Source organism: Artibeus jamaicensis, unplaced genomic scaffold (genome assembly GCF_021234435.1).
Source record: "Artibeus jamaicensis isolate MK-2021 breed Jamaican fruit bat unplaced genomic scaffold, CSHL_Jam_final scaffold_369, whole genome shotgun sequence".
NCBI classification, from domain to species: domain Eukaryota; kingdom Metazoa; phylum Chordata; class Mammalia; order Chiroptera; family Phyllostomidae; genus Artibeus; species Artibeus jamaicensis.
The window spans coordinates 25,845,239-25,917,327 of record NW_026522042.1 but is presented as its reverse complement, the minus strand read 5'-3'; the positions used below and the strand labels follow the sequence as shown (position 1 = coordinate 25,917,327).

The following is a 72,089-nucleotide window of genomic DNA, read 5'->3' as shown; positions in this document are numbered from 1 at the left end:
TTTGTAAGTCTTGAAATTTTCCATTTGTTTTCTTTGTTGCTCAATATTAGCTTTCTTAATACGTGTGTGTACTTATTACGTAAAATATACATGTCATGTATATGTGTGTGTTTCTTACTGGATTCTTAACTAATTCCTAAATATAATTTCACTCATGTAGTCCATCATTAGCTTTATCCAGCTTGGAGTTCTTGTTTTATTTCCTTTCTCCCTCATGTCATAGACTATAAACCGTAACCTTGGACTGAGGAAGCCCTACTCCAGCTACTGGTTCCAAGTAATGAGACTTGATCAACCAGGAGTTTTATTCTTGTTTTTCCAAGAAGACCAAACTCTCCACTGCTCACTTGTAGTTCTAATCCCAGTCGCCTCTTAGCGTCAGTTTTGTATGTTTTCCATTACAGTATTTTGTTTTTATTACACAAAGATGTTTACATTAATTGTATAGCATACACATGTCATCTTTAATGTTCTCTTTCAAATTTCAACCATCATCATTACACATTTGGAGCAGAAGCATGTCCTGCTTCTGCAGCCCAATGGCCATCTGGGCTGGATGCTGCCGTAGCACATTCTCAATAGTCTGTCTGTGTCTGTGAATTACTTCCTCTTTGCTTTTGTGTATTTCCAATCTTTTCTTAAGTCTGGAACTAAGTAAAATAAAGTAAAATAAAGCATGAATTTCAGATCCAAAAAGGTAGTTTGTAAACAATTAATTTTCATACATTTTGGTGAGTTTTCTAAGTAGTCATTTCATTATTTCAGTCTGGAAACAAGAAAAAATTCTTGAATAGATTAGGACATCAAGAAAGGATATTAAGATAAGAAAGCCAACTAAATTTTATTACTTCATTACATTGAAAATTTTTTACATAATTAGTAATAGTCACTTATGAGTATACTATGAGATTATTTTCTAAATGGTAAAAGTAATTTTTCAATGCTGTTTGATGGTTTGTTTACAAAACCCCAGCTGAGCATTGGGCTTTGAAAACACTTACTTCTTTGACACCAACATGTTGGTCTGGCCTAAAATGTCCATCAAGATCCAAGCCAGGCATATTTGCATAAAAGAACCATATGAAAAAAGAAAAGGCGTTAGTAAGAAAAAGAAATGAACATTTTCTCACAAACTTAAAAAAACTGCTTCAGAGGATGTTAGTCAAATGCAGTAGAGGAGAGAGACTAGAACTTAAGTCTCAGTCCAAGTCTGCAGACACCAAAGGTGGGAGAGTCTTTCATTGCTGGGGTGAGCTAGTGGGAAAAGTACTGGAGCAAGTGATGCTTAATGTTGATCAGCAGGATGTGTTGAGAACATTAAGGTTGCAAACACTTTTCTCTGTCTCTGTTTGTTGCCACCCCAAACCCTGCAGGATGGAGGCTCTGTTTTTCTGAGTGATTCTGTTTGAAAGGATTGGTTCTCAGGTCCTAGAAGAAGATATTCCTGGGTTGTAACATTGGCTAGAAGCTTTTTAAAAGATTTAGACCTCAATAGGAAAGAGAAACTTGCTATGACCAGTTTTCTAAAGTAAATGTTTTAAGAAAAGGCAGATCAAGGGCCAAGAGTTTGGAAAAAGCTTGCTGACTGTTAGTCAAGCTGAGAGCAACTTTGAAAGGTCTCTCGTTCAGTTATCTCAGCAACATTTGACAGTTGGCCATTCCCTCCTTCGAACACTGTTTTTGTGTTGGTTTAAGGGACTCCAACCATGGCCAATTTTCCCTCCACCTCCCTAAGGCTGCTTCTATCTCACTCCTGTGGAACTGAGGGCTCGCTTCATGTATTAGTTTGCCAGGGCTGCCATAATAAAATACCACCAACTAGGTGGCAAAAATGAAAATAAAAAACGATGAAATTTATTGCCCCACATGGCTGGAGGCCAGAAGGCTGAGACCAAATTGCTTCAAGATTGGGTCCTTCTGAGAACTGTGAAGGAAGTTTCTGTCCATGCCTTTCCCTTCGGAAACTGCAAGACCAACATGTAGACAGGCGGGCTTCTCCTGAACTCTCCTTCCTTGGCTTGTAGATGACTGTGTCCTCACTGTGTCCTCATCTGGCCTTTTCTCTGGAAATTCATCCCTGGTGTTTCTTCCATTTCTTGTTAGGGCCCCACCACTTATGACCTCACTTAACTTTTATACCTCCTTAAAGTCCTTGCCACTAAATAGTTACTTTACGGGTGTAGAATTCAACATACGGATTGGAGCAGGGGACACAAATCAGTCACTAATACATCACACACTCAAAAAGGTGAAGTTCCATAATAGCACTTCTCTATTACCAGTTGCTCCTTCTACCACTGCAGAAAGCCCTCTGTATAGAAGTGGATTTGTTAAATTGATGTCATCTCAGCCTTGAACTTTTCTTCAAATTCAGAAGTCATATAGCTAAATTCCTATGTTAAATTTCATTTCATATTTTATAAAAACCTGAAATGTCATATGAATGCCTCCCCTCCTTTTAAAGGGCACCCTTCTATTTTTTCCCATGTCAGAGAATTGTAACTGCAGTTTCAGCTGTTCAAGCCAAAGAATCTTCTTGTCATTTCTCACCTTTCTCTTTTCTTCATTATGTCAAAACTTTCAACACTTCCAAAATATATCTTAAATCTCATTGAATCCGAAAGAGAAGAGGTTTGTCTCTGGTTTTGTGTTCATTAATTGTGTGAACTTGGGCAATTGCCTTAACTTTTATGACTCAATTCCCTCTTATCTACAATGAATAGTAAAAATATCCCCCTCTTAGTGTTGTGGTAGCCCACACAGTGCCTGGCATGTAGTAATTGCTTAATAAATGACTAGCATAATCACATCATGTATTCTAGGAAGTTCTTCCAGTTGGGACATTATATCAAGCTAGTCAACAGTACAAAAACTTCATCTTTTTTTCCCTCCTTCCTTTCCACAGAATAACTTGGTCAGCAACTAGACATAGTCAAATCTAAAACAGTCGAACATAAGTTGGGTTAGAGTAGAACACTCTAACAATTCCTACTCATACTACTGTCTTCCTAATGTCCATAACTTTTTCAAACTAAGATAAAGAAAAGCCAAATTTAAATATAAATACAGCAGTACAGTTGAATCATGACTGAAACTAGACAGTGTATCTCCCACCAAACTAAACACTGAGAGAACATAATCCTCACTGCATCTAACATTCTCTATACTGTCTTCTCTGGAACTACCTTCTACAGAGACCACAAGGCTGCATACAAAAATGCAGGTTGTAAAGAAAGGTACACCATTCATGCCAGCCATCCCTTAAAAGGTAACATCCCCATTATCATTCTTCTCTCCTTTTCTCAGTAACCCTGGGAGGTAAATGCTATAATGCTTACCATTTGTGAGATGAGGAATCTGAGTCTTAGAAAATTGTTTAAATCTCCAAATTGGGAAAATAGTGGGGTCTCCATGAAACTCAGTCTCCGCTGCCCTTCATCATCATAATGAAGTGAAACAGGTGGTATGGTGTAGGGACTGAGAGTAAATGCCTGTACCGCAAATGGACCAAAGTCTCCTTCTCAGCTCTATCAATTATTGGCTCTGTGATTTTTGGATTAGCCCACCACACTGTACAAAAGAACCACAAAAATGTCTATTTAATAAAACAATGGATTTGCTATGCTGATACATATTGGAAATTGAATTACAGCTTCTCAAGTCCTAAATAAGTGTGAACATAAGAGTTAGGTGTCTGTCTCTAAAGGCAATAAGTAAAATGGAATCTTAATCAGGATAGCTGGAAATTTTCAAATCTCTCAGATTATCTTTTCAGACTGGATGTGCTACATATAATTTGTTATGGTTTTTTATTTCAAAATATATCCTCTAATGATACATTTTTGCAAGGCAAATAAGCCCTTCATTTTTTCATTGAACAAAAGAAAAGAAAGATATTTGTTTACAAATTAGTTGGAGGATGACTCTGGAATATTAAGATTTGGCCTGGAAGCAGATTGTGTGGAAAAAATAAGTTGAAACCAGTGTTATAATTTTGCTTCTCTCTATATGGGTTAGCAATGGCCATTAAAAAATAGGATAATGCTTGTTTAAGAGATAACATACTGAAACTCATATTTTCTTATCCTTCTTATTTTCTATATAAATCTAACACACACACTAACAAATTGCAGACTTCCACATTATATCCTACAAAAATGTAACCTCATTGAAATGCAGACATAGCCTTGTAGTGACTTTACTTCAGTGTCCAAATCCCTGGGGAGCATAGCAATGTTGCTTTAAGTCTATTCTGGCTAAGTCTCTGACAAGACAAATAGACGTTACAAACATTCACATGTGTCTATCATTCTCTTTCTTTACTTACCTGATTTTCTTAAAAAACAGGAAAGCTAGTAAAAGCTGAAAAAAATAGCAAACTACTAGCATCACTCAATGTTTTCTTTTGTTTCTCTCAGTAAGTAGTAATATATGTGACATGTCTCCTGAACTGACAAATTTTTTGCACAATGTAAAGGACATCTTCTTAGCTATCTTCAATATGTGCAATTTTATGTACCATGAAAGGAATTTAGGATGAGACATTCTTGTAGTTTGTTTACCCTAAGAGCTTATTCTTTTGTTGAAAAGAATTTATTTCTTTACCCTTAGTGAGAGGGGAAGGGAGGGAGAAAGAGAGGGAGAGAAAACACCAAAGTGAGAAATATCGATTGGTCGCCTCTCATGGGCGCCCTGACCAGGGCTCAAACCTGCAACCCGGGAACGTGCCCTGAGTGGGAATCCACCCCGTGGCCATTCCCTTTGCAGAACAATGCCCAATCAACTGAGCTACACCAGTCAGGTGATTCTACAGCAGTGATTCTTAATCTGGATGAAACCAACATCATTTGATTGGAATATTTTTTTATTTTCCTATATCTTTTAGAGATAACTAAAATGTTTTCTTTTTGCTGGAGATACCATAGTCTACCAATGTAGTGGTTAAATGACATGATATATAAACCAAAAGTAGATATATGTAACGAATTGTATCACAAGAGGACTGACTTGCTCCAAAGTATCTTCCCAACCAACACTGTTTGATAGAACTTACTGCGATGATGAAAATTATCTGTATCTGCCCTTTTCTATATGGTAGCCATCAGCCACATGTGACTGTTGAGCCCTTGAAATTTTCTAATGTCAGTGAGAGGCAAAATTTTATATTAATGTAAGTTTAATTTGATTTAAATTCAAAAGTTCTCATCTATCTAATAATATAGCTTTGGTATTTAACACAGTTGTATACAGGCACCTGTATTTCACTATGTCCTTCCTATTTAAAATATATCTTTAGTGTTGTATGAATTATCCTTAATCCACTTTGCATGTAATCAATGGAATATACTTTCTTCATTTAGAATTCAAAAAAAGTTAATTCAGAGACTATTATGTAACAGGAGTCATGATATATAACAAGTGTTTTTTAAGAGATGCTTAATAGTCTTCTCTCCTTATTCATCCCCTGTCAAACTTTTCTGGATTCTGAACTCATGAACAAATTCCCATCTAGGGATTTTTCATTAGTAATCAGTGCTTATTTACAAAAAAAGAAGGTATATGAAATGGTTAACATAAGCCTAAATGTATCTGTTTTGGATTGTGTAGGTAGAGATATTAACATATAGAAATTCCTATTTCCTTTCCAAGGAAGAACTTAGTTTCACTTTACTTGAGTAGTGAGCCTACTCTTCCACCGACAACTTGTTTCAGAAATGCAAGGTCCTGTGACTAACAGAGACTCATGATATATAACAGATATGCATCTACAAACAAAAGTAACATAACCTCTAATTTATTCAGCTAAAAGTCTGATGGTTAAGGGATATACAAAGCACTGAACAGTTGTGATCAAGTTACTCCCTTCTCCACGATGATCTGTAGCTCCCTGTTGCCAACCCCATGAATACAGAATTCAACCTTAAGTTCTTTTCTATGTTTTAAATCTCAATCTCTCCACCATAATGGATGATAATTAATTTTGAAAAATTTTCTCCCTCTATCACTGTCAAGACCTCCTTTGAAAATTAACCTTCAAATTTTCTTCATATTCCATAGTTTAAGGCTCCTATCAAATGCCACCTTTTCTAGGGAGAAATATCTTGTCTACTTAATAATAATATGGAATCAGCCTCTGGATGACTTATGTGTCAAACAGAAGTAGATTTTCATTCTCAACTTGGACTCAGGGTAGTTCTGTACCGGTCAGGTGCTAATTTGGAATTGCTATAGAAAATTTAGAATATAATTCTAGAGGAAGTCATTTTAAAAATCAAGTGCTTCTCAGAGAAGATCAAATTCAAGGAGTTCATCATCACCAAGCCCTTACTATATGAAACGTTAAAGGGACTTACCTAAGAAAAAGAAGATAAAAAAGATGAATAGTGAAAGGACAGGAAACTCACAGTTATTAAGAACCACACCTAAAACAAAAGCGAACTAAGAGGACAGCTAGATCAGGAGCAGAACCATAGAAATGAAGATCTCATGCAGGATTAGCAACAGGGGAGTGGGAGGAGGAGAAGGGGGAAGAAGGCACAGAAAATAAGTAGCATAGATGGTAGGTAGAAAATATATAGGAGGGAGGGCAAGAATAGTATGGGAAATATAGAATCTAAAGAGACACATGGTCATAAACTAAAGGGGGGCAATGGTGGGGGAGGGGTGTGCAGGGTGGAGGGGAATGAAGGGGGAAAATAGAACAATTGTAATGGCATAATTAATAAAATATATTTTAAAAAATCAAACTGACAAAATGAACAAAAAGTGAGGGTCAGTTGTTTCAGTTGTGATTATTTTTAAAGACTAATATGCTAGATTGATCTATATGTTGTATATGTTAAAGAAAGGAAGTAAAAACTAATGGGTAGTAAACTTGATTCTCCAACATAGATTTTTTTATTTTCCACTTAGAAAATAATTCCTGATAAATGAAGAATTTGAAGAAATGTCAACATGTCTTTTCTCCCTGCAGGGCCAGCAAAAGTCCTTTTATTGATTGGGCATAATTTCTCATATCTGAAACTCCTATGCGACATTTTCATTATATGTCAAAGGCAAACACAGCTAATTTATTTTTGTCCAATCACCCATTTGAGCTTTGTAATTAACTCCTAGAGTATTATACATTTACTACAGCCTAATTTTTGCTTAGTGTTCAATGTTACCAGCACCTTGAAACACTGTGTTTCATGTGAATCCCATAACTGTCCGCATTACAAAGGAGAAAACATTAAAAGTGAGTGGTGCAAAGTCAAAAAGCACACTAGGGAAGAATTGCAAATTATTATACTCACCACATTAATTTTTAAGTCCTTCTCATCCTCTCCTTTTTTCCCTTTTCTTCCTACTTCTTTCTATATAAATAAATTAATAGAGATAGATATGAAGATATATGTATGTGTTCTGTCTGAGTATGATTTTTCAGTTAAAGTAGATATATAAAATTGATGATTTCAGGCAAACAATATCCAATAATTTCAGTACCAATTAGCTGAATTCCATAAAAGTAAATTTTGAATGTGTCATACAGATAAAAAATGTCCCACTTTCATACTCCACTCTTGAATTTGGACACATAAGGATGATACTTGATGTATATATTATACAGTGATTATTTGTAGAAGGAAAGAACTTTAACAAAAATTTAAACTCTGTTTTAGAAATAACCATAACTCTTACTTTAAAAATATTAAATTTTAGCAACTTTTTGGCAAAAAGTGGACGCAGAAAGTGAATGAGAAATAAAATGTGGTCCTTTCAGTCCCCAGCAATTTAGGGACTGTGTGTTACCACAGTGCAACTTAGTCCAGCCGTACTGATTGATACAGATGTTGTTACTGATGAAAAATGCTGGCTTTTGTTGACAACACAAAAGCCAGCTGGCCTCTCTTTTAGAACAGAAATATGCAACTCATATATTCTCTAATCAATAAAATAATGCACTTACAAAATGGGTTAGAAAGGGTCTAATACATGTCCTCATTTTCTGCTTCCTCTACATTAATGCCCAGAATACATAACTATTTACCCAAATTCTTCTCTGTGTTTCTTTACCAGGGACTTTATCCCTTTCTAAAACATGTTTTATATATCACAATTTGTATTAAACAGAGATGAAGCATCTGTTCGATACAAACTAAAGTTTAAAAATATCTAACACAATGAACTTTGTAAAGCATTTTATGAAACAACTATGCTTGATCTTTGCATTATTTTGCTTAGTAATACTAAATCACTCAGAAAGAAAATAAAACAAATAAAATCTACCTGATCACTTTAAAACTATAATTTGTTTATTTATTTATTTTTATTAGTTTTTTCATTGTTCTAAATGTAATTTTATTTTTTTATTTTTTTATGTTATTCAAGTACACTTGTCTCCGTTTTCACCCCACCATGTACTCTACCCCCCCAATCTCTGCCTCCCACCCTCAGACTTACTCCCTTTGTCTTTGTCCATGTGTCCTTTATACATGTTCCTTGATGGCACTTCCCCTTTTGTCCCCTATTATCCCTGTCCCCCTTACTCTCTTACTGCCAATTGGTCCTTTATTTCCATATCTCTGGTTCTATTTTGCTTGATTATTTGTTTTGTTGATTGGGTTGCACTTATAGGTGAAATCATATGGTATTTCTCTTTCACAGCCTGGTTCATTTTACTTAGCATAATGCTTTCCATTTCCACCCATGCTGTCATGAAAGGTAGGAGCTCCTTCTTTTTATGCAACTAAATATTCATAGCAGCACAATTCGCAATAGCCAAGTGCTGGAAGCAACCTAAGTGCCCATCAGTAAATGAGTGGATCAAAACACTATGGTACATTTACACAATGAAATATCACATAGTAATTAGTTTATTTAAATGTTTGAAAATATTTTTCTAAATCCCAGTTATAATAAAGAGAACTATGATTAGGAGGCAATATTTAATCTTGGGGTGAATCTCAATGAGAAATCTTGGAAATGCCTAGTTACCAGTTTGAACAATAATTGTACAAATATTTCTAGTTACATGAGCTCAGAAGCACATATTCTATGTTCATATAAATTATATAAATGTGTCAATAGATAAGATACATAAATTATATATGGGTATGTATACATTATTTATACATTACATTCTATACATCACTGTGTTCAATATCACTATCAAGACATTAAAAGACATGATTCTTTTAGGAAATCCTTTAGGATCATGGAAATACCTGATTGTAAAATAAAAGCTTATTTTTAAGTTCTGCATTTAAATCCCTCTGTATAGAGGAATCCACAAATTTCTTTAAAAACATGTTCTAGAGCATGTGTTTTCTTATAAGCACTAAAAGAATTTCTCACCTCTGTCAGCGAGCAGATGTGAGCATGCATCTTGTAAGACAGCAGGGTCTGAACTGGGCAGAACCATGAAGAACACAAAAGTTGGCTTTAACGTGTGCCCACTGCCTGTTGCTGTTCCTGCCTGTGTGAAGCCCTCACTTTTCCCTTCCCCACTTCACTTTGGGGCAGCCTGCTCTCCATCCACGACAGTTGTTTTGTATATTTGCTGTTGTTCTCCAAATTGGCTGACCATTTACTACATGGTGAGAGTGAACATTTAAAAAAAAAAGAATCACAGAGTTCTGGGCTTTCAAATGCTCCACAAACAAATCTTATGTAAGAGCAAATAATTTGGAGTGAAACCTTCAAGACTATAGATGATGATGATCATGATAAAAAACAACTCTCTAGTGTGGAGAGGTAATACTTTGCTGGCCAGGGAACAAGATATTTTGGCATTTAAAAATAAAATTAAATATACTTTGAAGATATTTTGTGACCTTTTAAGTAACACCTAATAGATGTTCACCTAGCCCTCTGTGAGGCTGCACCAGCTACATATGACTATTGTGTGATAATGGTATTTGTACGAAGGTTAAGGATAGTCAACTGGACAGAAGGAGAGTCTGCCTCACACAGTCAAACACACTCTCACATCTCACAGAGAGTGTTTCTTAAACTTGTTTACATGTATTCCCTAGGAGTCTTGTTAAACATGCAGAGTCAAGGACCCAACTTGCAGAGACTGATTCAGAGGTCAGGTGTGCAGCCAAGGAAGTTGCATCTTTAATCACTTCCCAGAATATTCTGGTGCAAGTGATGCATGACTCCCAATGCCAGAACCACACACTAGTTCTGGAGAGAGCTACCTGTGATGGTGTTCATCACTTTTCTTTGATGAAGAAATGGAGCTGGATAGAGAGTTATAGGAAGTCCTATATCTCTGTTATGATTTTGGCATCCTGTAAGATCTGGAGTATATGAAATAAGATAAATAAACTCAATGCATTAGAAGAGTGAAAATCATATCATTTTGTGCCAAGGAGATCTGAATTTACAACTTAACTCAGCCACATTGTCAATTTTGGAGCATAGACAGGTTATTTCATCTTCTGAAACAGTGTCTTCATTTATAAAATAATTTTTTAAAGGCAAAAGTATCTCATGAACTTGTTATAACAATTTAATAAGATAGTCAGAGAGAGAATAATAATGCCTAGTGAACAGTAGGAATTTTTAAAGTTCACTTAAATACCCGCGCATCTTTCTTGGCATTTTAAAGTTTTCCATTTATACTTATAGATTGGTTTAATTCTATAAAAATTGCTCTGTACTTAATTCTACTCTGAAGCAATTCGGAAAAGATTAAAGTTGACATTTTCCCTGGGTGCATGCAATTTTGACTGTCCATTCAATTAGCAGCCCAACTCAGTTGTGTATAGATGTTGCTCACAGTTGTGTGTTGGGTTCTCTAACCCCAAAGGATAAAAACAACTCTTCTTGCAAAATGCAGCAAGTATTCTTTATGTGATGAGGTACTAATGTTCTGTTTCTTTTTCCAATGAGTGAAGCTGTTACTGCCCTTCATGGATGTTATAGAATTATATTCTGCTTTCTGGGTGTTGTTGGAAAACAAACTATTTAACCTTTCTTTGGAATCAGGTCCCTGACAGGTAAAGGAAGGCTGGTAATCATGAGTTTATAGGAGAGTGGATAGCTCAGGGGAATAATTGGTGAGGGAAAACCAAACCTTTCAGCTCTAGGTCACCAATTCTAATATATAACAGGTCAGTGGTGATCAAAGGTGTAAGGGACTTTATACATCTTTTCTGGTTCCTACTAGATGGAGGGTTTATGTCAGAAAAAGCATCCCCAGAAATGACAACCTCAGCACAGAAGCCACAATTTAATTGTCATGAGAGAACTGTCATTATTTCATCACTATAAGCTGCCAGTCCCAATCAGAGTAAATACAATTTCACAAGAATCCCTCTGGCTTCCCAGGGACATGTGGCACAGAATGACCAGGCTGGCACTTGATAAAGGGGCCCAGGTGTGCATGATCCAGCAAATAGTACGTATGTCCACTAAGGAAGACAGTTTGTATATTACACCTTATGTATTAGGTAATGAACCACTGCCATTAAGTCCCACAACCATGTGTCCGTGTCAGAAGTTGTCCACGATTTGAAGATTGTTGGGGCAGTGCCTTCTTCCCTCCTTGCTCTCCAGTACTATGTACTACTCCAGGCTTCCACGCCTCATCTTCTAAGAAATAGTGGTGGTTGTTTCCCTTGGAATGCCCTCTTCATAAATTTGGAGGGTTTGGGTAATGTTGACACTCTTGTAGTCATTGAACTAAATCACAATACCTTGGGTGATAATATGTGAAATAAATCTTTTCTCCAATTGGAAATATTTTAGTGTTAAAATGTTATCATTATTTCATGGAAAGGACATTGAAGATGGACTGAATTTGAATCTCTACACAATATTCACCAATTTGCATAAGTGGAGAAACTTATGCAAATTACTTAATTTCTGCAAACCTCAATTGTCATCACTTGTAAAATGGTCATAATAATATCAACCTTGTGTAAGATAGAGCTTAGAGGATAACTTTGTATGGTGATGGATGGTTGCTAGATTTAGCATGGTAACAACATCAGAAAGTATATACTGTATTTTGCTGTGTATAATTCTCACCCATGTTTTTGGCTCAAACTTTCAGGAAAAAATCTTTGGTTTGAATTCTTAATTCATTATTTTATTTAGATATATTTAGAAACACATCGATTTTTGTATTTGAGGGTATAATTTTGCATACAGGTATTGCTATTGCTTTCTAGAGTTATACTTTTAATGATAAGCATAAATAAAAAATTAAAAACATTATATAGATATAGAATTAGTACTACCCATGTATAATGTACATCCTGATTTTCCCAAAAAAACCTTTGGGTACAAAAGTGTGCATTATACACAGCAAAATATGGTAAATATTAAATAACTATGTTGTATACCTGAAACTAGCATAATATTGCATATCAACCATATATAAAATAGCACCAATTCCACAGGGTCATTGTGAGCACTTAATAAAGTAATATCTATAAACTACGCAAACAACTAGAACAGGAACAGAGCCAGAGAAATGGAGATCACATGGAGGGTTAGCAACAGGGGAGTGGGATGAGGAGAGAGGGGGGAAAATGTACAGAGAATAAGTAACACAGATGGTAGGTAGAAAATAGACAGGGGGAGGATAAGAATAGTATGGGAAATTTAGAAGCTAAAGAACTTATAAGTATGACACATGGACATGAACTAAAGGTGGGAACTAAAGGGGACAACTGTAATAGCATAATCAATAAATTATATTTAAAAATAAATAAAAATAAAAATGAACATCAGTTGACCTATAAGTTATGAAGTATAAAAAATATTTCTTAAAAGGCATATTTCATAGAAGATACCCAATTGTTGTCAGGGTTTTTTTAAATTTTATTGGTAACTGTAGAAATTACTAAAATATTTTTGCAGCTCTATTTTGTATGGATCGATTTAAAAGTGTAAACCAGTGTATCGGTGAGTCTGAGGTTTTCTTCTTGGTGGGGAATACAGGACTGTCCAAAAAGGCAGCATCTGTCTTCTCGTCTCGGAAGCACTAAATGGAGAGGGTGAATGAAGCACAGGGAGAGACCATAGGAAAGTAGTTTGCTGGGATCACTGATTTCTTGTGAAGGGTTGACAAAATTTGAGCTCTTATAGTTCACATTAATATACATGTGTCAAATTGGTCATTTTCCTAATAATGAAGTGCATGTCAGGAACCCATTCAAATAATGATTGGTTAATTCTCTAGACAGAGTCAGGGACAGCTGTCCCAGAGTAGCATTCATCTTGTAGATGCAATGTTGGCGCTGTCGTGCCCTGTGTAGTAATACTCTGCTGTAGTGCCTCCACGGCACATCTAAGTTATCTGTGACTAACATGTTATGCTAAATAAATTAATACTACAAACACTTTCCAGCTATCAATCTATTAGAATATTTGCTATTATTAATGAGAAAGTGAAAGATAATCATAACTTTTGCTATTGCTCTATTTCTTTTGTTGTAAGTAACTTATTTATTTTATATTTTAAGCAGCAATTTACTATACAGAGCTATTATAGTTGAGTTGGCTTATGTAACATCATTTACTTCATTACTAACATTGCCTAATAACTTTAAATTTCAAAGATGTGTCCTATCAATGGTGACATGGCACTAGAAAAACACAGCATGGAGTTCCAGTACCAGGTTGATTTCTGTGCACAGAAAATGAGATTAGTGCACACCTGACAAGTGAGGTTAATAAATTTTGACAAGAGAGTCACTAAGAATAAATACATGCCCCCGTATTTATTTCGTTCTGACTATAAATATATTTTAAAATAATATAGAACATTTTTCTTGACAACATTCTTGATGTTTTAGCTACCAGTTTATAAATCATGTAGGAATTTGACAGTTACAATATTCAAGTGCCCATGTAGCATGTAGAAATGGAACATCCAAACCAACCTTGAAATAAAGAAAGATAATAGTTATATGAAGTGGCATTATTATAATTTACTGGAATGATGTTTCAGTATATAGAAACCTTCCAGAATCAATCAAACAGAAAACGAAACTTGTTCTTATTCAGTGACTTAGATATATATTTCCCCTTCCTTTCTGCTACCTAGTTTAGGCATTGCAACTAATGAACACAACTTATTATTTTTAGAAATAGGATACTATTAGCTAACATAAATCCATTAGTATGTCAACCTATATTAAGCATCTACATGTAAAAGAACCTAAACTAAGCTCTTTATTATATCCTAATATAAATGAGATACAATTCCCTGACCCGAGGGAATTTAGTGTCTAGAATTGACACACACATGCATTGTTAATGAACTTCTAGATCCCCAGTATTTGGCAGCTGCGACAGCTATTGCCCTTACATGGGTTACTAACCCCATACACACAGATACTTTTCTAAAATTGGATTTCCAGAGTGGGTAGAGTTACTTTGTACAGAAGGAAGAGTGCTACCCCAAGACCACGTGATTAACTCATTGTACAGTCTCATTCTTGGGGACCATTGATTTGTCTACAATCATGCTGATATTCCTATTCTAATAAAATATACGGAAAATTTTTCTGAAGAAACTTGTTCCTGTTAAGTCTGCAGCTACACAGAATCTGAGATTTTGGCTCCTTTTAGGGTAACAACTTATCTTGCCACATTTTTATATACATTTTCTGACAGAAAAACACAAGTCCTCTAGGTCAGGGAAATATATCATTTAATACTCACATCAAACCAAACCCAGAGAACTACCTGGCACCATTTCTCCACGGCCTCTTTCCCAAAGGGCAAAGCAATGGGAGCCAGATGCTTACACACATATGCAGCTGGTTTTACAAGAGAGGAATTCAAAATTTTTGAGGGTTGGAGCTTACTTACATAGGATACCCAATCTGTCCGTGCTCTAGTCGGAAGCTAGAGAGAGACTTGTCTTTACTCTGGACTGTGAACAGTTTTTGTCTAGGCAAGTAGGAGAAGGTCTCTGATGCAGTGCTTTAGAATATAGGCAAATGTGTCCAGATGAGAAAGAAGAGTCTCTAGCTTTCAAGGCCTTTGCTATTCAAACACACCCTTTGTTCAAATCCCCAGACACAGCAAACCTGAAATGTTCATGAGGAATTATTTCTTAACAACCCCTCATCATGCATAAAAAAGACAAAGACTTCAAAGATAAAGGCCTTTTATTCTCTTTCTCTTCTTATTGTCTGGCAATTGCACAAAATCCCTGTAGATGTAAATACCATTTGCAGACCATGAGACAGCAAGCCTGCTGGCAAAGTCAATACACTAGGAATGATAGAAGAGAGAGATCAAAAGTGTTTGTACACCTTACCACGTTGCTAAACATTTGGATGAATGTGAGGAATTGTGTGCCCATGGATTTAATGTCATGTGGATAAAACAAACTCTTATTCATTTAGCATGCCATGTATTTTGAGTTTCCTGTTACTTCTAACTGAAAGCATTTCTAAATCGTGGACATCCTTTAAGTAGATTCATGAATGAACCTTAACTACCCTGAGCAAATCTGTGGTAAAGTATATGGTATACTTTATACCGTGTATCTCTCCATAATACATTTCTGGAACTCATAACATGACCAATAGGCATGCCAGCATTTAATCCTCACAAACCTTGGAGGTGTATCATTTCCCTGATTTCATGATTGAGGTATTTTAGGCTTAGCAAGGCCAGGCAGCAGGACATGTAGGAGAGAAAAACATGTGAACATGTAAAGCCCACATCTCTACCCACTCTCCTATGTACAAGCACTTCCTTCTGAGCTCGTTTTCCTCAAGTGACAACCCATGTTGTAGCTTTGTTCTAACAACCCACTTTTAAAAAAAACACCTTTCTCTGTGGTGGTGCCTCCAGACTCACTTCTTCCCTTCTGAGCAGCAGTCTTGTTACTCGAATTCACTGGCCCTTTTGACTCTTTACCCTCTCCAGATAATATGTGCAGAGAATACAGTATTCTGGGGGCAACGCTATGAGCCAGCTTGATACCAATGGTTGGACTATCAGGCTGGTGGTAGGTAGCTGCTTGGGATGAGAGTAAAATCGCCAGACTTAGGCAGCCATTCCTTGCCTTTGCACAGAGTTCTGTTGGTTTTTATGCACTGAGTGGAGCACTGAACAAACCCAAAGGGTTAATCTGTCTCTGAGTAACTCGTTTTCCTGTAGAAAAAAATCCTGTTATAACAAGCACCTAGTATCTCTATATTGTACAGAAGCTTTCCAAATCTGACTAGGACAATGGCTCATAAATATCAAATATTTTTCAACATCAATTGTCAGTGAAACAAGAGAATTAAACCCCTTAAGTTATTTATGCATTGGTTAAATCCATATAGCAGAAGATGGGGGGATGCTGGGAATGTTCTGATTTGCTCAAATGTGTGAGGATTGAAGCAACATAAATGAGTAATGGCTACTAGCAAGGTGGCCTGCTGGTCAGCTAGCCAATTGCCACATGTGAGTTCCATCTGGCACATGCAGCTGTAACGGTATTTGCGTAAGGAAAATTTCTGCTTGTTTACTTTGTTTTTAATTTTCACTGTGAAGTAACAGTTTTGTAAAATGCAATAAATAAAGTACTAATAAGTAAAAATGATAAAAATACAAGTAATGAACCCCCCAAATGTTTAATGCTTGTGTCATTAGAAAAATTGTGGCAAATGTAGAGCAAACACACTATAAGGAAAAAGAAGAAGAAATTAAACACCAAAATAAACCTTGTTTTATTAAATTGTGCATATAGGTCATTAACAGAGAAATTTTCTGTTATACATAGTTTTTCGTCATTGTACAACCATAATTAATCAGAAGTTATAAATAAAATACTGATCTCATCATATGAAACTCATACATATGTATCATTTGAATGAACACTATGTATATTAATATTTGAAGGGACAAATGAACTTGCTTCCTGCTTTTAACCTAAATATTCTAGCCTTCATCAACAGCATAGTTATTTCTGTGATAATGTTAATAAACTCTTTTCTTTTGGGTTTTGTTTTAAAAACATTGAATCTAGAGAATTTAGTCTCACGGAGGTATAATGATGACAGTTAAGAAAAATCTTGAAAGTGATATTTAATTTTTATATAATCTAAAGCAAGTGATTCTGTATTTTAAAGTTTTAGTTTTACTTCTATATCAGCAGTCATTCCCAGTAATTTATTCTATGAAGTTTGGGTTAAATTGAAATATCTTTGATGAACACAACTAGATTTTGGTTTTCATACACTTGTTAGCTATAGTCAACAAGTTTACCTGAAAATACCATGCATGAGCTGCTATTATGTATAACAACTACAGACTTTGTGCTATAAGCATCTTGCAAGGAAAGAGCAGCAACACCTGATCCCATCTATATTTGTTCAAGGAATGTGTCTGTTGATCGTATGTTGGATGTCCTGGTGATATCAACTCACTCTGAGTTTCCAAACTCTTACTCTTACAGCTCGTGTTTACATTTTCAGCAGACCACTTCCAGCCCCTTGTCCACACTAGAAGCACTGATCTAGAGAGAGTGAAGTGGTCTGACCAGTACCCACACTTCACTGAAGTGCAGAGGAGGCAGGCTGTTACTTAAAGCACCATGGCCTTTATTTTCTGCATCCACTGTCTCGTTTCCATGAAAAGCATATCCCCACTTTTTCTTCCTTCAGCTTTGCCTTAGCTGTATCTTAAGCCATTTGAACTGTTTATTTTATTTATACTAGTGTCTTAAAATGTAAACATCGAATGAGAGACCACACACTTCAGGACACTTGAGCTAATGACATTTATAAAACAATAGGTGGCAGCAGACAGGGGAGGCGTGATTTGGACCAGCCATTCTCTGTAATTGGGTAAAGCCATCTTGGCTTTGACAGCTGCTGCCAGGAAAAGACAAGTCTGGTTACAGTCGTCCTAGAGAAAATGTAGTTTCCTAGATGTGAAATGAGCACACTGCTTTTTCAGTGTTGTTTCTTTCTCTTGGTCTATTTTTCTCTCTTCAATTAATTTTATCCATCCAAATGCTCTAGGAAGGATCTGAGACCACCTCTTACAGAATGTGAGGCCTTCATGTTATGTCGCTTTCAATATGAGCTGGGTAATTGAATTGTTTGGGAGCTCCACAAAGCTGGCTGTGCAAAACAGTTCTGCTCTTCTATTTCTTTGTCTTGCAAGAAACGGAAAAGCACTGCCCATGTCACCACAGGGCTTATAATACCCTATGGCATGACTTACTCTTGTTAGCAGTCACTCTGAGCTCCTTGAGTAGCTTAACTCAAGACAGAAGGATGTACAATTCTCGGGGTTTGTTGTAATTTATAGTTCATCATATTTTCAGCTATTTGAAATCAGTGTTCAGCAACTGCAGTGCTAAAGTACAAATGTTGAGAGTCCTGGCGAATGGAAAGTGCCAGGTTGTTATGCACGACATCAGACACAAAGCCAAAAACTGTACCCTGGCAAGAATTTGGTGTCCCCATGACCTCAGCCTGACCTACATGGAGTTATCCTTTGGAATCTTCTCCCTGATTAATATTTGTTTTATTCGGACTGGATTGGGCTATTCAGAAGATGATGCTATTGATCCTAATTAACCTTGGCTGCAGCAATTAAGCTTATTGAAAAAGAGGTAGGCAAGATATACACTCTCTCATAATAATCCCTTCAGGATTCCTCATATCTTGTATAAACTCTAAGAGTCCAACCCTTTTGTCCTCATTTTTGTGTTGCAAGGGTGTTATCATGGCATTTAAAAGTAACTCTTTTTATTTGGTAGAATATATGTTGCTTAAGCCAGCAAATTTCAAGGCTCATGATGACCCAAGGTATTTTATTTCTTTTGTCTCGAGATTAAAATTGTACTGGAAGTAGATATTTACATTTATTTCCATGAAAACAATCCTGGATAAATTACTGCCTGTCTGCGAAGTGCAGGTGGAGCTCCTGGCTTCGGAAGGTTCTTAGAATGTTTCTCTGGATGCGAAGAAAATCGTAATTATTTCACATGTTACTGTCTCACATGGGGGGCATGCCAGTGAAAATATTAGTTACAAAAGTATTATAATTTGATGTTTCTATATTTATTGTGTATATAAGTTTACTCATCGCAGGACTACTTAATGAGTCTATCAAATAAGTACTAATCTCTGCATGTTGTCTAAACTAGTTTCAATCATAACAAGTTTATTTCATGAAAAGCTATCAATGTCAGACACTTGAATAGGCAAGCATGAAGCTGCTCAATTATGAAAGTGCATAATGTTTTTGGGTGAAGCATTCAAAGAACAGGTTTTGATCTTACATGTATCATCAAACCTACTAAATCAATGTCTATATAAAGCTCTCTATTTATCTAGAATTTTCCATTTCTAAAATATCGAGAAACATAGAACATCAAGATATTTCCCTAAAAGATGAAAAAAAGTGATAAAATGAAGATTGCTTTTCATCAGAATAGGTCAGAGGAAGCAAAAGGGAAAATTTATTAATGTCCAACATTAAATCAACATCCTCAGCATTTACAGTTTCAGACTCCATTTAGAAGTTTTTACCCCTACGGCTCTTTAACTTTCACCACCCTGCCCCATTAACTATTATTCTGAACAGCCTTAATGGGAGAAAAATGTATTACAGATTTTTTTATCTTTCCCCTCAAAACAATGAAGTCCAAAAGGTACTGTGGCCTGGGTAGCTTCCAGGTGTAGAAAGATTAAAAAACCATGATAAAGTGGAGTAGTATGGGGTAAAGGGAAGTTCCTGAGGAAAGCGAACCAGTAAACCAAGGACACCAGACATTAACTCCCCCATGCAATAGGACAAGTAGAATTAACAAGCAGTTATAAAGAAATTCCATCCGCTCATTAGTTTACATGTATTATTATTCATTCCACCAAGTGGCCCATTATTAAGCCAATCGATAAATGGGTGATTCCCTACTCGACCAGAAGTAAAAAACACTGGTCAAAATAAAACGCACAGGTTTTATTTTTCAAGTAACTTAATTAGAGACAAAAGATATTCAAGATGGATGACGCCTTTGTGAATATTAATTCAATCAATGCTATTATGCAGATAGAGATGTTATAAACATATGATGGCTAAATGTGTAAGTGACAACAGAGGCAGGTAACAATCACCAATCTATGACTCTTCTAGTCCTTTCACTCTGCACTTAGCTTCTCTTTAAATCTTGGCAACCTGAAAAAATTAAACCACTAACTCATGGGCTTTCCTCTTAATGACTGCTGCTGCCTCTCAACCATGACTTAGAAGATAGTGAAGGAGAAAAGGAAAAAGACATTAAGCATTTATGGCATGAAGATATTGTATGAGCCATTCTCTTTTTTATACATTATATCATAAAGTAATTACATTACCCTGTCAGGTTTGTATATTCCACTTTTGTTGATTAGTGGAGAAAATGAGACTCTGTAAAATTAAAATACATTGCCCAAGATTATAAGGGTAGTAAATATTGCAACTGGGACTCAATTGAAGGTCTGTCTGACTCAAAATGAAATAGCTCTCCACTGAAAAAAAGGAAGCTAATACTTGGGCCAGGCTTTTACATTGATCTGGAATCTGAAAAATTACTCCATAGTACTTCCAAAGACAAATGTCCTCAGTTATAAGGCAGAGCTAGCATGTCATGCAAGCTGACTTCAAACTATAGCCCCAGTTCACAGGACCAGTAATGGCTAAATGTGTGTGTCTCAGGTTGAAGGGAAGGTAGGAATTATTTTGTCAGAATTTCCAACCCAAGATATATTAAACATTATACATCTAAATTTCTTTTCCATGTATTTGTCTAAACTGAATCTACCATAACTACATATCAATAGGAGAACCTTGGTATTTCTTGTCACTTGCACATCATTAATACCCTTATTAGATTAAATTATTGTCATCATGTGTTTAAAAGAGCAAAAAAAAACATTATGGCAGTTGCACAATTGAAAAATCATCTGTGTTTCCTCTCATTGTCTCTAACTGGGGTTAGGACAGACCTCAGAGGAAATACACTGGGATCAACATCTTTGCTCAACCAGAGTTCAGTTACTGTACTCTGGTTGAGCTATTAACAAAATAGCTCAGGTAGTTAGTTATTAACAAAAAAAGAGAGACGAGGGGAATTAGACTTTGATTTTAACAAACTGGAGAACAGTATTTGCTTCACCAGGAAGCTACAGCTTCATACCCCAGGGGATCACAGCATTGTTCTGCCAAGGAGATTAACACTCCCTTCTTCGCCTCTGGGGTTACTGGATTACTGGGAGTGCGGGGAGAGGAGCTTGACCTTAGTGGTCTCTCAGTCTAACTAGGGAGGGTGGACCTATCAAAAGCTCAAAAAAGCTTCGGAAGTGGAGAAGGTATTTCAGGGGAAAAGGGGAAGGGTTTACAAAAACAACTATAGAGGACACAAGGACAAAAACTAAGCGGGGTGGAAATGGGAGGGAGGTGGGGAGCACTGGGCAGAGGTGGACTGCGAGGGAGTAAAAAACAGAAAACTGTACTTGAACAACACTGAAAATAATTTTTTTTTCAAAAAAAAAGCTTAGGAATTTGATCGTTCAGTTTAAAAATGCACTCGGTCCATTCCACACCCAAATTAATATAATCCCAGGTAAACAAAGAATCTCTCTCTCTCTTTCTCAACCCACTCGCCCCATCCTTTCATAGGCCCTCTCCTCCAAGAGCAAGTGACCTTGCAGGGCCAGCAGCTACAGGGGCTGGCAGCAGATTGCGTGGGCTCAGAAGAACTAAGCTTTAATAAGAAGCAGACACTGGCTTTTGTTTTGGCCTTGCTGAGGACATAGGTGGACTTTTTCCATGGCAGACAAAAGAAGATGGGACATTAGAAACCCAGAAGGTAACTTCCATTTTTTTTATTTCCACCTGAATAAATCATCTTGCCACACTACAAACTCCCATGCTTGGGTCCTTGGAAGGGTTTCCTCACAGTCCTTGGAAGAGCCTGATTTCCACTGACAACAGTTTGATTCTCTTTAGAAAGTAATATTTAAGTCTTGAAAGTTATTTAGTGATTTCAAGATGCCAAGAGTTAACTATGTGAAAATTACATTTCCAGAGCATAGTAATATCTTCCATGTGGGTTGAATTGTTGACATTGTATGTGAATTGGGTGCAATTATTTTCACAGTACATTGCAGAAAAAAATAAGTTGAATAAAATTGTTATGAATAATTGGTTATAATTTCCCAGTTTTCCCACAAGGTTAAAAATGCCTAGATTATTAGTATTGTTTTTATAATTTGCAATAAGATATTTCATTCAGCAAATCTGAAGACAAAGAAAGATACAATTAAAGACTAAAATTGTGTGGAAAATGGGAAAAGTGAAAAATAAGGAAATCAATTCTTGTGCTTAGCAAATACAGTGGAAGATCAAGAAAAAAGAAGCTTACTTTATTTATAAAATCACAAACTATTGATTGTCTTATGGAGATGTGTGTTGAAAGTATAAACAGGTTCAAGAAAGATTGAAATAAATATGTGTTTTATAAAAAATACTATTTTAAAAGGAAAAAATGAGTTTCAGAGTTTTAGTCTTAAATTTTGACACAAATATGTATTTTGCCAAATTGTGACCTTGATGTTTCCATCAAAAGCAAAACTCAGCAGTAAATGAAAAATTAATCTGGTATTGGATAGTATTATTGATGCATCTATTAAAATACATTGTACATTAGAATGATAGAGGTAAGCCGTGCTTAAAGCAAACTCCAAAATATAATTAAATTATATGGTATATGTTTAAAGTATTGCCTCACATTTGTTGTCATAGTTTTTGTCCTCACAGAAAGATTTCTGTTTTAATGGCATCTGCAGTAACAGACATGGCCTCTAAAACTGCTCTCTCAGCTTGCAAATCTTTATTTTTATTATTTATTTTAATATTGTCACCACATTCAGTCCACAATGTTGGTGGAGATATGCAATTTGTGTCACAAATGACTCGTAAATATTGGGAATGTCTGTTTCAGGAGAATGTCATTAAAATAGAAGAATAACCTACTTTATGGAAAATGTTCTAATTTTTTATATTACCACTAGAAACTGTAAAGACAATATTAATTTTATAAGCATATTGTAAAACTACAGGACTGAAGTCACAATGTGTTGGCTTTGCATTTTAAAGAGCATCTTAAAATTAAGCTGGAAAGAGACATGTTCTGTAGATGAGTAATTTTTTTTTTGCAAACACAGGCAAAAATCTATTGCATGTCCCTCGGTAGAATAGCAATGACACTGAAAACCAAGGCCAACTAATCATTAGGAGTCCAAGTCTGTATTTATACTTGTGAGTCAGATTTATTTTGCACTATTTTGTGGGTTTGTTAATTTGTATTGAGGGGGAGGTGGGAGTCATTTACTTTAGTGAAGAAATAGGTAAAAACAGGAGCAGAAAAAAAATTTAAAACACCGTGCTTCAAAATTACCGGCAATTACAATAATCACAGGACATTCTAAGTTTTCCATTACTTTCTCCAGTTTATTTCAATTCAAATCAGCAAACTTATAATAATTAATTAGTGAAATCTGGAATTAGGAATGAAATTGCTGTGCCATTTCAGTCAAAATAAATGATTCTCCCAAGAAATAAAAAATTTAAAAAGAAAACAAAAGTCTTCCTTAGAACGTTCACACTATGCCAATGTTTATGCTTTATTTATTGTGGTAGGAACTGATTATGATAAATTTACCATCTTAACAGTTTTAAGTGTATAGTAAAGTGATGTTGGCTATTGTTGTAGCCAACAGATCTCTAGAACTTTTCATCTTACAAAATTTTCCCAGTTATTTTTTTGCTTGATTTCTACTTTCATTCCACTGTGATAAAAAAACAGACTTGGTATCATTTTAATCTTCATAGATTTGTTAAGAATTGGTCTGTGGTCTCACATGTGGTCTGTCCTCTGCACTTGAGAAAAACATCATTATGCTCCTGTTGAGTGGGGTGTTGTATAAATATATTTGAGGTGCAGTTGGGCATGCTATTGTTCAAGTTCTCTGGTACCTTATTGATCACAGTTTAAATGTTTGCTTCCACCCAAATTCATGTGTTAAAACCTAATGCCCAATGTAGTATTTGGAATTGAGTTCCAAATCAAATTCGCCAAAACCCAACCATGCTGGTACCTTGATCTTGGACGTCCAGGCTTGAAAATTATGAGAAATAAATTTCTCCCTTTTACAAACTGTCCAGTCTATAGTATTTTGTCACAGGAGCTGAAATGGACTAAGACTGGAATTTTGTATTAAGTAGGAGTGCTGATATAAGAAATACCTAAAAATGTATTCTTCTATGACTGTATGATCATATTAATAGACGCAGAAAAAAACATTTGATAAAATACCTTCTTTCATGATAAAAACTCTCAATATATTGAGTATAGAACTAACATACCCCAACATAACCAAGACCATAAATGACAAGCCTGCAGGTAACACTGTCCTAAAACAACATAATGTTAAAGCCTTCGTCCTAAGATCAAGATCAGGAAAAGCATGACTTCTTTTGCTACTACTATTTATTATCCTAAATGAACAATTAGACAAGAAAAAAATAAAAAGCATTCAAATTGGAAAGAAAGTAGCATATAATCTTTTTTCAGATAATATGATCTTATACATAGAAAACCCTAAAGACTGAACCAAAAACTATTAGAGCTAATAAACAAATAAAGTTGCAAGATAAAAATCAACTTACAAAAATCAAGTGCACTTCTATACACTAATTATGAAATATCTGAAAATGAATAAAGTAAAATTTATGATGGCATCAAAAATAAGTTTAACCAAAGAGGTAAAATTGGAAAGATCTGGTCTTTACCTTTACACTGAAAACTGTAAGGGTAAAGTTAGATTCATTCGCTCCTCATAAGAGGTATTAGCCTCTCATAGCCAGAAAGCACAATGTAGAATCAACCTTCAAAATCTAGAAATCTCATGAATTATTATTTATTTTCATTTTCTATGGATTGTCTCCTTACAAACTCATGCCAATTTCTTCCCTGTTAATATGGAATGGTCATTTAAATTTAAAATGATCCAATTCAGCAATCCTCTTCTGCCTTCTTAATTTTTAAATCATTTCTATTAAAAGTATGAAGTGATTTACATAAGATAAAATTCACTATTTTTCTGCACAGTTTGTTGAATTGTAACAAATGTTGAGAGCTGTGTAACAACATTATAGCTGTATAATAATTTAGAACAGTTACATTACTTCAGTTCCCCCAGGCCCTTTACAATCAATCTTCTCTAACCATTTTCTGCCCTGGGCGATCTCTGACTGCTTTAGTCAGAGATTGTTTTCCTTTTCGGTTTTTTTTTTCTTTTTTCTTATTTTTAATTATTTTATTGTTGTTCAATTACAGTTGTCCATATTTTCTCCCCACCGCTCGCCCACCATCCCCTTCAAACCCACCTCTCTCCCTTGCTTCCACCCTCCCCTTTGGTTTTGTCCACTTGTCCTTTATAGAAGTTCCTGAAAACCCTTCTCCCAACTGTCCCCTCCCCCCTCCCCTCTGGCTATTGTTAGATTGTTCTTAATTTCAATGACTCCGGTTACATTTTGTTTGCTTTTTTCTTTTGCTGATTATGTTCCAGTTAAAGGTGAGATCATATGGTATTTGTCCCTGACTTAGCTCACTCAGCATAATGCTTTCCAGTTCCATCCATGCTGTCGCAAAGGGTATAAGCTCCTTCTTTCTCTCTGCTGTGTAGAATTCTCTATAGTTTTTCATTCAGAGAATTTCATTAAATTAAATTTCCAGCATACTGAATTATGTCTCTTGTACCTGGCCCCTTCCATTTTGCGTAGTTGCTGTGTATCACTACTTGGTTTCCATTTATTGTGGTGTAACAAGCCATCCAATGTATTACAATGTGTTTATCCATTCTCTGGCTTGGTTCTGTTTTCTGGCTGTTGCAAATACAGCTGTGATAAACATATGTGTGGACACATATTGTCATGCCTCTTGGCTATACATCTAGAGGCAGAATTGTTAGACCATATGTTGTCTAATTTTATAAGAAAATATAAAACTATTTTTCAAAGTGGTGGTACCATTTTGCATTCTCATTCACAATTTATGAGAATTCTATTTGGACCATGTCTTTACCAATATTCACTTTTCTCAGTTGTAATTTTAGCCATCCTGGTAGTTGTGTAGTTGTATATCATTGGGCTTTTAATTTGCAACTTCCTAATGATTAATGATGTTGGATATTTTTCTGTACACTTACTTTCCATTTGCCTCTCTCCTTTGGTCAAGTGTTCAAATTTTTTGCCCGTTTTTTGACTGAGGTGTGTTGATATAATACAAGTAACTAGAGAGCTTATTCAGAATGTATTTATTAGAATTTATATGAGCTCATTTATATGTGTATGTAGGTATGTATTTGTGTACAGTCATATGTGATTTTATGAGAGATGTAGATTTGTGGAACCACCACCACCACAATCAAGATACAGAATTGTTTTATCACCAAAATAAACTCTTTTATACTACACCTCCTTGTTACTACTTCCACAAGCCTGGTAATACATAATGGCTTTTGAAGAGTAAAGGGTTTTAATTTATCAGTTATTTTATAATCTGTGTCTCTTTTAGTTTGAGAACCTTGGCCTAACCCAGAGTTACTACAACTCTCTTCTGGGTTTTCTTCAGGAAGTTTTTCCTTATCACACTTATTCTTAATCCATTTCAAGTTAAATTTTTCCTCCAGAGGTCTGGCACATAATTTTTAAGTTTATCTTGAAGTATTTCATAATCTTTACACTATTACAAGTTGTATTTTTTTAACTTTAAAGTTCACATGGGGTGAGAAATTGTTCTGCAGCACTTGGTTACCCCACACGTTCTGAAACAGCCTTTGTCATTTGTGACAAATTTAATAGTGCCCCTCACAATTCATGTCTACTCTTCTCAGATTGTAACATTAGTTGGAATAAGGATCTTTGCGGATGTAATTAAGGTTAGGATCTTGAGATAAGATCATTCTGGATGATCTTGGTAGGCCCTAAATCCCATGATGAGTGTCTTTATAAGAGACCTAGTAGAGACAGAGAGACACACAGAGAGAAAGCCAGTGGAACAACAGATGCAGGGGTTGTGGTCATGCAGCTACATGCCAGGTAACTCCAGGAATTACCTGCAGCCACCAGGCATGGGTCAGATTCTCCCTCATAGTGCCCAGAAATGATCAATGCTGTCAACTTTTAATATAGATTTTGTGATGGTGATTTCTTAGTGAAGACAACAGTTCTAAGTTGGTGAGAGATGAGAGGGTGGGCAAGGCTTCTTTATATGTTACAATATAATAAATATTATGAGGACACAGTGGAAAACTCACAGCCATGTAATTAAAAAAATCATTCAAATCACCTATATCAAAGTTATAAGAATTTTTATCAACTTGAGGTATCTCTCCCTTGTGAAGTCACTTAATAATCTGAAATATCCTCCAGGACTCATTCTTTCCCACAGTGAATTCGGAAAAGTGTCCACATTTCAGTGAAGCTGGTTTCCTTGGGTCACATTTCTAATCCCTAACTGGCACAGGTTTAAAACAAATGATAGTTTATTTAAAGTTGATTTTGTATTTTTATGATACCAGATTACTTTATCATGTTATAACACCTTTTTCAGTACACATTAAGTTAGTAGAACACATGCTTATTAAAAATAATTAAAATTCATTTTACCAGGGTTATTTTTGACATTGGTACTCAAAAATACCAATTTACTAGATTTACCAATATACTAACTATATTGGTAGTTACTATACTGCTAACTATAGTTACCAATAAGCTATAAAATAATTACAAAGGCTACTTTGCTAGTATTATTATTAACATAAAACTTATTAGTAGATCATTATTAAAAATTAATATAGAGTCCAAACTTTGGAAAATTATCCGACCGCTGGCTTTTGCCTTCTGCACCGTGTAAAACCAGAGGAGACAGGGCGCTGGTCCAGGCCAGCCAAAACAGTCACCCATGAACCGCACAACTCAAAATGCGGGCAAACATTTAAGCAGTTATTTCCAGTCCACCAACTCTAGTTGCAAGGTAGTAATGCAATAGATTTTCTGTACCTTATATCCTCCAAATTCTGTCCTCTGTGCCAGAAAAAAGGGGAAAGGGAACGGAAGTCAGAGCTTATAATGCCCAGAACACTGACAATGCCAAACGCTGGTGAGGCTAGGGAACCACAGAAGCCTTCATTCGGTGCTCACGGGAAGGCAAAACGGGATGGCCATTTGGAATGGTTTGTTGGTTTCCTGTAAATCTAAACATACTCTTGCAATCCATACAATCCACTAATTATGCTCTTGGTATTTACTCAAAGAAGTTGAACACTTATGTCTACATAAAAACATGCACACAGATGTTTATAGCAGCTTTATTCGTAATTTCTAAAACTTGAGAGCAAGCAACATGTTCTTCCATAGGCAAAGAGATAAGCTGTGGTACATACAGACATTAGATAATTATTCACTGATTTTTTTATTTACTATTTTATTTTATTTATTGGTAAATAAATAGGTTTCAATTATACAATTCTATAATTTACTTTTTAGAAAGTGTTACCAAGTCATGAAGAGACTTGGAGGAAAGTTAAATGCATATTACTAAGTGAAAGATACCAATCTGGAAAAGCGACATACTGCGTAATTCCAAATATATTCTAGAAAAGGCAAAAAATGGGACATTAAATTCATTAGTGGTTGCCAGGGGTTAGTGAGAAAGATGAATAAGTGGAACAGAGAGGATTTTCAGGACAGAGAAAATACTCTGTATGACACTGTAATGATGGATACATTTGTCCAAACCCATAAATGTAGAACACCAAGAGTAAACCGCACTGTTAATTATGGTCTCTAGGTGATAGTGATTTGTCAGTGTAGGTCCACCAATTGTAATAAAGGTACCACTTTGTTGGGAGATGTTGATAACAACGAAGTCTAACCGTATGTTGAAGCAGGAACTCACACCTAGGAAGGAAATCTCCATATCTCCTGCCCAATATTGTAGTAAACCTAAAACTGTTCTTAAAATAGTCTATTAAAGGTAAATAAATAAAGCCTATGTGTATTGGATGAGGAGGGATGAGGCTAATTTTTTAAGGGAAGGTTTCCCAAGTTTTCTAACTATGATTTTCCTTCAATCCCTGATGGGTACCATGCTTCCAAATTGTTATGGAAAGTCTCCTTGGCTGGCTTCCTAGAGCCTGTGCAAAATTCTTATGCCACTTGGAGAATTTATACATTGCTATTACTTCCGCTGAGGTTGCCAAGAGCAATGCTACATAGCATATTCACCCATCTTAAGTAATCACAAAACAGGAACCTAGAGAAGTTCTAGAAACTTTGTATCCTTGGCTAAATTAAGTGTGTTATGGTCGTACACTGTTTCAGCAAATATTTTCTGAACAGTATTAGACATTGCTCTAAGGGCTAAGAACATTACTGATTAAAAGAGGCAAAGCCCCTGATCTCAAGAAGCTACTTTAAGGCTGGGATGAAAGAAGGAGCAGGGAAATGAGTAAAGTAATACAATGATACATAGTGATACATGACATAAATCTAATGAACAGGGTTTCTACATAGGTTATGTATGTAGTTACTATACAGAGTGACCTTGGTGGTGGGGAAAGTAGAAGACAGAGAAGGGAGAAAATCTTTGAGCTGGGTCTAAATGATCAGGAACCAGACATGCAAAGACATAGCAGAAAAACAGTCCAGGAAAAATAGAAGCAGTTCCAAAGCCTGGGAGGACCGGGAGAGAAGTTTAATGATGTTCGTTTAGTCTCTCTCTGGTGCCGAGTGGTTTGAACCTCTTTCTAATTACAGTCAGAAACCACTGAAAGGCTCTTCAAGAGAAGCTACATGATCTGATTTAAGGTTGTGAACGATCACCACGACCACTCTGCCTGCTCCACGGAGACTCTGTAAAGGTGCAGGAAAGGAGCAAATAAAAAATAGGAAACTATTACATATTATAAGAGTGCAGGGGAGAAATAAAGATATCTTAAATCAGGCACTCATGGAAAGAAATAGGTAATCTCAAGAGATATTCTGAAATCAGACTTTTGATGGATTGACAGATTTGATGAAGGCAGGTGCCCAGGGAAGGAAAGGTGAGAAGCCCAGATGAGCCCGAAGCTGGCTTAAATCTTTGCATCAGCACTTTTGAAAAAATAAAAAGGCCTTAGGCTGCTGCTCATACTTGTCTCTTCCAATCTCAACAACATTATTTTTGGAAGACGATTCTCCATGAGTCTCTCACATTTTTGTACATTTTATGAGCACTGACTGCATTCATTCTGGACTATCTTTTCAAAAGTGTTTGTAAAACCACACCTTGGGAAATAGACATAATGTGCCCCTCGGGAACAAAGGACAGGTTTGTCTACTATTCCATGTAATAAAGATAATGTCTCCCACTGAGGCAAAAGTTAGACAGCTTCATTTCCTATTATAAAAAAAAAATGGGTTCCCTATGCTCACAGCTCCATTCTCGTACTGCAGCTGGTGTAGCCCAGTCATGTCACCTGTCAAGTGTGACTCAGGGAACCAGTGCAAATGCTACACCATGGATACTGCTATTGCTTTGCATAATAAACAGTCCTTGTCTCTAACCCAGTGGTCTCACATCTTCTGACATAATTGACAGTATCCTTCAAATATGGCAGGCTTGTTTGACAACTGGCGAGGAGAGCAAAACCTCTGGTCCTTTCTAGTTCTCAGCATGTAGCCCAGGAAAATCTAAAAGAGGTGCACTGTGTTTGCCCCAGTGTCTGGCCCTTGCATTTTTTCAGCGGGTCATTTCCTTATTCCAGCCAGCTGTTCAGAAGCTTCAGTTACCAAGGAGTGATAATATCTTGTTTGCCAGATATAGAAAGCTCTCAGGAAGTCATAAGAAATGTCATCTCTTTTTAAAGTCCCATATTTAGATTAATGAATAGATGTGATTGTGATAGTTTTCAGTAGTAGAAACTTGATTTAGGAAAATAATTTAAAATATTCTTTTTAAACCAAAAATACTTATCTGTAGGATAGCCTGTGTAATAAATTGCCCATTGTATTTTCCTTTTCATAATTGAGAAAGGAATGTTTTCTAATTAGATGCATCACATGTTCCTGTAAATATGACAAGGAACCTTGATGATCTAAAGAAATAGGGTATGATATAACTTGATAAATGAATTACCATCAACTGAATGGAGGTACACATTAAGGAAGTAGAAAACAGTAATTGTTGGGAGAAGATAATAGAGGAGCTTGAATAAGATAAATCTAGAAAGGATCAGAGAGAATGAGGAAGTTATTCAGATAGAATAAAGCCAAGGTCAGTTTCAGTGGAGCAGAGTTCAATATAAACTTGAGGTAATTATTCAGTGGAACCACCTTGTTGCGGTCATTGAAAGAATTTCTCAAGAGCTCTTGAGAGGAATCATTAGGTGCCTAAGCATGCTTAGAATGAATGTCCTGCTACTTACAATAATGACTGTGTTTGCGGTCACAGATTCTTTACAAGAGCTGTGTTGTACCACTAGCCAATCAGCTACCAGGATGAGAATCTGGATCAAAAAGAGAAATAGGGCGTGAGGACTTCTTAAATTGATTTAGATACAGAATCCCACTTTTCAGTGAAACATTTTGTGAATTCTCTTCTCTATAGAATGACCAGTGTCATTGGTTGGTTTACTTTCCAGATGGTGGTGGCAAACATAGACACATACGCAAAGATGAGGAAAATATACAAACAGGAAGAAAAGGGTACATTATATTGTCACCCACAACTGGCATCTTTTTTAGTGAAGCATCATCTACAACCTCTTATGCTGGATTCTAACTCCCTGGCTCTTCAAAAATGCCCTCTGAATTCCAATCGTCTTCAGAACTGAATGTATATATACATACATACACAAGAAATATATAAATTCTATCTTAACCAACTTCCAGCCATGGCTTTCCACCAATATTATCTGTGCATGGTATTTAAAGAAACATATTTCTATGGCAAGTTGAAGTACATCAAATATTAGGAAAGGTTCCATGAGAGGCAAACCAGGGCAAAAATGTGAAGCAAATGCTCTACAAATGTGTATTCCTTGAAATCCAAGCAAAGTTCACTGAGAATTTTTTAACCTTCCTGAATTAAGAATTTTTGTACCTGACCAAATTACAAAAAGTGGGTCATACATTTTGATAAGCTTCTTGGGAACAGTTGATAAATTTTCACTTAATGTTCACATTAAGTACAATCCTCTTCCTTGCTATATTTCATTTAATAAGTTGCAGTAAGTACATGTCTTCATTTGTCTCAACCTACTTAGCTCTAGTCCCTCTATCTGGTCATAGACGATAAAACCTGTGGTAAGTAGAATTTTAAGATGGCTCCTGTGACCTTCAGGCTCTGGCATTACTCTCATGATTATTTTACCTTCTATGACAAGCAGGAGGTTATCCAAGTGGGCTTAAGCTCATCGCACTAGCTCTTTAGAGGCAGAGATTTCTCTGACTGGGGGCACAAGAGGTATTCAGAGGAACTGGAAGCACCGGGGCTGTTGCCAGCTGGTTGGTAGGGATGGGTCGGGGTTGGGTTGAGGGATGGGAAAGGGGAAAGAACCAGTTAGTGTTCCCTGGAAGCTGGCAGCAATTCCTGGCCAGGCCAGACAAGCAACAAGGAAATGAAGACCTCAGACCCACAACTGCAAGGAACTCAGTTCTGCCAGCAACCTGAATGACCTTGGAAGCAGGGGTTTTTTTTTCTCATTGTCTCCAGATCAAAGTTCACCCTAGCTTTTTGTTTCTAGTCTTGTGAGACTTTAAACAAAGAACCATCTGAATTAGCTTGGACTTCTGACCTACAGAAAGGATGCTGATAATCAATGTGTGTGAGTGTGTGTGTGTGTGTGTGTGTGTTAATAAGATGCTACATTTGGGGTAAGTTGGTACACAGAAATATAAAAATACAGAACCAAACCATAAGTTATAAAACTATGACAATTTCTTTCGTTATATATAGACAACATTGACAAAATAATCTTCTGATATTTATTTTAAAAGGAATTTTTAAGAGGAAATTTCCAGGCAAGTTTTGAGATACTTGTTTTTACTTTGTTTTTCTAAGTTTTTCTCATGTTTTTCTGTTAGCTGTCAGCATTTTTCCTTTTAGTTTTCAGTGAAATACTCTTCCTCTTAGAAAACAAACACACCTCAAGGAATGATAAAGATAATATTTCCAGTGATACCATTATATTTGACACAAAGCATTCACCTTCACCTTTATGCTTGGTATTTTTTGCCTCTAAGATTTGCTAGAGAAATTTGTTAAAAATCAAGCCTCTTTGATTTCCATGGCAACAGATCAGGTAGAAATTCCAGCTACATACAGCATACCTGAGGCCATGTTGCATGATGGTAAAACTCATAGGTTTCTGAGTAGGTTTGCTTATTTTCAAAACCTGGCTCTGTTAGTTATTCACTGTGACCTTGAGCAGAACAAGCTTATTAATCCTGATGGTGTGTTTCTCAGCCATAAAAATAGAGAGAAAAATATCTATTTCAGAGAAGACATTGTAAAGGTATACTACTTTAGACGCTTCTGGATTAGAGTTCAGTAAATTTTAGACATGAGAGCTACCTAAGGCTAATGGCAACTTGAATACAGTATACTAGATCCTGGTCAACCAATCTCTAAACCAGAGCTTTTTTCTTGTTTTTCCTCTTTTTTGTAGGTAACTTCCACCACGTCCCAACTTACCCAGACTCAAAGCCTCAGAAGAGTCTAACACAAATTTTTTAAGTTGAATATTTTAGGATCAATCTCTGATTGAGCCTATATAAGGGCTGGCAATATTAGGTTTACAGTTCCATTGTGATATTTGAATTAATACAACTATTATAATAAACATAACCTGCATTTCTTTTTCCATATGAACAACTGTAGACCTTCTTTTACCCACACCCGCAAGTTGCTGTTGAAGTGCTCCATAAGAGAGATGCTTGTGCAAAACTGGAGAGTGAGGGAATGGCCATTTTCAGCTCATCTCTGTTGCTGCTGACCTGCTGACCTGCTGACCCACAGCATTGCCATGAGGCACAGCAGGAGCTGGAACCACTCCATTGGTCCCTGGGTCCTACTTTGGCTTCTCTGCTTCCTGGCCCAAGGATGTATGTTTAGCTTTATGACAAGGAACCCATATTTCATAGGGCTTCTATTCCACCCAGGTCAGAGGTCAAAAGAACTGATAAAAGTTTCAATTTCCTCTCGTGGACTCCAGCTTGTGCTTGTGGATATCAGCTTTTGCTTCCTCCCTCCACTTTACCTCCATCTTTCCCGCCTGACCACCTGCCATAGGGACTTCAACCTCCAGCATCAAGTAGAGACAACTTAGCTAGCACCTAGGATTCTTAATCCTTTTACAGAGAGGAGACTGAACTCTCCAATGTGAGAGAAAGTGAAAAGAAACATCAAATGAGCACAAAAAAGGTGTTCTGGCTGGCATCTTGGAAAGCATTTTAACTCTCTACAGTGTCTTCAGAAGGAGGTGAGAAAAGGAAAGAAAGGGGGAAGGATAGAGCACCCGTCAGGGATGGGGGTAGGGGGAGTTGGGTAGATGGGGAGAGGAAGAATCTCCATTCATATGTCAGAGCTTGGCACAATGGCTGCCTTAATAAGAGCAAAATATATGAGCCTATAGGAAAATTAATAGTCAACAATAGCAGTAGGATTGACATTTATATATACATATAGACGTTTTATATATGCACTATCAGAAGCAAGTGGCCCGGAGGGACGGCCGATGGGACAGATTGTGAGATGCCTCTGGGATGAGTTTTACCTCCCATTAACCACTAGGAAGAGTTAAAGATGGGGTTCAAGTGTTGGCAAAACTTTAGTGACCCAGTTGGCCTTCCTACTCCTAGACATGTCTTCTCCTTTCCATTCCAAGGACTGTTTACATCCTCTCTCCTTCTATTTAAAAAATTCAAAGGTGAAGCTGGGATTCAGGCATCAAGGGCAGGAAGAATGAGCTTACAGCTAAATAACTCAGAAGTACTCTCTTACACAACGGAAATCAAACAGGCCAGGGGCTTGATGTAGGAGAGAAGGGACTCATTCAAAATTGTCAGGAAACATTCTCAGTATCTTGGAAATGGTGGTAGTAAGAGAAAGAAGAAAGAAATGGCAGGCCATGTTCAGAATAATGAAATTTCTGCTGAAAAGTGACAAAGCAAGTTGCCATGGCCACTTATGAGTTCGAGAGATCAATGACATAAACTTTCCCACAGGAGGGGGAATTGCAGGGATGATCAGAATATTTGGTAAACCGTGATGAATTTCTCAAAATCTTACCCAACTTACAATAAAACAGAGCTAGCCTTCCGAGAACTTAAATTAGCCCTGATAATCAATCATACTGGTTGTCTTAACTAAGAAGACCGCGTAGGCAAATGCTGGCATGGGCTGTTATTGTCATTGAGTTGGTGTCACAAACAGGCCTCAGAGATAATTCAGCTTTAAGATGACCAAAGCAAACTAGAGTCTTTAAGCTGGTGCAACTCAGGAGTCAACAAATGTATTGCAATGGCAGATAATAGATGGTGTAAATGGGTATAAGTAGCTTGAATTAAGAATCTAACATTATACTTACCAATGTTTATAGTTTTTTAAGACACAAATGAAAACAAACATATGTCTGGCCTATGGGCCACCAGTTTGTAAATTCCAGTCTCTCAATAACCACATTGAAATATTTTGATAATTGACAAGATTTCTTCTTAATAAAATGGGCTGGTAACAAGTTCACCAGTGTACATGAAAAAGATGGTACTAAGATCCATGAATCTTCCACTACCAAGTTGTTATATGACCTTAAGTAAATAACTAAAACCTCTTTTATTCTGTTTTCAGCTTAATGGCGAAATAGTGTTACCACATTCACGGGGACATTATGGTGTAAACATATATCATTTTGGACAGCTCTTTAAGTTGAGTACTTATTATTCTACCATGAAATCAAAACTAGTAAATCATGGTACCACTCTCCTATTAGGATGATATAGGATACCTATTAGCTATTTATGACCCTAAGAGTAGAGAAGAAAGTGAGAAGCCAGCATTAATGCTTCACGTGATGAGAGTCATCATTCAGGACTGTCTGAAAATTCCCACATGCTCACAGCTTTTGAGAAATCCTGAGACATACCCTGTACCATCAGCACATTTCCTCGAGAGGCGATCAGCAGCATGTCAGGGTTGGCATGAATAAGATTTTTAATTATACAGAACTCTTTTCTGATTTATAATTCACATATCAAAAATGCATCCTTTAGACTGTATGAGTCAGTATATTCAGTTTTTCAGTATACTCAGAAGGGGCAATCATCCACATTACCCAATTCCAGAACATTTTCATCACCAGAACTAGGTAACAGTGGTCAAGAAACTAGTATGGACATTAACAAACATTTTCAAAGTGCCTAGAATCTAAATAAATCCAGTGACTAATTAATTGAAAACAACAGGCAGAGGGATCTGCAGTCTCTATTAGGAGGTGATTCAAAATCTCCTGAACACCTATATAATCTAGGGCATTATAGTCTAATGGCCAGATCTAACATGGAGATTTTAAACAACAGAAACCACATTTATAGCCCTTCCATTCAATAGTTAGAGATTATGGTAACAGTCCCTGTAGGTTTTGATTTGTTATGTTTGAACAAAAGTTGTGCCTACAAGATGCCAGAGCACACTGTTGATAAGTTAAATTCCATCTCAGAAATTCCATACTTAGAGTAACTAGGTTTTTTTTTTTTTCATTGAACTGGGGCATATTTTGCATTACATTAGGGTGAGTGTAGCTCTGATGTTTCATTACAAATAACTCAGGTATTTAAAATGTCCTCAAGCCTTTTTACAAATTAACTTAATCAACAGCTCAGCTGAAAAGAATGTTTACTGAAAGTTGACTGGTCACCAGAAATCTTCGCTTTTAATTTAGAAGTTGGTGAATTAAAGGGAAGGAACCAGATGTATTGTTTCATGTACAAACTTCTTTGGAGCCAGGAGTGAATGAAATGACTGTCACTGGGAATTAGGCCATTGAGCAGGGGTGTCAAACTCATTTTCACCAGGGGCCACATCAGGCTCGCAGTTTCCTTCAAAGGGCCAAATGTAACTTTAGGACTGTATCAGTGTAACTACTCCTTAACTAGGGGCCAGGAGCTCTACATTTGGCCCTTTGAAGGCAACCACCAACCTGATGTGGCCCCCAGTGAAAATGAGTTTGATACCCCTGCCATAGAATGTTATTGTAATACCTGGAAGTGCAGTCCCCTTTCTGAACCTGGAGGGGCTTCCTCTTTTCCATATTCCTCTCACTTAGCTTAAAAAATCAAACCTGAAATGTTTTCCTTTCTTTGTGCACACATTACAATACCTCCCACATTGATCACCGTCCCTAAAGTTCACCCCTATGAAATAACAAATATCACTTTCATCTGTTACTGTGTTTGACCTCACTACTCTTCCCTACTATAAGATGTAAGATGCCCAACCCATGTGTCCATCTGTGTAGGCCACAGACTTTGTAGTCTTGTTCTCACCCTGCACTCAAACTGAGGACATCCTGTTGGTTCACCTTCAGGAGAGAATCTGACCCCCTCTTACGACTTTCACTGCTACCACAGAGGTCTAATCTTGTTACCATTTCTTGCCTCCCAAGTGTTTCATATCATCTGTACACACAACCTTTGTCCATTTTGAAAACAGCAACAGACTAATTTTCCTATGTTTAAAGTTCAAATATTCTCATTCCATATAACCATAAGGTTGCTGAAAGTTTGTCTAGGACCTTTGCATATTACTTTAGAAAAAGCCAAAGTATCCTAAAGACAGCTCATTAAGTCTTACCTTCTCTGCTCTTTCAACAATTATTGTTCTTGTCATATCCACTCCTACTCTCCCAATTCTTGCCTCATTGGCCTTCTGGCTGTTTCTTAAACTCACAGCACACCCTTGCCTCCAGGAATTTGCACAATCTATTCTCTTTTTCTGGGATAGTCTCCAAAATATCCACATGACTCATGCCCCTACTTCCTTTGGGTTTTCACTAAAATGGCTTATTTTCTGTGAGGTCTTCTGTAGCCCTTCTCTCAGTAACAATACTCCTTGTTCCCTTGTGTGATCAGACGTCCTTGCGTCTGGGTCCTCCCTCCACACACACAATTTTTTCTGATGCTAAGACTGATAATGCCACACACAGAAGGAAGTTAACTGGGGAAAGCAAGGCTAGAGGGCCAGGCAGGTCAAAATGGGATGAGAGTGCAGGAAAAGGAAGCTGGCTAGGAGTCTCGTTCAGGCAGTTAGTGAGTGAGGCTCGGGTGAGCATTCTTGCACACAGGCATGGCCAGGGGCTCCCACGGCTTTAACTTCCCGCTGGAGAGAAAGCAACACTCAGGTTTCACATTAATTTTTGCTAGAATGTGTGGCATAGGAGGAACGGCTTGTGATGGGCCTTGAAACCTATCAGCAGTCAAATACCAAAAGTAGAGTCCGAGGCATTCTTATACACACTTGTCTTCTTTATTTCATCCTTCCTTCATCATCATCCAACATGCTACTTACTTTACACCATCTATCTTATTTTATTGTTAGTCTCTTCACTCAAGATAGAATATAAATTTGATTAATAGGCAGTGAAGTATACTGGAATGTTCTTTCTAAATTTATACACTACTACAATAGTTGTAGTTACCCTAACTACTTTGATGTAAGTTGACAACAATAAGTTATTTGGGGGAAAAAGCATTACATGTTAGTATTAAAGATAAATTTGCATGTGAGTTATTTTTCAATGATTCTATTAATTCTGTGATTTACAGGTTTTCATTCAAGTTCATAATAGTATGTATGATCTCCACATAAATGGGGCAGTCAACTTGAAATTTCCCATGGTATCTTGGATACTGCCAACCCAACAACCTTAAGAAAAGCTGAGATTCTTTGACCAGTAGTAATAAGCTCATACTTCACACCCTAACACATCCTTGGCCAGCAGATACTCCAGAGAAATAATGTATATGTACAACAGCATTTGGTTAATTCTTTTTTTATTATTTATTTTCACTTTCTTATATATCAAAACATTTTTAAGCAACCAAAACTTTAAATAAAGGACAGGCAATAGTTTAAAGACATAAAGTACTTTAAAATTCATCAAACAATAATTTTATTTCTAAGGAAATATTATTTTGCAATTTACTACTGATTCGAGTCCAAGATGTACCCAGTTAGTTATTAAATAGTAGATTTTTCTCAGATGCAAATGTTTTCTCTGAACAGAAATGAAAAATCTTTGGGTTATGGTGTTATTGGTCCATGTGATATTAACCTATAAAACATAGGAGTTAGAATGTCTTATAGAATAATAATATGATTTTAATACCTTTTTTACTTTTTAAATGTCTGTATATACACAGTTCCTCAAATATCTTTTGAACCAGCTATACAGTTCTGCTAACTTCATTTATGAAAACTTCTACAATAGTCATGTTTACATTTTAACTTTTGAAAATTATTCTTTGACTCATCGTTTTAATGCCTGAAAAAAAATAGCAAAAACCTTTAAGTGGGGACCAATACCTTAACCATCAGCTACAATAAGTAATTTGAAACTAGCCTTTTCAAAGAGAGGATATGTAAGATTACTAACAGTCAGTCATATAATCTCAGAATGTCATCCAGAGTTCTGAAGTTTAAATTTAATAGTCTATGGCTACATGGTATCTAATGAAAGGGGCTGAGTACCTCCATCATTTATGTATCCATAAACATGTATTTTTTATGAATTCTTAGTATTTGACAAATAATTTCATTTAGCTGTCTGTGCTAGAGATTTGACTTTTGAATCATAATGCCAATATTTTATAACAATAAAACCCCCTTGTGCCTTTTTCTTTAGCAAATTTTCTGGAAGAATATTAGCCTCACAGAGATGCCCCATATGTCAGTCCAGGCCATGGTGAGTCGGGCAGGTAATAAACTGAAGAAGGTAATAAACTGAGCTACGCAATAATGTGCAGCTGATGGAAATTGCGTCACACATGAGTCACCGCTGCTATGTGTACTATCAGATCTTCCCATTGATGGGGCCAGCCCCACAAATATTCAGGATCCTAGTCAATCTCATTCAAAAATCAACCTCAAAAAAAACCAAACGGGACTTCAGTTGAGTCTCTTATGATAGAGATAAGTATCCTATCGGGTCTCTTGAGTATTTTTAAGCCTTGTTTAACATGCTAAAATGAAATGTTTGCTTTTCCCACTCGGTGCAGTTGGAAGTAACCAAGTCATCAATGGGAAGTTTTGGAGGGTCAGGAAATTACAAAGCTGACAGTCACCCAACCATCTCTACGTACACTCAGCCATGCATTGTGTTTCTCCTCTCTACCCTCTTCCCCAGCCTGGTTATCCCTCTAAGGTGATTTTTAGATTTCAGGTGAGATCTTTACCTGATCCCGTATTCATAAAAACTTAATTATCGTTCTTCATGCTTTATTACTAAAGATATCCTTATGCTGCTCTCTTTCCCTGGGGCCTCTAAATAATCATTTTCTTATAATTTCGGTTCTAAAATAAATCCTGTGCAAGGTTGTCCAAATTTTTGGTGTCTCTGGACCACACTGGAAAAAGAAGAGTTGTTTTGGCCACACATTAAATACAATTGCAACACATAATCACAAAAAAACTCACAATGCTTTATGTAAATTTATGTTTTTATGTTGGGCTGCATTCATAGCCATGCTGGGCTACATGCAGCTTGCGGGCCAGGGGTTGGACACCCCTGAAGGATTGTACAGTTGTTGGAATGTCTTCAGTTCATATGAGTTGTGGTGGATTTTAAAACTGAGACTAAATTGTGGTACATATACACAATGGACTTCTATGCAGCAGAGAGAAAGAAGGAGCTACTACCTTTTGCAACAACATGGGTGGAACTGGAAAGCATTATGCTGAGTGAAATAGGCCAGGGGCTGAAAGACAAATATCATATGATCTCACCTTTAACAGGAAGCTAAACAACAAAACAAACAAGCAAGCAGAAAAAAAAAAACAACAAAGACACTGAAATAGAGAACAAGGGGGCAGTGACCAGAGGGGAGAGGGAAGGGAAGTTAAGGGGAAAAAGGGGGAGGGATTTGGAGGAACAAATAGGAAGCACACAGGGACAAGAACTAAGGGGGGTGGAAATGGGAGGGAGGTTGGGAGCAAGGGGAGGGGGAGGCTGGGATGGGAGAAATAGACAAAAAAACTGTACTTGAAAAATAACTAAATAAAATTAATTAAAAAAAATTGAGACTCTCTGTGACCTTCTGCTCTCCAGCTCCCTGCACCAGTTTTTGGACTAATTTTGTGGCTCTCTATACATGTTACTAAACAGTCATCATTTCATTGAACCATTAATTAGGCAGGAGAAGCTGGGCATGAAATAAATATTTTTCTTATTTTCTATTTTTCATACACTTTTATGAGAAATTCTTCCGACAATGAAATGATATGTAAAGAAAAAAATTTAGGATGTAAAATTATAGAGTCAATAAATGTATGAGAATCATAATCAGTGACTTAAGTTTATTAGATAAAGCATTACCATTTTCACTGCCCTAATAATAAATTTTTGCTTTGCTCAACTCCATGCAGTGTAAAAGTAACTTTCCTCTTTTTAATTTTAGGAATCAAGAGGTATGAGTATATAAGATTCTTCAATTAATTTAGTATTTTCAAAAACTTCTCTCAGGAAATTATAGTCAAATAAGACACATTAGAGTCACAGTAGTATGGGCTAGTGCATTGTAGCTTCTTCAGTTAATTTAGCAAAATAAAAAATACATAACTATCAACAACCGAACCTTAAAAAAATGCACTGAGCAAACACCTAGAACAGGAAGAGAATCACAAAAATGGAGATCATCACATGGAAGGTTATCAGTGGGGAGGGCGGGTGAGAATGAGGGGGAAGGTACAGGGAATAAGCAGCATAACTGGTAGGTACTAAATAGACAGGGGGAGATTAAGAATAGTATGGGAAATGTAGAAGCCAAATAACTTATGTGTATGACCCATGGACATGAACTAAGGTGGGGGGGATACAGGTCGGAGGGGGTGTGCAGGGCAGAAAAGAATAAAGTGGGGAAAATGGGACAATTGTAATAGCATAATCAATAAAATATAATTTTAAAAGAAATTTATTGCAGCTTATAAGATCAGAGAAATAAAAAATATATTAAGTAGCTGTAATTGTATTTAATAGTTGTATAAACTCCAAATTTTATAGGTGAATGTATGATTTATTTCTGAAAAAATTAATATACAATAATCCAAATGAACAGAGAAATGCTAGCAGTTGTTGGATTTTTTTAATTGTTGGGTTTTATTCATTTACTCATATATTTCTTTGTTTTATTACCATTATCCTTCTTATATCCTCTTCCAAAGTTTTATTTAAAGGGTTTCCTTTGACATTTAAAATACTCTTAGTTTTGCAGAGATCTAGCCCAAAAAAGGAATTTATTACATCTCATCCTTCCATTTTTAGGGTTGTCTTTTGACAGGGGTTTCTTTGGCAACATCCTATCTACAGATCCTTTGCCTATAAAAATATTCTAATATTGTATCATTTCTCCAATGAGGAACACATTTCTCTATATACCTAATTAGAAAACACTTTCTGTTATTTCAGAGAATTTTTTTAAATGGCTTTTACATTGGCTTTTTTATAGAGTGACACCCCAAATATCCCAGAGTGAAATGTTGGCTGTTTAGGAAATCCTGTCATATTTGAAAGGAGACTTTGCCTCAGTTACTCAAAAACAGTGTTTGTCACCTGTGACTTCGGGATCATTCATCCTATTCCTTGTCAACTGCTGTTTTAAATAGAGTCCTAATCGAGTGTGGGACATGTTAAACATCTGTTGCTGTAAATGAGTTGAACTTTTCCTGAAAGATCCATATTAGCTATGGATCTACAGGCAAAAAGTACGCATGTGAATTTTACACATTACATGTGGTCAGAAGCAGGTTATCTCAATAAGAGTTATTATTTTTCTACTTAACTGCTCCAAATAAGACAGGTATTGAGAGCTACACTAGTGAAGAAAATAATGATCAACAAGGAGCTAAAGTATTAAATTGACTTTTAGTTAGTGAACAATATCTGTCAGTGAACAGCTGTTATAGGCTCATGAAAGAGAGGAAGCCTTGTAAGTGGGAAAGTCAGTATCCAAAACTTAGTCAGCTCCACCAGCTCTTGACTCTGTGGTCTTGGACATGCGATGTAATTAAGCAGTAATTTTCTGCTCTTTGCACCAAACCCCAAGTGAAATTCTCTGGCAAGTTATCACCACCTAATAACTATGTGAAGACATATATTAGGTGATGAATTCCCCAAGCAGGGCTAAAAATTGTCTGGCATGGAGAAAAATGCAAAATCTGATAGCTCAAAGGCCCTTATAAGTAAGGCCCCTGTGACTGTTTCTTTCACGTAAATTTTACAAACATATACATACACACACACAGAAACTTTAAAATTTTTCATTATAATTTCTAAAGCTACCATCCTATCTCCTTCCAAACCACTCATCCTTGAGCTCCCAGTTAAAAGATCATAACCCAAAGAAAGACCTCTTTTCAGTCTCCATCCGGTACCACCCAAGTCCTCACACACACAGCCAAGACCCTCCGGGCCCACAGAACACCGATCATTTATTCCTAGTACTGACTGAAGTTCCAAACACTCCTGTGTGAGATTATTTGATAAATATTGGTTCTTTTCCACAAAATTATAAGCTATTTAAAGACCTGAATTACATCTTTTCTTTTGTTTATTATTATATCTTAAATATTTACAGAAGGGCTGAACATATTACAAATAATCCAATAAATACTTTTGAATAATAAAGAACTGAACGAATTAATAAATAAAAATCAATGACCTTTACTCAGACTTTGACATATGACAGTACTTAATGATAAACAATAATTAACACTCAATATTCCTAAGTCACAATGCCAATTTATTTCTTATCTTACAACTGAACACTCTTTGCTCACTTTCTTCTCTGTTTTCTTACTCTTTTGCCTGAAAAAAAAATGTAGATATTTGCAAAAGACCTGCCTTCATTCTATTTTTACTCTCTGTCTGCACAATTCTTCTCTATGATTTTATTCATATCCAGGGCTTTAACTGTCTCTATGTGCTGATGTCTTATACATATGTATCTGCAATTGGACCTCCAAACCTAAACTGAGTTTTGGTTTTTCCATCTGTACTATAAAGCATTTGAACCAGTTTATCTCTATGATCTCTTTCTACTCTAAATCATTATCTCTCATTTAAAGTGTCTAACAGGGATCCCTACCTAAAGCTCTTGTTACTTAATTAACCCTTGCTCTCAAGAGCGATGCTATTCCCCACTTTTTGCCACTATCTGGTTTGAGGCTCTCCTTTGATCTCATTTCCATGACTGCAGCCGTCTGATATTTCTTTTCCTTACTTCCAGTCTGCACATTCTTTAAACCAACTTCCAAGAAATGCCAGTTTAATTTTTGGTTTAATAAAAACAGAAGAAAAATTTTATGTATATATCACTTTCTTTTTGTTAATAATGTTGACTATTGAAAAACATGTTTATTTTATTGTTTTTTATTGATGTTCAAGTGCAGTTGTTTCCATTCCATTTTCACCCAGTCATTGTCGCGGCCCCTCCCACCCTCACCTCTCAATCCTACCCGCTTTTGGCTTTGTCCCTGGGTCTTTTATACATGTTCCTTGACGACCATTCCCCTTCGTTCCCTTGTCATCCTTCTCCCCCCTCCCCTCTGGCTACTGCCAGTTTGTTCTTTCTTTCAAAGTCTCTGGTTCTATTTTGCTTGCTTGTTTGTTTTTGTTGATTAGATTCCACTTATAGGTGAGATCATATGGTGTTTGTCTTTCACCACCTGGTTTATTTCACTTAGCATAATCCCCAGAACACTGTAGAGGAGGGTAGGAATTCCTTCTTTATTTCTGCTGTGTAGTATTCCATTATGTATATATTACTTTCTTGATCAAAATATTTCACCTACCCCCAGTTTCTTGCCAGTTTTAGACAGGCCTTGGCATGGTATCTCGAAACAAACTGGTCCCATCTATCTTTTTGGTCTTATCTTCTACCTCTTATATGCCTATATCCTATATTTTATGTTATTTTATTACTTTTTACAAACAGTGGAAAGGAGAGAGGAAGAGAGAGAGAAACTGATGCAAGAGAGAAGCATCGACTGGTTGCGTCCTGTACATGCTCAGACTGGGGATTGAACCTACAATCTTTGTGTTACCGAATGACCCTCCAACCAACTGAGCCATGCCAGCCAGGGCTCTATCACATATTTTAGATAATTTGTTTGATATCATTTCTTGAACACAAACTGTCTTCACTACCAAAATGATTTTGTCATAATTTTCCCTCTTTTTAGAAATACATATAACCCATAATTAATTGTAGATATTTTAATTTTTATTAAATTTGTATTGACCTTGTTGGGGGTAGCACTAGTTAATTAAAGTATATAGGTTTCAGGTGTATAATTCTATAATATATCACCTGTATATTTTATTGTGTGTAGATGAGTGCATAAAAAAGCTGTGAAACTTCCTGAATATAATTCTAATGCATGCACCATGAACTTACCCAGATTTTGTCATCTTCCCTCAAGCTGAAGAATTAGCTAGAAATGCAGATACCCGTGGTAGAAGTGTAACACTAACTTTTCTTTGCCTGTATTATTTTCAATCTAGATATTCCTTCTTTCTGGTATGAATCCCAGAATATAATTCATTTTCAGAGAGATAGAGCTTTTCTGGAGTGTTACCAAGTCTGATATTGCAACCCAAGCCCCAGCAGAGTATTCCAGCATCTTACACTATTCATATTTTAAAATACAAAGTTAAACTAAATCTTAAGCAATTATCTATAACTCTAGCTAATGTAAAGTAAATAAGTCCAAAATTCAGGAATCTGTCAATATTTTTAAAAGGTTGTTTGAAAGACCCTGTAAGACAATTACATGTATCAGTCCAAGGCTGTACCACAGATACATGGGTTTTCTTGGTTCTCCGTAGAATGTGGTTCTGCTTCTAAAATACTTAGAAGGGTAAAAAGGAGGGTTAACATCTATAGAAAACCATAATTGTTAATAAAATACACTTTAACAATTGAAAATAGAGCTAAAATTTATGTGCTTTTAATATTACAGGTCTAATATGCCCAATCAAGTGTTACCTAATCATCTAATGTACCACTGGCTGACTTAACTGATTACTGTGAATCAGGCCAACATAATATTAAACTTGTGGAAACTTAATTAGCTATAAATTATTTTGGAAGCTGGAAATGCAAATAATTTTCACCTGGTAGAAATAATAATAACAGTTATAACTTTATTGCTCTTCAGGACATTAACCAGTTTTATATCTTACATAGCAATCTGATTCCAGCATTGTTTATTGTAGGTATGATCCATAATGTGTATGATCAGTTTTCTTCTGAATCTGCTTTACCATCCTGTTGGTTTCTTCACTAATAAATCAGTTACAATCTGACACGTGCTTTCTATATATTTCAATGCAAATCTGATTGTTAGCCTTTATAGTTTATATTTTAAGATTATTGCTACAAAACATTATCAAGAATATAAGCAATTCCGATGAGGCAAATTGGGGCATTGAATCTAGCTGATCCGCCACTCTGTGCACACACCCCAGTCTATTTTCCTACTATGGAAAATAATTATCAGAGCTCCAAGAAGATTCCTCTCGGCTATGCACGCTTTTATGGGAACAGATTGGATTACCTTTGTAGCTAATTTTTTTCTCCTCTTCTAAATTGAAGCTGTAGAACATCAGTGAATTTAATGTAAAATGAGTAGAAAACATGCATATTACATCCAAAAGACAGATTTTTATTAGGTAATAGGAAAAAGAACCATGACTGAAATATCAGTGAATGAGATGAGCCCCAAGTGCCTGGATCTTCTAAGACAGGTATTTAAGTTCTGGAGAGACAGATGTGAGATTCAGCGCTGGTTTTAAAGTCAATCTGTTAGAGTGACATTTTAATTTCATGAAGATATGCATAGTCTTTGTTAACTAGTTAAGATAATTAGAAACACATTAGTGATGCCATTAGTGACTAATTACAACCCACCCTTAGTGAATAAAAGAAAACTGATTAAAGAAGTTTATAAATTTAAGTGAACATAATTTTTTACAATAAACATTATTGTTTATTATATCAAGTTTATTTTTAGCTTTATGAATGTCTAATTGATAAAGTCATAAGATATTTCATTTATACACCACAGTGATTTAACATATGTGTACATTGGGAAAGGATTCCAACATCTAGTTAATTAACACATCTATCTAGTTAGTTAGTTTGTTAGTTAGTTATGTATTACTTGTTATTTTTGGTGAGAGCAATCGAGTTCTACTCTGTTAGTAAATTTCAATTATATGATAAACTGTACAATGTTGTAAACTATAGTCATCACGTTTTACATTAGGTCCTCATCTACAGCATCGATCTTATAACTAAAAGTTTGGATCTCTTTCCAACCTCTCCCACCCCTGGGCCCTAGAAATGGACTTTTCTAGTTTCTGTTTCTAAGTTTGTGTGTTTTTCTACATCCACATATAAGTGATACTATACAATATTTATCTTTTTCTCTCCAGCTATTTCATTTAGCAGAATGCCTTCAAAGTACATCCATGTGTCAGAATTTTCTTCTTTCTCACAAGTGAATTATATTCCATTGTATATATAATCTCACATCTTCTTAACCCATTGATCCATTTTAAGCTGTTTCCATATCTTGGCATTTGTAAATTATGCTGCAATGAAAATGGAGGTGCAGATATTTTCCAGATCATCACTTCATTTCCTTTGGACACATACACAAAAGTGGAATTTATGGATTATGCAACAGTTCTATTCAACTTTGAGTTTTCATACTGTTTTTCATAGTGGCTGCACCAACTTACATCCCACCAGCAGCCCATAGTGGTTCCCTTTACTCCACATCCTCACCAACTTGTCTCTCGTGTTTTGATGACAGCTATTCTAACAACTCTTGTTGTTAGATATCTCACTGTGGTTTTGATTTGCATTCCCCTAATGGTCAGTGATGTTGGGTTGCTTTACATGTGTCTGTTGAGCATTTCTGTGTCTTCTTTAGAAATAACATGACTATTCAGTTCCTCTGCGCATTTTAAAAATCAGATTGTTTTGTTGCTACTGAGTTGCATAGGTTCTTTATATAGTTAGATATTAACTCTTTATTAGACATATGATTTGTAAATATGTATTCCTGTTCTGTAAGTTGCCTATTTCTTTTGTGCGTGGTGCATGCAGAAATGGACACAACTAGCAAGAGGAAAGAATGATCAGACTGAAAGACATTCAAGAGGCAGATCCTTTCCAAGTACATCAACAGCATAGATCTTTTTGTACAATAAATATTCCGTACCAGTGTGTGGTGCATGCCTGTGGCCAACTATGCTTACCTGTTGTTTTGATGTGTAAATCATGAATCAGTCACCCTTATTCATTCATTAAAGCAGGACCTCAGCAATGCAATGATTTGTTGCTAGGTGATGTTGACCTCTCATCTAAACAATGCAATTAAATTTAAAAACAATGAAATCTAAATACAAAATCTTTTTAAATCCTCACCAGAGGATATGTTTATTGATTTCAGAGAGAGAGGAAGAGAAAGAAGGAGAGAAAAAAAGTTTGATATGAGAGACAAATATCAGTTGGTTGCTTCCAGTAAGCACCCCAACCTAGACCCAGAATCAAACCCACAGTTTTTTGGTGTATAGGATGACACATCAATCAACTGAGCCACTTGGCCAGGGCTGAATACAAAATCTTTTTAATAGAGATTCTAATGACCGTATAAAATTTTTATGACAAGAATATATTTAAGATTATCTGAGTAATATGTCTGATTGTAAAAACATTCAAAAATTAATTAGAACTATAACAAGAAAAGTAAAAGTTCATCTGAATCTAATGAATCCTGTGGTTTTAGTGACAAATCCTGCCTGAGTTCTGACATGAACTTGTACATACTTATCATTTATTCCATGAATATACTATTTATACACTTCACAACAGAAATATTAGTGTGCTTGATTATGGTGAGCTGCCCCAAGCACTTCTTGAAGGATTAAATAACATGATAATCTTTCTGAAATCTAAAACCTACAGAATTTTGAACACATCTAGTTTCAATGGTTTCTGATAAGGGATCAAAGAGTGATATATAATCAGACATATAATTTCATAATTGGGATATTATCATGCCCAAATCTTATTACATTTTTAATACTTATCTTAGCCATATGCAAAAGGTCATTATTTAGTCCGGATACATTAAAATTTTTTTGAATATTTAAGTATTTCTCCTTTAGGGCATATTTTATCTATTCATTAGAAGTATTTTTGTCATTAATGTGTATAATGATAAAAATAGATGAGAAATTGTATCTATAAGAAGACAATTTTGAATCTATGTATGGGTGCATTAGAATGCTGACTAAAATGTGAAAATCTTTAATCTATCCAGCCTTTATTCAAATTAAAATCTAAGACCTCAAATTACAAAGCTTCTTTTTTTTAATTCTTTTTTTAAATCTTTTTTTTAGATTTTATTTATTTATCTTTAGAAGGGGAGGGAAGGAGATAGGAAGAGAAATATCAATGTATGGTTGCCTCTCGTGTGTCCCCTGCTCGGAACTGGCCCGCAACCCAGGCATGTGCCCTGACTGGGAATCGAACCCCAAAACTCTGGTTCGCAGGCCCACACTCAATCCACTGAGCAAATTACAAAGCTTCTGCACAGCTAAAGAAAACAGCAAAATGTAAAAGGAACCAACTATATGAGAAGCTATATTTGCCAATGGTATTTCAGACAAGGGTTTATTCTCCAGAATACATAAAGAACACATATAACTACACACTAAGAAGACAAACAATCCAGTTAAAAAATGGACAAAGGACCTGAACAGACATTTATCCAGGGGTGACATACAGAGGGCCCAGAGACATGTGAAAGGATGCTCAGCACCACTAGCCATCGGAGAGATGTGAATTAAAGCCGCAGTGAGATATCACTTCACACTGCTCAGGCCATCATAAGCAAATCAACAAACAGGTGCTGGTGAGGTTGTAGAGAAAAGGGAACCCTAGTATGCTGTTGGTGGTAGTACAGACTGGTGCAGCCACTGTGGAAAACGGTATGGAATTTCCTTAAAAATCTACAAATGGAACTGCCTTTTGAACTGGCAATTCCACTGCTGGTATTACACCATAAGAATCTTCAAACACTGATTCAAAAGAACATATGCACCCCAATGTTCATAGCAGCATGATTTATAATAACTAAGTGTTGGAAGCATCCTAAGTGCCCATCAGTAAATGAGTAGATAAAAAAAAACTGTGGCACATTTACACAATGGAATATTATACAGCAGGAAGAAAAAATCCTACCATTTGTGACAGCATGGATGGAACTGGAGAGCGTTTTGCTAAGTGAAATAAGCCAGGAGGTGGAAGACAAATACCATATGAACTCACCTATAAGTGGAACCTAACCAACCAAACCAACAAGCAAGCCAAATAGAACCAGAGACATGGAAATAAAGAATAAAGAGACAGTAACCGGAGGGAAGGGGAGAAGGGGATAATGGGGAAAAAAGGGGGAAGAGTTGTCAGGGGCATATATAAAGGCCCCGTGGACAAAGACAAGGGGGGAGAATTGAATGTGGGAGGTGGGGGTAGATAGGGCGGGGGGAGAGTAATGAGGGGGAAATGGTGACAGCAGTGATTGAACAACAAGAAAAATAGAAAGACAAAGAAAATATGAAACAAAGCTAAAGTTAATACTTTTATTGACTTACCCTCAAAATTTCAAAAACAAAATTTGAAAACATGTTTAGAAATCTAAGATTTTATATCGTGCTTAATTATCATTTCTTTAAAATAAGTGGCTCAGCCCTGGCTGGTGTGGATCAGTGGATTGAGCACTAGCCTGCAAACCAAGGGTCACCAGTTCAATTCCCAGTCAGGGCACATGCCTGGGTTGCAGGCCAGGTTCCCAGTAGGAGGCACGTAAGAGGCAACCACACATTGATGTTTTTGTTCTCTCTCCTCCTCCCTTCCCCTCTCTCTAAAAGAGTAAATAAATAACTAATTTCAAAAGAGAGATTAAAAATAGGTGGCTCATAACGTTTTTAAAAGCAGGATTTTCAATAATGGCATAAAGAGGTCTGGCAATTTAATAATCAGATAATAATTATAAAACAAACACTATTCAAAACAGCAATTTGAAAGCAATATAAATTGACCATAGTGAGGAAAAACTTGAAAAGACTTTATACCTGAAAGTCACCTATTTCATTAAGTAAGAACTATGGGTTTGTGAATTTTTAGCCTTAGAGAACCCACCAATTCCCCCCAGTTGCAATAACAGAAAATTACTGTCTTATACTTTGAAGTACTTGATGATGAAGCTCAGACCATCAGAGCAGATGATTAGAATACAAAAGGAATCTAGCCTAAAAATAAAGAAACCTCAAAAGAGCTGAAGCAGAAAAACTTGAATACAATGAAAACTTGAACTACACATTTGCACAGGAAACCCAGAGAGCCCGGCAGTAAAACAAACAAAAAGAAGAAAATGGTTTATTCTTTAAAACTAGACCTGCTTCTGTTTATAATAGTAACTTTTCTTTAACACCAGGCTCAGTGCCTGACACAACTGCTGTTTGATAATCACTAATAAATTAGGTCATTAACGATATATCAAGACAATATGAATTTCATAGTAAGTACATGAGGGAACTTGTGCAACAAAGCCATAAATAATAAGGCAAAGAGTAAGTATGGGGAATAGTAACTGTGCAACAAACAAATAACATGTGCTTGCAAACAATGACATAATAACCAATCACGATATTTATAATTTGTTTGGGTCTACTGTATTAATACAAAGCAGTGCCCCTCCCTGCCTTTTGCATGCACATTAATGACTTATTAAAGGGACTGAGTCAGTTATTCTCTAAAATATTTTATATTGTGGATTTGTCTGTTTTGCTTCTTATGCTATATTTTTACTTGTCCCACAGTTCCAGTATTTTCTATAAATGGGAATTCTGAAAGATTATTTATGTTGGCAGCACCAAATTTTAGCATGGAGTTGCTATATAATTCATATACATCATACAAAAATATAATGTCTAGCTTTCATACTAAAATTAAGATGAGCTGGTAGCTTCACCTAGACAAAGTCCGACCCCTCATTGTAAAATTCCCATTAATGTTTAACCAAGTGGTTTATCCATTCTTAATCAAGGCTAAACCCAAAATGGTGATTTTCTAATCTAAGCATTCCTTTCACATTAATTAGAGACATTGTTCTGTAAAAAAGAATTTTCTAATTAATTCTATTATTTAGCCAGACTTACATATAATTTTTATAGAAAAGGCAGGACATCTACTTAAGTCTTTCTCTATATTTGCCAAATATCTAAGTAAAAAGCTGGATTCCTTGAAGATAACTTATTCCTTTATTTTACTGATCTTTGCCTTTAGAAGGACTAAATCTTAGTTACCTCATTAATGCCTGGAGTTAATCTATGTCTTGAGTGAATTAATGCCTTGAGTGAATCCTTGACCTCAAGTCTGAGCTGATTCTACAAATGGGATAAAAATTGAGGTGGCAAAGGGGAGGAGAAATCTTGGAAAGAAGTGAGTGGTTTTTGCATATAAATAATGCGTGGCCACAAATAGATTGTGTTCATTCTAAAACAGGGTTGCAAATTGTTTGCACCTGCTTCCATTCAGAAGCAGGCTCTATGACCCCTCCCTTTTAATAGGGGAAGGCTTCAAATGGCAGAGCAGGACAGAGTAAGGTTATATAACACCTAACGCTGGGTTCTTATATTAAAAGACTATGAAGCTTCTGCCTTATTTACTGAAACATTCTTTCTTGGATCTCTGAGCCACCACACTGAAGAGACCATGCATAGTCTTTCAACAAAAGTGCCAGCTAAACCAAACTTTTAGCCATCCCTGCCAAGAATGAAGGCATATTGGATCCTCCAAACCAGCCCACAGACTAACTAAACACTTCTGAGTGGACTTTGCTGATGGCTTATGATATAGAAAACTCAGCACTACTTAAATTTGTGACTCACAAATCACGACATGTAATGAAAGGTCGTTATCTTGTGCCACTAAGGTCTGAAGTGATTTGCTTAGTAGCTATAAATAATCAGAACACCAGGAAATTCTGTCAACTATATGTGTTGAAGATGTTCTCTATAGGATTTCAAATATTGGTATATATTCCTTGGTGGTTCTGTTTGATTCTGAGAAAGAGTTCTGACAAAATCGAAAAATTATGCTGCTGTCCTTCCTTGCCATAATGTAAATCCTTCATTTTCCTTAAAAATTATGAATACCTTTGATGGGAATAAATCTGGCATAACATTCAAATTTTCGGCTGATCCAAAGCTGGATAACAAGAGTTAATGTACAACCTAAACAGAGAGAGCCACTGGTGATGCAGAGAACACCTTTTTAAAAGGTAGTAGCTGGAATGGTGTTGAAGAAGCCACCATCTCAAACGGAATTAAATGTAAGTTTCCTGCAAACTTTGATTCTTTCATTTTACTAATGAGAAGTTATTCTTTTATTCGGAAAATATATTAAATGTCTTAGAATAACAAAAATATGCTAGGTACCATATTAAGTGGTATTCCTATATAATTCCATATGTGGTGTTCCTATATAAACAAACTCCCTGAGAATAGATATTAGTAGCTCTATTTAAAAATAAAGCTAATGCTCAGAAAAAATAAAGCAACTTTCTTATAGATGTACATCAAGGAAATGTTTGAGCAATAAGAGTAAATTGCATTTCAAAGTACATGCTCCTGTTGTTACTCTCTTCTGGTGACTGAGACATAGCCCATGCTCTCTAGAAGGTTATAGTGTTCTCTAGGGACAGATGATAAACTAACAACTGCAATGCAATATGATGAGTATTGGGATACGCTATAAAGCTTAAGTGTGGGAGCATATATGATCACCCCAAACCCTGACTGTATCTGTCAGGAAATATTCTCAAAGGAGAAGATACCTGACCAAGTCTAGAAAGACAAAACTTTAGTGTGTAGGGAAAGAGGCTATTAGGACACAGGATTTCCAGGCAATGAACTCCAGTGGGCAAAGCCATCAAGCTTTCAAAAGTTCCATTTTAAAAAGTTTTAGTGAAAAGAAATCTTGAAAAAGAATTTGAGTGTGTGTGTGCATGTGAGGCAGAGAAAAAGTGTGGGGAGAGGGGAGGCAATCAATGAATCTAGAAAATGTACAGGTTGACTTATAAAAAGCCTTGTATGCTGAGAGAAAGTGTTTGAACATTCTTCAAAAAGCTATGGAGAGCCAAGAAGGAATTTTAAAAATGGCCAGAGATGATGAGATGCTGGTTTTCCCAGAAAAAGATAGCCTTATATTTAAGCCAACTTATGAACTAACTACTGTAGCCTGGAGAGATGGGCTTCGTAAGTGTCTCTTCCTGGAGCTGGAGCTTCAGGCAAACCCCACAGACCCTGACCAGGGGGAGTGGGCTTGGGATGGGCCAGGAGGGACTGGTTGTTGGGAAAGCGACCAGACACAGCACTCACACACGTTTTTAGATGGCTGGAGTCTGGTTTTTCATTTTCATATTTGAGATGCCTTCAGGTGAACAAGAAGATTAACAGTTTTTCTTTGCTAAAATTACTAAAACACTCTCCTGTCCAGTCATAAAAGTGGAATATTAGAGTTTCCCAGAAAGACATACTTCTACTGATAATGATTATCAAAAGAAGAATAATATATTCACCATTTTAATTTAGAAGATTTATATGATATGTAGTTTAGTAAATGTAAAATACTCATTGAATAAAAATTATTGATAAGCATACCTACTCTGTTTCAAGGAAATTCGCAGTACTGAAGCTAAGGATACTGAGCAAAATGTACTAAATATCTAATGTACATTTTTATTAACCTGCAATTCTATTAAGGAATAAGATATATAATTAGAAGTGTCATTTTTTTACTCTCAGTTGGCTTACACGATGGTGGGGACTGACAAGTGTGCAATCTGTAGGGCCAGCAGGCCAGAGACTCAAGGAAGAGCTGGTGTTTTAGTTTTAGCCCAAATTCCTCATGGAAAAAGGCTGGAGACTCCAGCGGGGTTTCAGTGTTGTAGTTTTGAGATTTTTGTTTGTTTGTTTTTCTGGGAAAAGTCAGTCTTTTTTGGAATAAAAGGCTACTGGATAACTGAGCATAAACATTAAGGACTTTACAGAAAAACAAAAAACCCAATACTTTTCAAAGGGTTTATTGTTGGCTGCAGGACAGAGCAATTATGTAGGCAACTACAAATTTTCCTTAGCTGGGAAACTAAAGTGAATGGGATGAGTTCTTTTTAGATAACAAAAAAAAAGAAGGAAGCCTGAGGAACAGTGTTAATCAAAGTTAGTCTAACAGAAGAGATGGAGGACAGAAAGATAAAACCTTTTACAAGATAAGGTGTAAAAGGATCGTTAGCAAAAGCACTGGGTGAGACTGGGCATTCTGTCAAAATCTTTCCCTGCAGAGCTCTATTCCAATGATTAAAGGATTGCTCCAAGCTACACAGATACACAAACACTCAACTCTTGATAATCAAAATATGACTTGTCCCTCTCCACAGAAGAAAAGAAGTTTACCATTTCAGCTGAATAGTGGCCAGATCCAATTATTTCTTAATGCTTAAAAAGAGAATTAGTCAACCCTGGCTGGTGTGGCTCAGTGGATTGAGCATGGGCTGTAAACCAAAGGGTCGCCAATGCGATTCCCAGTCAAGGCACATGCCTGGGTTGCAGGCCAGGTCCCCAGCAGGGGACACACAAGAAGCAACCACACATTGATGTTTCTCCCCCTTTCTTTCTCCCTCCCTTCTCTTCTCTCTAAAAATAAATAAATAAATAAAATCTTTTTAAACATTGAAAAAAAAAAAGAATTAGTCAAACCTAAGGATAAAATGTATGGATAGACACAGTAACTGATTTCCAATGACATCATGCAGACTCAACCTGAACTGCATTTATAAGGATTCTATTAATCTGGTAAGTCTATGTTAAAGTGGGTTTTAGGGAAATGACACATGCAACAAGGGATGGGAAAAAAAGGAAACAATTTCAAATCCAAATGCTTTTAAATAAAAGTCCCAAATCTACCTCTCAGTAAGTAGCTGGTGTTACTTTGGTTGTATTACATAATTCCTCTAACTCAGGACAATAGAGTAGCCCCTACATTATAGAGAGAGTTGTTGTATTAAATAGCTAATATTTTTCAGGACCTCCTATCCAATTAACATAATTTTAGTGGAAAATCTTATTAGTAGTGGATAAAAATTTATCGATTTTACATTTACTCTTAGATAAGCTCTATTACCCTCCCCCTCCTCTCCTTTGAGGGGAAAAAGTTCCATTAATGCAATTTCAAGCTATTCTTAAAAAAGAAAACTTTCTTAATAAAGTTTTCTATTAAAGCACCAGTTACTTCAGGGTTTTCTGTGATGTTAAATTCCTCTCTCCTTATCACATCGCAACCTTTCCATTCATCTATTCCCAAAGTAAGCAAAAGTCTAATAGTTGAGAGATGTGGCCTATCTCTCTTGTTTCTCCCTCTGGGGATGGTATCTTCCCTGAAAGCAAAAGTGAACTTGCAGTCTGTGGCGAATCTACTGAGACACACCTGCTGAGTCAACTGGATGTCAAGAAGGGATTCAGAGCAAAAGACTAACTCCACCCATGAGAGCTCCGTTAGGCTTACTGTTGAGATACTCATCCAAACTAAATGTCTAAGCACTTCTATCCCCAGACAATAGCTGCTTGTACTCTCTAGCCAGTACCCCTGAGCTGGATGCATCGCTTTATGTCTCTCTGATGCACTATCCACTTTGCCCCCAATCTGTGTTGTGGTCATTATTAAACTTAAATCCCCAATCCCTTTTGTGCTGATTGATTTTATGTGTCAGTTTGGCTAGGTCATTGTACCAGTTGGTTGTCAAACAATCACTGTCAAAGAATTTTTTAGATGTGGTTAACAGTTAAGTCAGTAGACTTTGAGCAAAATAGATTACTCTTCATAATGTGGGTGGGCCTCATTTAATCAGTAAATAATTTTAAGAGAAAAAAATTGAGGTTTCTTCAACAAAGAAGAAATCCTCCTCAAGACTGCAACTTGGAAACCCTGCTGAAGTTTCTAACCTTCTTCCATGAGAAATTTGGACTAAAAACTGAAACATCAACTCTTACTTTGTGTCCAGTCTTCTAGCTTAGTCCTCAGATTTCATATTTGCCAGCCCCTACAATCATGTGAAACAATTTCTTAAATTCCATCTCTTTCTTTCTGTTTCTTGCTTGTGTATGTGTATGCATATATATATACACATGTATGTATAGATATATGTGTATATATATATATACTCATACATACACACACACAAATACATACATATTCAGGGACATTGATATGTATATACTCACTTACACATCTGTATATATACATTTATATGTGTGTATATACTTTTTAAGTCTTTTGTCTTCTCAGAAGCTGGAAATTCAAGAGTGGGAGGTTGACACTGCCCCTCTCTGCCTGGTAGTTCAGCACACACCCTCTTATAGAAAAGACCACATCAATTATTCACTAATATCAAACACCGAGCCAGGAAATTACATACTTCTTTCCTCTTTTCATAATTGCTAGAAAATAAGTATGTCATTCCCTTAGTGCTTTTCCTCCTTTGGAGATTGGAAGGCACAGGAAAGCTCACAAGCAATCAGAGCAATGCCTGGAACCTAGTAGGTGCTCGATGAATATAAACTGTAATTATTCACAGATACTGCACTACTCCAAAGAATGAGAGGAGGGGGCAAGAGAGCAGAGCAAAACAATGATGATCGTGGTTTGGCTGGCTCTCAACTGACACGTTTGTAAACTTTTGGGGCATGAAGCTGGTACAATCACTGTAGTTCTCAGGACTCAATTTGTGGTGCTGAGAGCATCTTTGATCATCAATCCCCAGTTATAAATACCCCCAGGTATAAATTATACTCTAGGGTGTGAGTAGTCGATTCCAGAAAAAATGCCCCCCCTCAGTCATCAGGTTACATTACCCTCTTACATGTGAACCAGATTACAAAACCAGATGTAAACATTTGCAATCAAACACCGAGATAATATTTTTTTATAAAAAGATTCTTTGCATTGAATTCAGAAGCTTTGGTTTCTAGTTCTGTACATGTCTTGGACAAATCACAGTTTGCACGTCTCAGTTTTATTTTATAAATAAACAAGAAGTAGTAAGCAACATTGCTGTGAGAATCAAATAGATGCCGTATGTCCATGTCCAAGGGCTTTGCATAGTACTAGACAAGTGCTTTGCAAAGCTCTACTCACGTTCATCTCACCAAAGAAAAGAGTAAATGGTTTGTATTGATCAACAGCTGTGTCTTTGACAAGTTATATAATTTCAGTACAATTTCAAAGCTATTTATGTTCTCTCAGGTCCCATACAGTGGCATTGTTCTTTAGCCAGACTCAGGATGAGTTAAATCAATGTTTTAACAAATAGAATCCCCATTCCAAATGCTATAAAGCAAGGCTATATTATATAGCTTGCTTCTCCTTCTCCCAGAGATGTGTTTAAATAACAGTGGGTATACTCAATGAGCTAAATGAGTGATTAATTTCCATCACTTATAAGTAGACAAGCACTGTCTGTGCATAGGGTACTATTTAAGTAACATAGACACACACACACACACACACACACAAAGGTACTGCCTTAAAGAAGCAATTAAACCTTTTAGCTAAATGTTGTCAGAAAGAAGAACTTAGCATCAATTACTTAAGCTACAATTTTAGTCATCAAAATTTTAAAGGGCAGTGTTAAATGGTTCTGCAATAAGTCATTTTATTGTGACTGACTCATAGTAATTTCAGGAAAATTGTACTACATTCCACTAAAAATTGGCAGTTCTTTGAGGGGTATTCTTAGATTTATTGTCATAAAGGCTGTTGATTGCTAGCATGTTCTTTCCAATTTTTAATGCTAAAACTAGTGTTTGGAGGTCAATACGACACCAAAACATGGATCTATCCCATATTTTAAGATTAAAAATTACTTTTTTGATTAAAAGGAATGTAAGTCTTATTTGCTGGTCATCTTTAGACCAACTTTACTATAAAAGTAAAATGGTATTACTTTCAAGCAAGAATATTAACTAGGCTGGCTTTCTAATATTCAAAATCAATAATCAATTGTCACACATACCTCTGTATGAGTATATGGTTATTTCTCTTGCTAATGGATATCACAATTAGTAACATTTCAAATGCTAATGAAATATCAAATATGAGTTGTCTTCAATCTAAGACTTAACACAACCTTTCTTGAGAAATGATGTTGAGAAATGCAGTAAGAAACATAGTAACTATCCATCTCTCTGTGCTCTCCAAGTTGTATTGCTGTATTAAAATATGAGAGTTATGTCTAATATTGCCCCCTTTGACACCAATACATTAGTAAACTTTCAATCATGGTTCGTCATGTCAAAATATCACACCCACCCACCCAGCATGGGGTCTACCCTAAACTTCTTCTATCCTAATGGAAGGAGAACAACACTAACTTTTCCTGAGCACCAGTATCCACATCTATGGGATACAGATCTGTCCACAATGCAAAGCAAGAAGACAAAGCGGTTAGCCCATCCAAGCAAATTGCTATTGGAAATGGCAATAACATTTAAGCTGTTATTCTACTGAAGGAAAAGGGAAAGAACAAGAAATTTAAAACTATTTGAAAAATAATAAAAGAAAAATTTCCTAGTTTGGTGAAGGAAATAGACATACAAGTCCAGGAAGCACAGAGATTCTCAGACATGATGGATGCAAAGAGGACTACAAGAAGACACATCATAATTAAAATGGCAAAGGTTAAAGATAAAGAGAAAATCTGAATGCAACAAAAGAAAAGCAAGTAATTACCTACCAAGGAATTCCCATAAGACTGTCAGCTGATTTCTGAAAAGAAACTGTAAAAGCTAGAAGGGACTGGCAAGAAAGATTCAAAGTGATGAAAAGCAAGGAGCTACCACCTAGATTACTCTATCCAGCAAAGCTATCAGTTAGAATCTAAGGGCAGGTAAAGTACTTCCCAGGCAAGGCAAAGTTAAAGTTCATCGTCACCAAACCACTATTATATGAAATGTTAAAGGGACTTCTTTAAGAAAAAGATCAAAACTATGACCATTAAAATGCCAATAAATACATAACTATCAACAATTAAATCTAAAAAATAAGCTAAGCAAAAGCAGAACAGAAACAAAATTACCAATGAGGAGAACAGTAGGATGGTTGTCAATGGAGAGGGGAGTCTGGGGGAATAGGGGAAAAAGTGAAGGGACTAAGAAGCACAAATTAGTAGTTACAAAAAAGGCAGGGGGATAGTGAGAATAAGTCTAGGAAATGAAGTAGCCAAAGAACTTATATGTATGACCTATGGTCATGAATGAACAAAGGAGCAGGCTCACTGGAAGGAGTGAAGGGTGCTGTGGGGAGTGGGGCAAAGGGGGAAAAACTGGGACAACTGTAATAGCATAATCAATTTTAAAAAGCTGCTATTCTGAAATCCACTTGCTGTACTTCCCATCAATATCTGTTGCCTATTTTGTGACTTTCTTCTTCCCAGGTCCATCACATGCTGTGGGATGCTTCATCTTCCTCTCACATATGTGCCAACACCATGGCCTTAGGGTTGAGGATAATTTCTCTTCACTCACTTGTGTCTTCAAGGTTCATAGGAATATGATGCATAGAAGACAATACTTTCAAAGATAGTTGCAATGATATCTATCATTGTACCTGCTTACATCACAATGTGGCTTTGACACCACTCCCACCAGGAGGCAGGGTCTGTGTTCTTTCTCCCTGAAACCAGACTGACTCTTTTTTGACTGAATTTTTAAGTTGAGTGTGGCAAAAACATCACTAGTGACTTCTGAAGCTGAGGCTTGAAAAGCAATACAGTTTCCATCATGCTTGATGGAGACCTAGAGCCAGAACAACCCAGCTGAACTGTATCCAAATTTTTGGTGTTCAGTTAGAGATAATAAAGTGTTATTTTAAGCTCCTAAATTTTGACTCAATTTGCTATCTGGTTTTTGTGGCTGATCTCACTCAGTTGCACCATGTAGTGATTAAAATTGAACTGATCTGCCTTAGGTTCTACACACCCCCTTACAGGTCTTCTGCAAATTTACCTGCTGGGAATTTGATTGGTACTTGGTGTAATTTCTGTGGGAGTGACTGGACTCTTGTAGTCATTTTTTCCTGTGGTTTTATAAATGATAAATAGCCCAAGAGAATTAATGGGGTGGTGGGAGGGGCAGAAACCATAAATGATAATATGAACATCTCTCTCCTATGTACATACTTAGAGTGCTTTCTGATTATTTAAAATTATTTCAGAATTTTTTTCTATTTTTTAAAGTAAAGTTTATTGATTATGCTATTACAGTTGTCCCATTTCCCTCCCCCCCTTATTCCCCTCCACACTGCACTCCCCCTCCTACCCACATTCTCCCCTTTTAGTTCATGTCCATGGGTCATACATATAATTTTTTGTCTTCTACATTTCCTATACTATTCTTAACCTCCCTCCAACTATTTTCTACCTACCATTTATGCTACTTATTCTCTGTACCTTTCCCCCCTCTCTCCTTCTCCCACTCTCCCACTCAAATGAAGATTACCCTCCATGGGATCTCCATTTCTGTGATTCTGTTGCTGTTCTAGTTGTTTGCTTAGTTTTTTTGTTTTTGTTTTTGTTTGGTTGTTAATATTTGTGAATTTGTTGTCATTTTACTGATTATATTTTATATTATTTTTCTTAGATAAGTCCTTTTAACATTTCATATAGTAAGGGCTTTGTGATGATGAACTCCTTGAACGTGACCTTATCTGAGAACCACTTTATCTGCCCCTCCATACTAAATGAAAGCTTTGCTGGAGAGAGTAATCTTAGATGTAGGTCCTTGCCTTTCATGACTTCAAATACTTCTTTCCATCCCCTTCTTGCCTGCAAAGTTTCTTTTGAGAAATCAGCTGACAGTCTTATGGGCACTCCTTTGTAGGTAACTGTCTCCTTTTCTCTTGCTGCTTTTAAGATTCTCTCTTTATCTTTCATCCTGGCTAATATAATTATGATGTGCCTTGGTATGTTCCTCTTTGAGTCCAACTTCTTTGGGATTCTCTGAACTTCCCGGGCTTCCTGGAAGTGTATTTCCTTTGCCAGATTGGGGAAGTTTTCCTCCATTATTTGTTCACATAAGTTTTCAATTTCCTGCCCTTCCTCTTTGTGGGGGAGCTTCACCCACAGAGCCCTCCATCCACTGAGGATGAGAATAAGTCTACCAAGACATGATCTGTTTGGGGAAAAAAAGGTTATCGATCTCTCAAAGGACAAGGACCAGGAACCTCTTCCTCAATGGGCTTTTATTGGGTTTAATTTGCATAGGAATACAGGGTGTATACATAAAAGCTCATCAATCATTGTCAGGCAGTAATGATCAAGCAATAGATAATATTTAAAGAACTCTGAGGGCTTATTTTGAGTCAGGGTCAGATAGCTAAAAGGCCATAAAACTTTGCAGAACAAACTCATTTCATTCTTGCACCCTTATTTAAATTGAGGGTATTAGCAAAGTAGGTTTCATAGGATTTTATGCATTCTTTCCTAGTCCTGATTGCTCTAGGGAACCCTAGGACAAGGCCACATCTACCTTTGGCATTGTTTCAAGCTTAAGTCAGAGAGGCAGCCAAGAGATTAGGAGACTTCTGGGAGACAAAATAAGGACTCGACGAGCTTTGTCTTCTTAGTGGCTTATGATCCCAAGGTCTTTTTACTCAGCCTTAGCCACAAGGGGTTACAGCTTCTGAAACCAGGCCTTTTGAAACCAGGCAGAGCAGTTCCCAATACCTCTTCTCCTTCTGGCACTTCTATGATTTTGATGTTGGAATGTTTAAAGATGTTCTGGAGGTTCCTAAGCCTCTCCTCATTTTTTTTTTTTTTGGATTCTTGTTTCTTCATTCTGTTCTGGTTGAATGTTCCTTTCTTTCTTCTGCTTCCTTCTACTCAAATGGCTGATTCAACTGCTGGTTTTCTTCCTGCCATTGTTGGTGCCCTGTACATTTTCCTATATTTCACTTAACATAGCCTTCATTTCTTCACCTAATTTGTGACCATATTCAACCAATTCTGTGAGCATCCTGAATACCAGTGTTTTGAATGTTGCATCTAATAGGTTAACTATCTCTCTGTTACATAGTTGTATTTTTTCTTGAGCTTTTTCTGGTTCTTTCATTTGGGCCATTTCTTTTTTGTCTCAGCACACTGATTATGTAGTAAGAGGTGGGGCCTTAGGTGTTCACCAGGACAGGGCAACCTATGTCACAGTGTTGTGACACTGTACATGGGGGAGAGGTCCAAGAGGGAACAGTGCCACTTGCTCCACTTTCTGCCAGTTTTCTGTCACTTTCCCTGATACCCACCAGCAAATTGAGCCCTTCTGGGTAGGGTTTGTGTACATTCTAGAACGCTGTGGGTCTCTCTAATGAACTCTCCTATGAGGCTGGGAGTTTGTCTAGCTGCCACCTCAACCCCCACCAGGGTTTCAGAGATTTGAGGCTTTATTTCCCCAAACTTCCTGGTTCCTTCAGGAGGAACCCTGGGTTGCACAGTTTGTCTCACTTCCCAGTTGTTCTTCCCAGTTTATCTGCACACAAATGTGGGACCACCAAGTTGGCAATCTACCACCTCTCCACGTTCACCAGGTATGGCCTTGCCTGCCAGCCACAGCCTTGCCCACCCCAGTCCTCCAGCCACTAGCTTGCTGTGAGTCTTCTCTGCTGGGCTGTCTGTCTCCGTTCCTCCTACTGGTTCGAATGAATGATTCTTCTTCAACTCTTTGGTTGTCAGATTTCCATACAGTTTGATTTTCTGTCAATTCTGGTTATTTTTGTTTCTTAATTTATAATTGACCTTCTTTTGGTTGTGCAAGGAGGTACAGTATTTCTATCTACACCTCCATCTTGGCCAGAAGTCTATTTCAACATTTAAAGTCACATTGGCACCACAATAAATGGGTTCCTTTGTGCAGAATATTTCTAGGCCCATATAAGAAATTGACAATAATTAATAGAAATTGTCATGTTTTGTAATTCAACCAGATGTGATCATTTGGATTTTTTTTCCTGAACATATTCACTTCCCTCCTTTTCTCATTATGAACAGAGTATATATTACCTTCTTGTTTATGTTCAGTCTGACTCTGTGACTATTTTGGCTGATGCAGTGTTATTGGACATGGTACAAGCAAGGCCTTACAGAGCTCTGGTTGTATCTTCCATTGGGGTGAACCACCAAGCACAGCTTGTACCATGTAATCACCACCCCATCAACATGGCCCCAGAAAAAACACCTGTGTAGCAGGCCTGACTCAACCTGCTGTATGGATCCAAGCCCAACCAACCCACACTTTCAAGCAGACCCACTGGTGGTAGGTTAGCAAACTGAAGTCGTCTGCAGAGCTGTTGGCATCAAAATACATGCTTGCTTGAAGAAGCAATTGACTGTTTGCATAATATATTATTTAATGTTATTTTGGCAACATTTGACCAAAACACCAGATATAGTCAAACCATAGGTAATTAGATATACATCAAAGGTTAGTAAACACCAGCCCAAAGGCTAAAATTAGCCTGTAGCCAGTTTTTATAAATAAAGTTAGATGATAGATAGATAGATAGATAGATAGATAGATAGATAGATAGATAGACAGATAGATAGACAGACCAGACTGTGGCTGCTTTCATGCCTTAAAGCAGAACAGTTGTGGCAGACACAATATAATTCACCAAGCCTAAAATATTAACTGTCTGGCTCTTTACAGAGACCACTGGTCAACCAAACATAGAAGAATCATTCATACTTCATAAAAACAAAACTCACCCTGAATGGGTGTGTTGTCTGAATGACAGACAGCACTGGTGCTAGAAGAGGAAACATAGTGCAGTTGAGGGAACAATTACTGTGTCAATGCATAAATCTCACGGGTTTATCTTTGTCCTAATTCTTTACTCCTCCCTGCATCTATCTTATTTGCTTTCTGACTTTGTAGTTTTTCCCACTAAAGAGAATATTTCTCTATCCCTTGACTTTGGCCATGTGATCCGCTTTTGCCAATAAAATTAAGAGCAAGTGACCAGTACTCAAAGTGTCAGTTCTGAGTCTAGACCATGAGAGCCTTTCATCCTTCTACTTGCCCTCCTGCATGGCCATCATTTTGCCCAGTTAGCTTGCTTACAGTCTGAAGCAGAAGACAAGAGACACAAGGAGCAAAGCTAACCCAGCTTAAGTACCCAAGCCACACCTGAACTAGATCAAGTGAACCCCCACATACACACACAGATGTGTGAGGCAAACACATAAATTTGTATGCTATTGAGATTTTATGGTGATTTGTTATATAGCATCATTGGGGACCACAGCTAACCATTGATCTAGCAGAAGTTTAAGATGGCTTCCAAATGTTTTCACACCCTAGTGTGCATGACTGCATAAATAAAGACTTCAAATAAAATAAAGTTTGCTTCTATAATTAGGTTATATTATATGGTTCAGTTGAATTTACGAAAGGGAGATTATCTGAGCAGGGCTAATACAATCATATGAACTCTTTACATTTAGATGTAGAGATTTGAAGCATGAGAAGTATTTGATTTGCAGTCACTGGCTTGAAGAAGGAGCGAGTCAAGCAGCAAGGAATGGAGGTGGCTAGAAGCTGAGAGTAGTCCCCCTGCTGACAGCCAGCAAGGAAACAGGATTTCAGGGTTAGCACCACAAGGAACTGGATCCTGCCACCAATGCGAGTGAGTTTAGATGCAAATTTTTTACCAGAGCCTTTGCATGAGAACTCAGGTGAGACAATGCTTTGATTTCATCCTTGTGATATCCTGAGCAGAAAATCCGGCCACACCATGATGGACCTCAGACCCACAGAGCTCCTAGCTGATCAAGGAGTGTTGTGTTAAACTATTAAGTTTGTGATCATTTGTTCTACAGCTATAGAGACCTAATATTCTGATATCACTTCTTTGTACCCCATTTTCTTCATCTGTGTGGCTTAAAACTTTCTCTGCCTCATAGGATTTTTGTGAGGATTAATGAGTTAATGTAAGTAATTGTATTACAGCCAAGCCCACGGTAGCTTGTAATTCAAACCAACCATCATCGTTGAAGCTAACAAATAGTCAATGAGGTAATAATAAACTCTAGAATGTATAAACATTCCAATAAATATTTAATGAACAATTAATTCATTCATTCATCTGGGAACTGGGAAGTGGGTCTGAGCCTGCAAAAGCCAGTAAGATCCACCTCTGGGGAGGAGAAGAAATGAAGCACCTGGAATCTAGCCAGGGATTGTGTGAATAAAAATATTATTTGAAGATGTAGTTAGACTCCATACTCTGGGCAATTATAATTGCAAACTTCAACGTAACTATATATCTATCATATACCATATCTCAATTTATGTTTATTCAATAATAAGAATACTTATTTGCAATAAGAAATTTATTTTCAAAATAATAAGACAGCGTTATGGGTTAAATTGCACTCCTTCAAAAACATCATATGTTGAAGTCCTACCCCTCCAGGACCTCAAAATGTCACTGTATTTAGAGAAAGGGTCTTAAAAAGGATCACTGGGTTAAAATGAGGCCATTAGCATGGGTCCTAATTCAATATGACTGGTGTCCTTGAAAAAAGAGATCAGGACACAGACTCACACAGAAGGAAACCGTGTGCCCACAGAGGGAAAAGAGGGACATCTGCAAGCCAAGTCGAGAAGTCTCAGGAGAAAGTAACCCAGCTGACACCTCAATCTCACACTTTTAGCCTCCAGAACTGGGAGGAAATAAGTTTCTAATATTCAAACTGCTTGTTTAAGCCACTTGGCCCATGATGTTCTGTTACAGCCGCCATAGCAAACTACACAGGAATACAAATTCAATTGAAGAGTATAATGGTCTTCTTTCAGGGATTTTTTTTAAACTAAAACAATAAACAGCTTTCTGTTTTATTATTACTTTCTTATTGATCCTTCCAAGCAGTTTGCTTTAGAATGTTGAAGTCTTGTATTTCAATTTGAGTATGCCTGAATGTAAAACTCTCACCACAGAAGTGTTTAATTCCTTATGTTTACAGCCATACAACAACCCTTTGCTGAATATGGCCCAGCTTAAAGAGTTCTCAGACTACATCAAATATACTGAGCAATACCTTATTTATTTAAATATATGCATGCATATATTACAGTAGATATAAAAGTGGAGATTACTAGGTATGCATTACACTAATGGTCTTCATCATTTTCATATAATAGCCACAAAAAATCTGTTTTCCAATCTGTGTGTCATATGACTAGCACATAACATTTGTGATCAATTTATTTTGCATTCTTCCACTGAACTGCGTTTGCCATCTGCAGGCTTGCTAAAAAATGATCAATCTGTTCAGCCACTTGCATTGCTTTATTTAGTCTTGCCATCTCTTTGAAAAACTGACAACCAAATATTCTATTCTGAATGCCATTGAATAAATCATTATGTGGGAGCCAAGGCATTTGCCAGGTTTGAGGTGTTTCACCAGTTTTTTTCACAACTGGGAATATACAACTTTGTGTCAAACTCAATTAAATTCTGTGGTGCCTGAGTCAGTGTGTTTATTGACATGACAAAGGCTGAGAAGGTGCATGTTGAATTTGAGGAAAATTTCTCCATTTAAGCCTCTCAGCAGCAGCAAGATCCATGCAGAAGGTAGAGAAGCTGAAACAGAGGAACTAATAGAACTGAGTGAAAGGGTGAGACAAGAACGCAGGGCATGTTCGATGGTGACCTGACCATATGTGCCTTTGCTTTTCCCTGCCTCAAGTTCCGTCGCTGCGAATTGAAAATGTGGAGATATTGGATTGAGGTCTCATCCAGTCCAGTATGGTAGGATATCAGTATTCAGAGAATGGAAGAATCTCAAAATAAAAATGCAAATACTGGTAAAGATTTTGACCCAACCTCTGTGTTCTCTCATAGCATACTCGTTAAAGCATACCCTTTGGGATCAGCAGGCCTGTGTTCAAATACTGATGCTGCTACTTTGTTAGTATCTGATCATGGACAAATTACCAGCATCTCTTAGTCCCAGTTTTCTTATCTGTAAAATCAGGATGATAATAGCCCATGCTTTGTAGTACTTTTCTGAGTATTAAATTAGAAAAGCCACTTCAGTCTTTGTAAATATAATGTGTATTATAATATTAAAAACTATTGTTATCTTAGTATTACTTTTGTTACTCCTCCCCTTAATAATATTTATGTGAAAAATGGCACTCAAACTTAATGGGACTCAAATGGTCTAGAGACCATTTATAAGGTAATCATTAATACTTAGTTTTAGCTTCCTATTTAAAGAACAAGGCTTTCACCTAGTTCAGATCTTCTTATAAACAATACAGAGGAAAAAATACAGAGGGCAATTATTCTACTGTGGGCTTACAGAAACAGGAAAGTATTTGTAGAAAATGAATTCATTCTAGGGAATTCAGCATGTATAATGATTTAGCCATCTACTGCAATTAAGCATAGAGAGAAAGATAGACGTACATACTTACAATGCACAAGGTCACAAGAACTATAATTATTGGGCATAATATTGTAGAATGATTTTAAAATTAATCAAAAATTCTCACCCATCACTTTATTAGAAAGTTCTTGTTTATGAATAGAGATGAGAGTTGCTGTCTTTCCGATACTGGTTTCTGCATCATTCTGATTCATTACTGCAGCCAACACTAAAACGTCCATGTGAGTCATCCTACTTAATGCAGAATTCATCACTGCAAATCAGAAGTGGCGTGCTACCTGCAGAGAAATCTGAGGTCCCCTGAGCTTCTACTACACACACTTCTTCAGACCCACTTCTCTCGATCTAGGTAGTTCTCTACTTTCTCTTTCATATGTGAGGGAACCCCTGGAATCAGGGGAAAGAGTGTCACTCTCCACCAATACACATTCATGCAGTAGATTTGTTATTTTAAAAGCATAGTATAAAAACATAGAAAAATATCTACTACGTATTTCTTATTGGCTTTAGACAGGAACAAGGATAACTTTGAACCCAATAAATACTAGCGCATTAGTCATATAATGTTTGTTTGATGATTTTCCATCTCTTTTAGACCCAACCTTTCTCACTAGCTGCAGGAACTCGGTTTAAAGATAATCCATTGGCTCTAAGGGCAGGGTTGCTACTCTATACCTTTTCTGTGGCCAGTTACCCATCATTGATTCTGTACCTCTTTACATTGGTCTCACATTTATGCTTGATTTTTCTCCAAATAAAAATTTTGTTCTAAAGTCTAATGATAAGATCTGATGTGACATGTTCTATTTAGTGCCTTTAAAGAACTGAGCATGGGATGGCTGAACTGCCTTATTCTGCTCTGACAGAACTAAAACAGATCTTGCACAGATGTCCTCTCAGTCTGACCCAACCTGAGTATAACTACCAGAAAGAGTCTGAAAGTTTGTTTCAATTACAATAAATTAAACCTATGGCTTCAACATATTCACCTGGACCATTGCAATGTACCCACTCATCTATCCTGAACTATATTAGACACTTGTCAATGTCTCCAGATTAGGGTACATTAAAAAGGTAGAAACCAGAGGCCAGGTATCCTACAGTGCTTTTTATTCTCTGCCTAAAACAGTATCTGAAACTTCATATAGTATCACATTGTTTTACCACTTGTATAAGTTTCCCATTGAAACTGTAGCAAATCACCATAAATTTTGTGGTTTAGAACAACCCAAATTAATTTTCTTACAGTTCTGGAGATCAGACATCTGCAATGGGACTCACTAAGCTACAATCAGGGTGTGGGCGAGGGTGCATCCTTTCTGGATGCTCTAGGGAGAACCTGCTTTTTATCTTGTAACCTGGGGCTGAGTCCTCTCAAACCCCTAGGGCTCTATGTCTTTTCTCTCTCTCTCTCTCTCCCTCCCCTTCCCATTTTAAAAATGTTGGTGATTACATTTTGCTCCACCCATATAATCCAAGATAATCTCCCCATTTTAAGGTCTTCTGGTCATCCACCTTAATTCCACCTGTATCCATAATTCTCCTTTTCTTTATAACCTAATATGGTTATAGTTTCTGGGGACTAGGATGTGACCCTCTTGGAAGACATTATTCTGCCTATCATATTCCCTTATACATGTCATGATTTAAAATGTTTAGGTAGTTTTGACACCCTTACACTAGAGTTTACACTAGAGCAGGCACAATAGAGTTTTATCTACAATAAACAAACTATTTTGAAAATAGTGCAAAGAGATCTTTTACAATTGTCTACACATAGAAATGAGTTGTACAAAGTGAAGTTGTAAATTTATTTCCTTAGTGATGGTAAATTCAATTAAGCTGATTTCTCCTTATAACAACATGCAATATCAAATTATAATTTTTTAATGTTTTCTCAAAATAATTTGCAAAGTTTTATTAATTTTGCTAACATAAAATTTATTTTCTAAAGAAAGTAACAGTAAGTTTTGGTGAGATTTGCCTGAGAAGAATAATTTGCCAATGCTTATTTTTACCTTTCTTTAGAAAAAAAATTTAAATCCTCTAATGAATGTTTCATTTTTATGGAGACAGCCTGTAAGATTAAGTTTAAGTGAGGATCTCCCAACACATTTAAACGAATTTCAAAATACACCAAAATTACTACAGTTCTTCTGAATTATAGCATATATTATGGCATAAAACCTACTGGCAAAGACTTAGGTTTCTAGAAAGAAGCATAAGGTACATAACATTTGAAGATTTATACTTACTGGGAAACTTTAATTTTGAAACTAAAAAGGAAATTGCAAATTATATTAAAACACTAAAGATTAGAAATCTAATTCAAACCAGAAGCACATGAAATGCAAATGTGCCACTACTAATCACTCTTTGTGCACATGCATGGGGTGCTCTCCTAAGAGCTTTATGGTTCGAACAGAAATTCAGAAGACTCGAAATTCAATCCTGGTGTATTTTCCACCTTCCATCCTGAAGGATACAGTCTAGCTATGCATTAGTGCTCAGCAGTTTAACACGTCAATACTCTGAAGACGGAATTAGTTGTCCTGCTCTCATTATAATCTTGTTCTATAGTGTGAAACAAACCCAGGAAATACTGCCCTGATATCTATTGGAATATTTTCTATATTAAATTAAAACCTATGGAAGGATAAGTGGCATGTCTCAAACTAACATACTGTCTTTCTGCCCATAATGCATGAAGTTACAGGGCCTTTCTCTCTTCCTGCTGAACACCTATCTCATCCATGCCTGATATTCAACCAACAGAAACATAGGTTTTTGAGCTAAGTGTTGTCCTGTAGAGGGTATCCTTTTTTTAAAGGATCTTCCTTTTTTTAGATAAAATGCTTCTGAAATTGTATGATATAATCATAAGATAAATAATTATAATAACTTTTATAATTAAAATACAACTGACATTGTGTTAACGTAGAAATCACACCATTGGATCTTCCCTATTTTCCCATAAGACAAGTTTCACTGAGACTCTTGTGTGCAGATAACAGACTGGTTGCTTGACTGGTTCAGTAAGGAAGCAGCTTTCATAGAAACCACTGGGAAGAGAGAAAAACTGAAAATACTGGGTAAAACTCACAAAAAAAACATTTTAAACTATTAATGAGCTGGTAGGAAGCAACAATAGAGAATCAATCCATAGGTCATTGATCATCAGGAATCAATG

The 72,089-nt window shown here is 36.5% G+C and overlaps 1 long non-coding RNA gene across 2 annotated transcripts; it reads left to right on the top strand.

Moving 5' to 3' along the window:
* The first annotated feature begins 21,126 nt into the window (after window positions 1–21,126).
* Window positions 21,127–45,514, top strand: LOC119056208 (uncharacterized). Of its 2 annotated transcripts, XR_005083842.2 has the most exons (4): window positions 21,127–21,314; window positions 21,625–21,814; window positions 39,954–40,013; window positions 40,327–40,665. It is a non-coding gene; the product is annotated as an uncharacterized LOC119056208 (long non-coding RNA). The 2 variants fall into 2 exon arrangements; XR_008390105.1 differs by lacking the exons at window positions 39,954–40,013; window positions 40,327–40,665 and adding an exon at window positions 45,259–45,514.
* The last annotated feature ends 26,575 nt before the right edge of the window (window positions 45,515–72,089 follow it).